Consider the following 60,948-nt stretch of genomic DNA (forward strand, 5'->3'; position numbering starts at 1 on the left):
ATTAAAAGATTACAGTTGGTACAAAATGCGGCTGCTAGACTTTTGACAAGAACAAGAAAGTTTGATCACATTACGCCTGTACTGGCTCACCTGCACTGGCTTCCTGTGCACTTAAGATGTGACTTTAAGGTTTTACTACTTACGTATAAAATACTACACGGTCTAGCTCCATCCTATCTTGCCGATTGTATTGTACCATATGTCCCGGCAAGAAATCTGCCTTCAAAGGACTCCGGCTTATTAGTGATTCCCAAAGCCCAAAAAAAGTCTGCGGGCTGTAGAGCTTTTTCATTTCGGGCTCCAGTACTCTGGAATGCCCTCCCGGTAACAGTTCGAGATGCTACCTCAGTAGAAGCATTTAAGTCTCACCTTAAAACTCATTTGTATACTCTAGCCTTTAAATAGACTCCCTTTTTAGACCAGTTGATCTGCCGTTTATTTTCTTTTTCTTCTATGTCCCACTCTCCTTTGTGGAGGGAGTCCGGTCCGATCCGGTGGCCATGTACTGCTCGCCTGTGTATCGGCTGGGGACATCTCTGCGCTGCTGATCCGCCTCCGCTTGGGATGGTTTCCTGCTGGCTCCGCTGTGAACGGGACTCTCGCTGCTGTGTTGGATCCGCTTTGGACTGGACTCTCGCGACTGTGTTGGATCCATTGTGGATTGAACTTTCACAGTATCATGTTAGATCCGCTTTGGACTGGACTCTCGCGACTGTGTTGGATCCATTATGGATTGATCTTTCACAGTATCATGTTAGACCCGCTCGACATCCATTGCTTTCCTCCTCTCCAAGGTTCTCATAGTCATCATTATCACCGACGTCCCACTGGGTCATTATTGTCACCGACGTCCCACTGGGTGTGAGTTTTCCTTGCCCTTATGTGGGCCTACCGAGGATGTCTAGTGGTTTGTGCAGCCCTTTGAGACACTAGTGATTTAGGGCTATATAAGTAAACATTGATTGATTGATGTTTGGTGTATAAATATTAAATACATGTTTAGTGTATTAATATTAAATGTTTGGTTTATTAAAATTCAATACATGTTTTTGTATTAATATTAAATACATGTTTAGTGTATAAATATTAAATACATGTTTAGTGTATTAATATTAAATACATGTTTAGTGTATAAATATAAGTGAATGACAAACCAAACTTATGTAAAAAAAAAAAAGAAACAAAAAAAAAAGAAAAAAGAGAGAGAGAGAGACGGAGAGGACCGGACTTATTAAGAGGGAACGTGCGCCCTCCTGTGGACTTCTGCCGCAACTGCACACATAAAGAAATTCATTATTTCCAAGTGTGCCTTATTTAGAGGATAATAAATACATGTTTACTGTATGAATATTAAATATATGATTAGTATATGATTACATATACGTTTAGTATATGATTATTAAATACACGTTCAGTGTATTAATATTAAATACATGTTTAGTGTATGAATATTAAATACATGTTTAGTGTATAAATATTAAATACATGGTTAGTGTATTAATATTAAATATATGTTTTGTTTATTAAACTTAAATACATGTTTTTGTATTAATATTAAATACATGTTCAGTGTATGAATAATAAATACACGTTTAGTGTATCAATATTAAATATGTGTTTAGTTTATTAAAATTATATAAATGCTTTTGTATTAATATTAAATACATGTTTAGTTTATGAATATTAAATACATGTTTAGTGGATAAATAATAAATACATATTTAGTGTATCAATATTAAATATGTGTTTAGTTTATTAAAATTATATAAATGCTTTTGTATTAATATTAAATACATGTTTAGTGTATAAATATTAAACATAGGTTTAGTGTATTAATATTAAATACATGTTTAGTGTATGAGTAATAACTACATGTTTAGTGTATGAATGTTAAATACATGTTTAGTGTATAAATATTAAATATATGTTTAGTTTATTAAAATTAAATACATGTTTTTGTATTAATATTATATACATGTTTAGTGTATAAATATTAAATACATGTTTAGTGTATAAATATTAAATACATGTTTAGAATATAAATATAAGTGTATGAGAAACCAAACTTATGTAAAAAAAAAGAAAAGAAAAAAAAAAAGGAAAAAGAGAGAGAGAGAGAAGGAGAGGACCGGACTTATTAAGAGGGAACGTGCGCCCTCCTGTGGACTTCTGCCGCAACTGCTTACATAAAGAAATTCATTATTTCCAGTTCACCAAAAACCCTTTCAGATTCACCAGGAAACTACTGGGTGAAGCAAAATCCGGAATGCTAACCAGCTCTAGGGAAGATGTGGAGGCGTTCCTAAGGGAAACCCATAATGACACCTGCAAAAACCAGGCCCTGGGTGCCAACCATAACATCGGCAGGTCGGAAAAACCAAGAAAGGAGCTCCACATCGGTGAACCATCCTGGAAGGAAATCCAAGATGTGGTGAAAAAGGCCAGAACAGGATCTGCCCCTGGCCCCGGTGGTATACCCTATAAGGTATACAAAAAATGCCCGATGCTCCTTCGGAGGCTGTGGATGCTGTTCCGGAGAATCTGGAAAAAGGGCACCATTCCATCATGCTGGAAGAAGGCAGAAGGCTGTTTTGTGCCAAAGGAAGAGAACTCCTCAACCATAAATCAATTCCGTACAATATCACTTCTAAATGTAGAAGGCAAAATCTTCTTTTCTGTACTGGCAAAAAGGATGACCTTATACGTGACTGAGAACGGATATGTTGACACCTCTATCCAAAAAGGTGGAATACCAGGCTTCTCTGGATGCCTGGAACACACCGGAGTTCTCAGTCAGATGATCCGGGAGGCCAAAGCAAGCAAAGGCAACCTGACTGTTGTCTGGCTCGATCTGGCTAACGCCTACGGATCAATCCCTCACGCCCTCATTCACACTGCACTAGACCATTACCACATCCCTCTACACATCAAGGGAATGATAACCAGCTACTTTGGGGGCATCCAGATACGTTTCAAGACAGCCAATTTCACAACTCAGTGGCAAAACCTGGAAAAGGGAATCGTAACTGGATGCACAATCTCCCCCATCCTCTTTATCATGGGTATGAACCTCCTCATAACAGCTGCTGGGAAAGAAGCCAGAGGACCAGCAATGGAATCAGGCATTCAACAACCCCCAATAAGAGGTTACATGGACGATCTCACCGTGACGACCACAACCCATGTGGAGGCGAGACGGGTGCTAACAGTTCTGGACCACATGGCAACATGGTCCAGAATGAAGTTTAAGCCCAAAAAAATCAAGGAGCATGGTGATCCGGAAAGGTAAATTGACGAACAGGTTCAAGCTGCAAGTGCAAGGAGAAGTGATTCCATCGATTGAGGAGAACCCTATAAAGTGCCTCGGAAAGTGGTTTGACAGCTCACTTACTGACAGGAACAACATCACCAGTACAGAGAAGCAGACAGAGGAGTGGCTGAGGAAGATTGGAAAATCAGGACTCCCTGGTAAATTTAAAATATGGCTATACCAACATGGACTGTTACCAAGACTCATGTGGCTGTTGACAGTGTATGACATCCCTATGACACGCGTAGAAGGAGTGGAAAGAAAGATCAACAAGAACCTCAGAAAATGGCTGGGAATCCCTCCAAGCTTCACATCAGTAGGCCTCTACATAAGATCAGGACAGCTCCAGCTTCCCTTGTCATCCGTGGTGGAGGAATTCAAGGTAGCAAAGTGCAGAGTCTTAATGACATACAGAGACACCCAGGACGAACAAGTCAGACACGCAGGCGTCACTACAAGATCAGGACGCAAGTGGGCAGCTGACACAACTGTTGCACAAGTTGAGAGCATATTGAGGCTACGTGACATCATAGGGATGCCGTGCACAGGGAGACAGGGTCTTGGAACTTCCCATGTCCAACAATGGAGTAAGGCAGAACCCAGGGAAAGAAGAGCTATGGTCCAGGAGGAAGTACGAAACCTGGAAGAGGAAGGTCGAATATCAAGAGCAGTGGAACTAGCGTCCCAGGGAGCTTGGACCAAATGGGACCTCCCTAAGAGAAAGATCACATGGGCAGATCTGTGGAAGCTGGAACCATTCCGCATCTCTTTCTTGCTGAGATCAGTGTATGACACACTCCCGACTCCAACAAACTTGCACAGATGGGGCATGAGAGGGGATCCACTATGCAAGCTTTGCGGGCAGAAGGGTACCATGGCACACATTCTGTCAGGGTGTAAAACAGCACTCACCCAAGGGAGATACAGATGGCGTCATGACAAGGTGCTCATGACACTGGCTAACACCTTGGAGCAGCAGAGATGCAAGAAACAGCAACCCCAAGGGAAAACAAAATCCATCCAGTTTGTGAGGGAGGGAGAAAAGCCACCAACCACAGCAACAGCAAGGAAGAGCCTACTGCAAATGGCACGGTCTTGGGATATGAAAGTAGACCTGGGAGGAAGGCTGCAGTTCCCCCAGGTTGTACAAACAACCCTGAGACCGGATGTGGTGCTGTGGTCTGAAGAGGCAAAGAAGATCATTCTTATTGAACTCACAGTCCCATGGGAAGAAGGTTGCGACCAAGCCTTTGAAAGGAAAAGTGCTAAATACCAGGACCTTTTAAATGACTGCAGGGGAAAAGGATGGCAGGCATGGCTGTTCCCGGTCGAGGTCGGCTGCAGAGGATTCCCTGCCCAGTCGGTATGGAGAATGCTCACAGCTTTGGGAATAACGGGGAAGGAGAGAAAGACAGCAGCTCGCAGGATGGGGGAGGCAGCGGAGAGAGCCTCTTGCTGGTTATGGAGCAGGAGAGATGAGATGAGCTGGAAGCCAGGAGGAGGAGATAGGCAGTGACTTGGCCACCACTGCCGGCCCACCAGCGGTAGGGTGTTACGGTTCAGGGTCGAAACACCCAATGACCGCTGGACACCGTCTGAAGATATCAAGTTCTCCTGGCCAAGGCTCCATTCACCTAAGGTGAATGAAGAAGAAAGCATCTCCGGATGTAATGCAATCAAATATTAAATATATGTTTAGTTTATTAAAATTAAATACATGTTTTTGTATTAATATTATATACATGTTTAGTGTATAAATATTAAATACATGTTTAGTGTATAAATATTAAATACATGTTTAGAATATAAATATAAGTGTATGAGAAACCAAACTTATTTAAAAAAAAAAAAAAGAAAAAAAAAAAAGGAAAAAGAGAGAGAGAGAGACGGAGAGGACCGGACTTATTAAGAGGGAACGTGCGCCCTCCTGTGGACTGCTGCCGCAACTGCACACATAAAGAAATTCATTATTTCCAAGTGTGCCTTATTTAGAGGATAATAAATACATGTTTACTGTATGAATATTAAATATATGATTAGTGTATAATTACATATACGTTTAGTATATGATTATTAAATACATGTTCAGTGCATTAATATTAAATACATGTTTAGTGTATGAATATCAAATACATGTTTAGTGTATGAATATTAAATACATGTTTTGTGTATTAATATTAAATACATGTTTAGTGTATGAATATTAAATACATGTTTAGTGTATTAATATTAAATATATGTTTAGTTTATTAAAATTAAATACATGTTTTTGTATTAATATTAAATATATGTTTAGTTTATTAAAATTAAATACATGTTTAGTGTATGAATATGAAATACATGTTTAGTGTATAAATATTAAATACATGTTTAGTTTATGAATATTAAATACATGTTTAGTGGATAAATGATAAATACATGTTTAGTGTATGGATATTAAATATATGTTTAGTTTATTAAAATTAAATACATGTTTTTGTATTAATATTAAATACATGTTTAGTGTATGAATAATAACTACATGTTTAGTGTATGAATATTGAATACATGTTTAGTGTATAAATATTAAATACATGTTTAGTGTATTAATATTAAATACATGTTTAGTGTATAAATAATAACTACATGTTTAGTGTATGAATAATAACTACATGTTTAGTGTATGAATATTAAATACATGTTTAGTGTATGGATATTAAATACAAGTTTAGTGTGAAAATATTAAATACATGTTTAGTTTATGAATATTAAATAAATGCTTAGTGTGTGTATATTAAATACATGTTTAGTGTATAAATATTAAAAACATGTTTAGTGTATGAATAATAACTACATGTTTAGTGTATAGATATTAAATACAAGTTTAGTGTGAAAATATTAAATACATGTTTAGTGTATGAATATTAAATACATGTTTAGTGTATTAATATTAAATACATGTTTAGTGTATAATTATTAAATACATGTTTAGTGTATTAATATTAAATACATGTTTAGTTTAAAAATATTAAATACATGTTTAGTGTATAAATATTAAATTCATGTTTAGTGTATTAATATTAAATACATGTTTAGTGTATAATTATTAAATACATGTTTAGTGTATTGATATTAAATACATGTTTAGTGTATGAATATTAAATACATGTTTAGTTTATAAATATTAAATACATGTTTAGTGTATGAATATTAAATACATGTTTAGTGTATTAATATTAAATACATGTTTAGTGTATAAATATTAAATACATGTTTAGTGTATTAATATTAAATACATGTTTAGTGTATGAATAATAACTACATGTTTAGTTTATGAATATTAAATACATGTTTAGTGTACAAATATTAAATACATGTTTAGTATATTAATATTAAATACATGTTTAATGTATGAATAATAACTACATGTTTAGTTTATGAATATTAAATACATGTTTAGTGTATAAATATTAAATACAAGTTTAGTGTGAAAATATTAAATACATGTTTAGTTTATGAATATTAAATAAATGCTTAGTGTGTGTATATTAAATACATGTTTAGTGTATAAATATTAAAAACATGTTTAGTGTATGAATAATAACTACATGTTTAGTGTATAGATATTAAATACAAGTTTAGTGTGAAAATATTAAATACATGTTTAGTGTATGAATATTAAATACATGTTTAGTGTATTAATATTAAATACATGTTTAATGTATAATTATTAAATACATGTTTAGTGTAATGATATTAAATACATGTTTAGTGTATGAATATTAAATACATGTTTAGTTTATAAATATTAAATACATGTTTAGTGTATAAATATTAAATTCATGTTTAGTGTATTAATATTAAATACATGTTTAGTGTATAATTATTAAATACATGTTTAGTGTATTGATATTAAATACATGTTTAGTGTATAAATATTAAATACATGTTTAGTTTATAAATATTAAATACATGTTTAGTGTATACATATTAAATACATGTTTAGTGTATTAATATTAAATACATGTTTAGTGTATAAATATTAAATACATGTTTAGTGTATTAATATTAAATACATGTTTAGTTTATGAATATTAAATACATGTTTAGTGTACAAATATTAAATACATGTTTAGTATATTAATATTAAATACATGTTTAATGTATGAATAATAACTACATGTTTAGTTTATGAATATTAAATACATGTTTAGTGTATAAATATTAAATACATGTTTAGTGTATGAATATTAAATACATGTTCAGTGTATTAATCTTAAATACATGTTTAGTGGAATAATAATACATGTATAGTGTATAAATATTAAAAACATGATTAGTGTATTAGTATAAAATACATGTTTAGTGTATAAATGATAACTACATGTTTAGTGTATGAATATCAAATACATGTTTAGTGGGGACGGCGTGGCGCAGTGGAAGAGTGGCTGTGTGCAACCCGAGGGTCCCTGGTTCAAATCCCACCTAGTACCAACCTCGTCACGTCCGTTGTGTCCTGAGCAAGACACTTCACCCTTGCTCCTGATGGGTCCTGGTTGGCGCCTTGCATGGCAGCTCCCTCCATCAGTGTGTGAATGGGTAAATGTGGAAGTAGTGTCAAAGCGCTTTGAGTACCTTGAAGGTAGAAAAGCGCTATACAAGTACAACCCATTTATAATACATGTTTAGTGTATTAATATTAAATACATGTTTAGTGTATAAATATTAAATAATGATACCCACATATCCACATGACATATTTTCCGTGCCGCGTGCCACAAATGGAGGAGCGACGATCACCTTCGAGAAAGGGGACAATCGCATGGTCACAAGGGACGGTAGCAGGTTTGACATACACCAAAGTGGTCATCTGTATTACTTGCCTACTGTTCAAACTGATATTGATCAATGTAAAGTGTGTCATGATGTACAAACCTGGCATGAAATGTTGGGCCATTGTAATTATGAAGTTGTGCAGAAATTATAAGGTGTAGTGAGAGGCATGGAGATAATAGGGAGTGTGGCTAAACCAGCACAATTATGTGAAGTGTGCACAAAAGGCAAATTTACCCAGACGAGAAACAAGGAGCCTGACAGGTGGGCTAAGAAACCCTTGGAGCTAGTCCACACTGACCTAGCCGGTCTCATGCAAACGCCTAGCATCAATGGTCACAAATATGCACAAATATTTACTGATGACTATTCTGGTACCATGATGGTGTACTTTCTAAGGTCTAAGAGTAATGCAGGTATCGCAACAGAACGGTTCTTAGCTGACGTAGCACCATACAGTGAGGTTCGGTGCATCAGATCAGATAATGCTTCTGAGTATACAAGCAAAGAGTTCCAGGCACTGTTAATAAAGAATAGGATTAGACATGAAACGTCTTCACCCTATTCACCACACTAAAATGGCACGGCCTAGAGAGGGTGGAGAACCCTTCATGAGATGGGTAGACGCTTACTGCTAGAAAGTAACTTACCTGTTTAACGACGCCCTGCGCGAAACCATTGATAACATAGCACCGCTAAAGTTAAAAAAGGCTTCAAAAAAGCGCACCCCGTGGTTTACAGAAGAAACTAGAGCTCAGAAATTATTATGCAGAAAGCTGGAACGCAAATGGCGCACGACTAAACTTGAGGTGCACCATCAAGCATGGAGTGATGGTTTAATAACTTATAAACGCATGCTTACCTTAGCTAAAGCTAAATATTACTCAAATCTCATCCACCGTAATAAAAACGATCCTAAATTTTTGTTTAGTACAGTAGCATCGCTAACCCAACAAGGGACTCCTTCCAGTAGCTCCACCCACTCAGCTGATGACTTTATGCAATTCTTTAGTAATAAAATTGAAGTCATTAGAAAGGAGATTAAAGACAATGCGTCCCAGCTACAACGGGGTTCTATTAACACTGACACGATTGTATATACGGCGGATACTGCCCTCCAAAATAGTTTCTCTCGTTTTGAGGAAATAACATTAGAGGAATTGTTACAACGTGTAAATGGAATAAAACAAACAACATGTTTACTTGACCCTCTTCCTGGGAAACTGATCAAGGAGCTCTTTGTATTATTAGGTCCATCAGTGCTAGATATTATAAACTTATCACTCTCCTCGGGCACTGTTCCCCTAGCATTCAAAAAAGCGGTTATTCATCCTCTTCTTAAAAGACCTAACCTCGATCCTGACCTCATGGTAAACTACAGACCGGTGTCTCACCTTCCCTTTATTTCAAAAATCCTCGAAAAAATTGTTGCGGAGCAGTTAAATGAACACTTAGCGTCTAACAATCTATGTGAAACCTTTCAATCCGGTTTCAGGGCAAATCACTCCACGGAGACAGCCCTCGCAAAAATGACTAATGATCTATTGCTAACGATGGACTCTGATGCGTCATCTATGTTGCTGCTCCTCCATCTTAGCGCTGCTTTCGATACCGTCGATCATAATATTTTATTAGAACGTATCAAAACACGAATTGGTATGTCAGACTTAGCCCTGTCTTGGTTTAACTCTTATCTTACTGATAGGATGCAGTGTGTCTCCCATAACAATGTGACCTCGGACTACGTTAAGGTAACGTGTGGAGTTCCCCAGGGTTCGGTCCTTGGCCCTGCACTCTTCAGCATCTACATGCTGCCGCTAGGTGACATCATACGCAAATACGGTGTTAGCTTTCACTGTTATGCTGATGACACCCAACTCTACATGCCCCTAAAGCTGACCAACACGCCGGATTGTAGTCAGCTGGAGGCGTGTCGTAATGAAATTAAACAATGGATGTCCGCTAACTTTTTGCAACTCAACGCCAAAAAAACGGAAATGCTGATTATCGGTCCTGCTAGACACCGAACTCTATTTAATAATACAACTCTAACATTTGACAACCAAACAATTAAACAAGGCGACACGGTAAAGAATCTGGGTATTATCTTCGACCCAACTCTCTCCTTTGAGGCACACATTAAAAGCGTTACTAAAACGGCCTTCTTTCATCTCCGTAACGTTACTAAAACGGCCTTCTTTCATCTCCGTAATATCGCAAAAATTCGCTCCATTCTGTCCACTAAAGACGCTGAGATCATTATCCATGCGTTTGTTACGTCTCGTCTCGATTACTGTAACGTATTATTTTGGGGTCTCCCCATGTCTAGCATTAAAAGATTACAGTTGGTACAAAATGCGGCTGCTAGACTTTTGACAAGAACAAGAAAGTTTGATCACATTACGCCTGTACTGGCTCACCTGCACTGGCTTCCTGTGCACTTAAGATGTGACTTTAAGGTTTTACTACTTACGTATAAAATACTACACGGTCTAGCTCCATCCTATCTTGCCGATTGTATTGTACCATATGTCCCGGCAAGAAATCTGCGTTCAAAGGACTCCGGCTTATTAGTGATTCCCAAAGCCCAAAAAAAGTCTGCGGGCTATAGAGCGTTTTCCGTTCGGGCTCCAGTACTCTGGAATACCCTCCCGGTAACAGTTCGCGATGCCACCTCAGTAGAAACATTTAAGTCTCACCTTAAAACTCATTTGTGTACTCTAGCCTTTAAATAGACTCCCTTTTTAGACCAGTTGATCTGCCGTTTCTTTTCTTTTTCTTCTATGTCCCACTCTCCCTTGTGGAGGGGGTCCGGTCCGATCCGGTGGCCAATTACTGCTCGCCTGTGTATCGGCTGGGGACATCTCTGCGCTGCTGATCCGCCTCCGCCTGGGATGGTTTCCTGCTGGCTCCGCTGTGAACGGGACTCTCGCTGCTGTGTTGGATCCGCTTTGGACTGGACTCTCGCGACTGTGTTGGATCCATTGTGGATTGAACTTTCACAGTATCATGTTAGACCCGCTCGACATCCATTGCTTTCCTCCTCTCTAAGGTTCTCATAGTCATTATTGTCACCGACGTCCCACTGGGTCATTATTGTCACCGATGTCCCACTGGGTGTGAGTTTTCCTTTCCTTGCCCTTATGTGGGCCTACCGAGGATGTCGTGGTGGTTTGTGCAGCCCTTTGAGACACTAGTGATTTAGGGCTATATAAGTAAACATTGATTGATTGATTGAACTACGCTGTACAGACGGCAGCCTTTGTACGGAACAGATGCTACTCTAGGCGTACACAGAAAACGCCATACGAGTTGTTCGTATGGAAAGAACCAAACATTTCCAAAATGCAAACATTTGGATCAGTGTGCTATGCTTACCAGCAACAAGCCAAGGGCAAGCTAGACTCTAGGTGTGAGCAGGGTGTTTTTGTGGGTTATGATAAAAACTGCCCAGACTACCTAGTGTACTACCCAGAACAAGAGAAAGTTCAGAAACACAGATTGGTAAAATTCACAACCAAAACTGCAACAGAAAAAGAAACACAAACATGTGAGTCATACACGGGGTATGGTGATGTAAACCCCAGGGTTAATGAAAGAGAAATTTGTGTTGATGATGACAAGGTTGAAAATGTACCAGATCAAGGTTTACAGGGTGTTTCTGAGACTTTACCTGAACAGAGTGAACGCACAGAGTCCCTGACACTGTAAACGGAAGGAACCCACCACGAACCCGGAGGAGGCCGGTTCACTTACAGGACTTTGAAAACATTGGACAAATTTGTAACATGCGTGGACTCTTGCTACAGAGCAGTATGTGACATTCCTCAAACCTACAAGGAAGCGATAATGTCAAACAAATCAGGGCAGTGGAAAAATGCTATGGATGATGAGGTAAAGTCACTGGAGGAAAACGACACCTTTACCCTCACCCATTTGCCACCGGGCAAACAGACAGTGGGGGGAAAATGGGTCTATGGCCTCAAGAGTGACATTGACGGAACAGATAAATACAAAGCGAGGTTCGTAGCGAAAGGCTACAGTCAGAAAAGGGAACTGACTACAAAGAGACATTTTCACCCACAGCAGACATGACAAGTGTGAGGGTGATCATGCAAAAGGCGGCACAAGAGGAGCTAGTGCTGCACCGGCTTGATGTGAAGACTGCTTATCTTCACGCTCCGATCGATTGTGAAATTCATATCGAACAGCCAGAAGGCTACGACAAAGAATCAGTCACAGGTGAAAAGCTAGTGTGTAAATTGCACAAGTCTCTCTACGGCTTGAAACAGTCCGGTAGAAATTGGAATGCAATGTTGCACACATGTCTAACTGAGAATGGTTTTGTACAAAATTCTGCGGATCATTGTGTGTACTTACGAGAGAAGTATTATGAGAACGTGATTTTACTAGTATGGGTAGACCATCTCATCATAGCATCTAAAAACAATGGTGTACTCAACAGTGTGAAAATGATGCTCACTGAAAGATTCAAAATGAACGATCTAGGAAAATTGAAACATTTTCTGGGAATAGATTTTGACCAAACAAATGGTAAAGTCACAATGTCTCAAGAGAGATATGTTCACAACATCTTAGAGATATTTGAAATGCAAAATTGCAAGTCCAGAGAGACTCCATGTGAACCAAAACTAGAGTACACAGATGTTGCAGACAAAACGACAGATCAAAGAAGGTTCAGGGAGGCAGTTGGAAGCCTAATTTACTTGTCCACATGCACACGTCCAGACAGAAGTTTTGTGGTCAGGAAGTTATCCCAACACTTTGCTGAGCCAACACAGTAAAACATGTCTTTAGATACCTCAAAGGTACAGCAGAAAACAAGTTATGTTTCAAAAGAAATGAAAGTGAAAAACTGGGATTGAGAGTGTACAGTGACGCTGACTGGGCTTCAGATGTGTCTGACCGGAGAAGCACATCAGGTTATTGTGCTAGTCTAAGCGGAGGTAGCTCTCTAATCTCATGGAAAACAAGAAAACAAGCTACTGTTGCTTTATCCACATGTGAGGCAGAGTACATGTGGTTGGCAGTTGGGGGCGGCATGGCGTAGTGGGTAGAGCGGCCGTGCCAGAAACCTGAGGGTTGCAGGTTCGCTTCCCACCTATTGATATCCAAATCGCTGCCGTTGTGTCCTTGGGCAGGACACTTCACCCTTGCCCCCGGTGCCGCTCACACCGGTGAATGAATGATGAATGAATGATAGGTGGTGGTCGGAGGGGCCGTAGGTGCAAACTGGCAGCCACGCTTCCGTCAGTCTACCCCAGGGCAGCTGTGGCTACAGATGTAGCTTACCACCACCATCGTGTGAATGAATGATGGGTTCCCACTTTTCTGTGAGCGCTTTGAGTATCTAATAATAGAAAAGCGCGATATAAATCTAATCCATTATTATTATTATAATGTATTTACCTAGGACAGTGTGATAAAAAAAATACTTATACTCGTTTAAATAGATGATTTTCTTTGAACTGGGTACCAAAAGTTGTTTATTAGACTCAGAAATGTGACACTCAGCAGGAGATCTCTTATCTGATCAAGCTCTGGCTCCTGTGTCTTTGATGTGACATGTGGACTTTAGTTGACCTGGACATGTGTGTTTTCTCTCCCTGGTACCCCCCCGTGCTAAACTGTTGCCCTTTCCCGAGTGACCCCCCTCCCCTTCTGGGCAAACGACACCCTCTCCTTCTTCACAGGACTTTGGGTATTCATTCCACTGGTGTACTGTATGTAAATGAGCATGGAGGGTGAGACTTCTGAGAATGTATAATTGTCATGACATATTCTAAAAGATTTAGAACAAGCTGGAACGAACGGATGTGTCGTTCTGGTTTGGTCTCGCTTTGCAAAGCTTGTTATTATTTGTTTGTTACTTTGATAAATTATTTTAAAGCTATTTGTCACTAAAGGATCGTCTTTAAGAAATTTCCACGACAAGTTGGTGTGCAGAAGCGGGATCCCAAGAAGATCGCTGTTCCCGTTGGCAGAGGCCGCTGAAATGGACTAATCAACCCGGCAGCACAAAAAAGCTGACTTCTCCTTCCCAGAAATTTGAAAGGACGGGAAAGTTTTCGAGGCCCCTGCGAATCGGACGGCCGTCTCTTCGAGATCACGTTTAACCCGCTGCAACATCGTAACGGTAAATTAATTGAATCATCCTGACTGAAATTTTAAGACGAATCTCTGACATTTGAATTTCAAACAAAAGACGATTCCACAAAAGGTTTTTTTGTGTGACAAAGCTTGAGTGATTTATATGTTTCATACATGGGAAATTAGCCGTTCTTTTTCCGTCTCCCTACGATTTTTAATGCCGGGTTAGAGTCCCTGGGTTAGAGTCCCAAAATGTAGCGCTGGGTTAGAGTCCCTGGGTTAGAGTCCCAAAATGTAGCGCTGGGTTAGAGTCAATGGGTTAGAGTCCCAAAATGTAGCGCTGGGTTAGAGTCCCTGGGTTAGAGTCCCAAAATGTAGCGCTGGGTTAGAGTCCCAAAATGTAGCGCTGGGTTAGAGTCCCTGGGTTAGAGTCCCAATTGTAGCGCTGGGTTAGAGTCCCAAAATGTAGCGCTGGGTTAGAGTCAATGGGTTAGAGTCCCAAAATGTAGCGCTGGGTTAGAGTCCCTGGGTTAGAGTCCCAATTGTAGCGCTGGGTTAGAGTCCCTGGGTTAGAGTCCCAATTGTAGCACTGGGTTAGAGTCCCTGGGTTAGAGTCCCAATTGTAGCGCTGGGTTAGAGTCCCTGGGTTAGAGTCCCAATTGTAGCGTTGGGTTAGAGTCCCAAAATGTAGCGCTGGGTTAGAGTCCCTGAGTTAGAGTCCCGATTTTAATGCCGGGTTGGAGTCCCAATGAAAGTAGCCGTGTCTTCCTAAAAACGTATCTATATGCCCGGTTAGAGGCTGGAAGAAATAACACGGATTTAGGGTTGGAGCCGTCTCGTCATAAATTTTAATGGGTTAGAGTCCCGATGATTAACAGTGTCTGTAAGGCCGTGAGTGTATGCCCGGTTAGAGGCTGGAAGAAACAACCCACATTTTAGTATGTTAAGTTTAAACAAAAAGAGCGGAAAATTAAAACGAGCTTGAATATGTAGTCCAGGAAAGTTAGGCCTGAGGTATTCGATTGTGATTTCCCATGTATGTGCACAATGAAAGAAAATATGTAGAGGGAGCCCTAATGTGTGTGAAAGTATGGGTGAATGAATTGGGATTTCCCAAGACTGGTTCATTTAGGATGAATCAATTGAGTAAAATTAAAGAAAAGTTAGCGCTACAAGAGGTCAACATGCGAAAGGGAAAGACTGTGGGTGTGAAAGATTTGAATTGTTTGAACAACATAAAGAAACATTAGATGAGTGAAGCAGAAAATAAAGAAAAGATCGATCTTGCAACTGATATTTTTCCCAGTACTCTGTTTTCGAGCCAATCTCAGGGCCTGAGTCGCAGTCGAAGGGTTTCTGAGGACTGGACGCCACTTTACCCCACTCTGCCCCCGCACTACGACCAGCAGCAGCAGCAGCAGCAACAGCAACAGCAGCACCAGCACCAACAACAGCACCCGCCGATGTCACCCCTCCAGCTCCAGCTTCAGCAGCTCCCAACTCTACCCCTCACAACGCCGTTTCCGCCCACTAACTACCAGCGGGCAGTCTCGGGGCACGGCGCAGCAGCCCCGGCGGGGTCCTCCCACTCACATCAGGATGACAATCAAGGAGCATCGGGCTCATCAATTCAACATGTGACCAACGAAGTGAATAAAATGTCTCTGAGTGAGGACAGTGCTGGCAGGACTCTGAGAAGTGGCAGAACCTTCCAGGCTCCGATGATGGAATATCCAGGACCGCAAGGGACTCCCGCTTTGGTCTTACACCAGATGGACCAGGAAATGCGTGAAGCGATCAGAGACTGGCCGTCACCACACAGAGGTGGAGACGCGCTTGCAGCCGCATTCCAGGCTTTCTGTCGGGCATGGCGTCCCACAGGAGCAGAAATACAAAAACTTCTGCTGGTGCATCTGGGACCGGAGCAGTTGGCAAAGATAGCAGCAGAGGTGCACGCGGGACGTTTTGCCCCCTCCAAACTCCCTCTCTTTGTTTAAAATGCCAATTTTCTGCTAGATTTGCTCTCTATGAACTCCAAGGAAAAGATACCCGGCCGGGGGCAATTTTTGAAATAGGTGTCCAAGCTATGGCACGCCGGGGTCCAAATCCGGCCCCTGTTTTTTTTATTCATTTTTTTGCATTTTTGGGACATGGGGGACTTGTGGGACCCCACCAAGGACTGATTTTTGAACACTTTGAGGACTGCCACTGTGAAATGAACGCGGGATGGAGGCAAGAAGAAAGATGGACGTGGCCGTAACTATTGTTTCACGTGCGGAAAGGAAGGTCACCGGAGGCGAGACTGTCCTGAGAATAAACGGGATGGACAGCGGGACTATTGGGGCAGAGCGGATGGAGGCCAACTCAGAAACAATTCAGATTGGCTGACCGGCTCGGGACCTGAGACAACGAAACAGATAAGTGTTGCACCCACACCTTCTCACGACAACACCATACTAACCGCTAACCGCAATGAAGACACGTTTGCTTTTACTGATACATTGCTGCTTGCTAAGGTGCAGGACAGAATTAGGGAATTAGAAGAGCGTGAACAGCCAATGATTGGGACGTATGCTTTTTGTGAGGACTTAGCCTATAAGAAAATGCCGATGATTGTGTGTGATGTGGGTGGAAGGTCATTGACGTTTCTTGTCGATTCTGGAGCGACAAACAGCGTAATTCAAACGAGTGAATTCTCTACAAAATTGAGTGGTAGAACTGTTTTCCACTAGTGCGAGTGGGCAAACTGTCTAGAAAAGTTTTCAATACCAATTCGTTGTACATGGGCGACGGCTGATTGTACAATGACAACAAAACATTTGTTTTTAATGTCTGATCTTTGTCCAATCAATCTGTTGGGTCGTGATTTAATGTTAAAATGGGGTATCGGAATCACTCCGATGCCAGAAGGCCTCAAAGTGGAGAGGAATGCAAATGGGTCGAATTTTGTCTCATTGGAGGTGAATTGTCCGCTCTATATCTATCAGTGGTGGGTAACGACCACTGCTTTGCAGGATGTAGAGAGCACAATATCACCCTGTTTGAATCCAGTATCTGACAGAATTGAATCTGAAAGCATGTATTGTGTGTCACATGTTCGTGAAGGTCCGGACCAAGAATATGAAGCTTCATTCTATCATGGTTTGAATGATAGTTTGTTTATTAATGACGTCTATTTTGATTGATGCAAATGTGCAGTTGCAGTAAAATTAACTCCATCACAAGAAATATTGGATCATGTTGAAAATTCCAGTCCGCACATTCCGATAGCAAAAGCTAAATCTGATAATTGGCGGGATTTAAATCCTTTTATGCATGACTGTTTATTGGCAAAGGATTGGCAACCGCGTGCACGCGGGAAAAAATGTATTCTATTCACAATCAGTTGATGCATATGGAATTAATTATGCGGCAAAAATTCATTTGCTACGTTCGGTGCAATTAGCATCTTCGACTGACGAAAAATATGACGCACACCTGACTTTGACTGCGGTGACTTCTCCGACTGAGATTTCCTCCTTGTTGGCGCAAGTGCCGAGTTGTTTGTGGGCGAGGAACGACAGGCATGGGCTAATTCTGGTGCTGTTTTCCGGGATGGAGCCGGGTTTGGCCCTGACGCCTGAAGCTTTGTATGAATGTTGTCTGTATATCTGTGTTGGCCCTGTGATGCGGTGGTGACTTGTCCAGGGTTTACCCCGCCTTCTGCCCGATTGTAGCTGAGATAGGCACCAGCGCCCCCCGCGACCCCAAAGGGAATAAGCGGCAGAAAATGGATGGATGGATGGGAAGCCTTGTCTTCCTAAACGCTTGTTTGATTGTTATGTGAAATTGAGTGATGGGTTGGACCATGTGTCAAAGGGAGGGATGTGTCGAGCAGTACAGCAATTCTGGTTTACTAAGGGCTTTTACGCTTTCACAGAACATCTCTGTAAAAGTTGTTTGATTTGTGCTCAAAATAATCCAGGTAAATTTAGACCATTACCACAAGCAGCACACCCACCGCCAAGTAGGGCTTTTGAGCATGTCATGATGGATTTCATTGAACTTACACCCAGTGAAGGGAAAAAATATTGTCTAGTGATGTGTAAATGGTCCTTAGTGTGTGAATGTGAGTATGAATGTTGTCTGTGCATCTGTGTCGGCCCTGCGATGAGGTGGCGACTTGTCCAGGGTGTACCCCGCCTTCCGCCTGATTGTAGCTGAGATAGGCGCCAGCGCCCCCCGCGACCCAAAAAGGGAATAAGCGGTAGAAAATGGATGGGTGGATGGATGGTTGATATGTTTTCAGAATGTGTAGAAGCCTTCCCAGCGAAACATGCTTCTTCCGCTGCAGTGGCAAAAGCACTTTTAACTGAAATTGTGGCAAAGTGGGGCATTCCAAAGAAGTTATGGAGTGACAATGGTTCACATTTTGTAAATGAGGTGATACAGCAATTGTCTGATTATTTGCAAATTGATTTGAGAACTCATTGCAGCTACCGTCACAATCCGGAGGTGCTGTTGAAAGAGGAAACGGAACACTTAAATTAAAACTTGCCAAATGTTGTGAAGAGACTAAGCTCAGCTGGCCTAAATGTTTGCGGATAGTTGTCATGTACATGCCTATGCGGGTGTGCACGCGTCATAACCTGTCACCTTTTGAGATTCTGTTTGCAGTCCCCCCTAATGTGGGGATAGGACCATCAGGACCGCCAATTGAGACGACCCTCTGTGAACACGGACTGGTAAGATATTGCATATCTTTAACAAAGTGTTTTGCTAATATTTGAAGGCAAGTCTCTTTGGCGCTTCCGGGGCGAGCGGATCATCCTCTACACACCATTGTGCCGGCCGACTTCGTGCTTATCAAGAACTTCAGACGGAAGAGCTGGAAACAATGAGGCTGGCTCGGCCCGTTCCAAGTTCTCCTCGTCACCCACACTGCAGTGAAAGTGGAAGAACGGCCGACGTGGGTCCACGCTTCGCAATGCAAGGCGATTTCGGGCCCTGTAGCGGTGGCCGCAGAGGAGTGAGGAGCTGTAAAATCGCTTTTGGCTCCTACGGCAGGATCCGCGGCTGCAGAGACGAGGGTTACACACACCTCCCTCGCATCACATCTTTAGAGAAACACTACTAGTTTGCAGACACAGGTGAAGGCGCTGAGGGCCAAAATCACCAGGACAAATGTGTAGCGGACTCACAAAATGTCTCAAACTGCTATGTCTGTACATATATGCCTATAGCGGCGTCCAATCCACATGTCACACCTAAGCCTGTAATGGAGGGTTATAGATATTTTCCCAGGATGTGTTATACCTTTTTGCAGCAAATCTGAATGATACGGTTAAAGCGCATACGGGGACACCTTTGTCTTCGCTTGAAGATCCGAAGTTAGATTTTTATGATCGGTGGTCCGATAATGATACGAATGTGCTTTTTGGTCCAGTTTATATTAGGCCGGGTATGAAATGTGCGTGTTATGCGGTATCTTGGAGCCTTAGAGAGCCGCCAGTGCAGATGGGACAAATTCCACTGATGTATTGTTTAAATGTGACTAGTTCATGCACTACATATCACGGTAACACTAGTTTGAACATTTCACAGGCTGCGCAAGGAGGGGGCTGTTCTCCCTATTTTACAGATCAAACTGGCACGCGGCCTCAGGAGGATGTTCTGTGGCTTTGTGGCTTTAACGTTTATGTTAGATTGCCATAGAATTGGATGGGCCGTTGTGCTATGATAACAGCTGCTGACCACTCTTACATTGTGTCAGCTGTTCCGAGTCATAGGGGTAAGCGTGAGTATGCACCCCATGATGCGATTTGGGGTACAAATGTGCCTGCAGATCTTGAACTTTGGACACCAGGAGAAAAGGTGGCATTGTCATTGTTTCCACAGCCGGGCGTGGGGAAACTCATGCTTAGAATGGAGATGCTGAATCATCGGTTTTCAGGTTTTGTAAATTGGACAGTAACTATTACGGAGGCGAGCAGAGTGGAAATGAAGGCGTTACGGGCAGTGACTTTGCAAAATCGTATAGTATTAGACCATTTGGTAGCGAGCGTCGGAGGAGTTTGTGCTCTGCTGAATTCATGGTGCTGTACGTACATTCCAGACAATACTGGAGATGATTCCGTCATTTCGCAGGGTATTCAGAATTTGACTTCTCTGCGAGACGCAATAGGAGAAGATTTTGTGGTGGATCCGTCCTGAGTAGCAACTTGGCGTTCGTGGGTAATGCAAATTGGGACGATTATGCTAGTGGTCTTAGCTCTATTGTTTGTCTTGTCAGTTTGTGTGATTCCGCTGATAAGATCACTAATTACGTGTATGATTTCGTCTACGTTCGTTCAGTACACAGCCTTGGGACAAGGTGAGGTAGATTTCAAGGATGAAAATGAAGATCCGTTCTTTGAGATGTTACTTGATTATAATGTTGATTAGGTTGAGTATTTGTGTGGCGTTTTGTAATTTTATTTTTAATCATGTTATTACTTTCTAAGGGTTATTTGGTGTGTGTTTTTTTCGCTAGTTAGTAATGTTGTTGTTTGTAGTTTATTATAGTTAATAAAAGGGAGGATTGTGATAGCAAAATTACTTGTACTCATTTTAATTGATGATGTTCTTTAAACGGGTCGCCAAAAGTTGTTTATTAGGCTTAGGAATGTGACGTTCTGCAGGAGACCTCTGATCTGATCAAGCTCTGTCTTCTGTGTCATCCTTCAGGACAAACCACACCCTCTCCCCTTCACAGGACCTTGGGCATTCTTTTACTGGGATACTGTATGTTAATGAGCATGGAGAGTGGGACTTCTGAGAATATAATATTGTCATGACATATTCTAAAAGAGTTAGAACAAGCTGGAACGAACGGATGTGTCGTTCGGGTTTGGTCTCGCTTTGCAAAGCTTGTTATTATTTGTTTGTTACTCTAATAAATCATTTTAAAGCTATTGGTCACAAAAGGATCGTCTTTAGGAAATTTCCACGACAGCAGAGGCAGCAGAAGTCCACAGGAGGGCGCACGTTGCCTCTTAATAAGTCTGGTCTCTCTCGCTCTTTCTCTTTTTCTCTCTCTTTCTCTCTCTCTTGCTCTCTCTCCCTCTCTCTCACTCACTCTCTCTCTCTCTCTCTCTCTCTGTCTAGCTCTTTGTCTCTCTCTTGCTCTCTCTTTCTTTCTCTCTCTCTCTCTCTCTCTCTCTATATATATATATATATATATTATATATATATATATAAATATACATTTAATTTATACGTTAAACATGTATTTAATATTTATACACTAAACAAGTTTTTTTTTAATAATTATATATTAAACAGTTGTTTAATTAATAATTATACACTGAATAAGTTTTTAATACTCGTATATTAAACAGTTGTTTAATTAATACTTATACACTAAACATGTAAAGGAGGAATTGGAAGTCTGGGACACTAAATAAGGCACACTTGGAAGTAATGAAGTTCTTTGTGTGTGCAGTTGCAGCAGAAGTCCACAGGAGGGCGCACGTTCCCTCTTAATAAGTCTGGTCCTCTCTCTCTCTCTGTCTCGTTATGTCTCTCTCTATCTCTCTCACTCTCTCTGTCTTTCTCGCTCTCTTTCTCTCTCTCTCTCTCTCTATATATACATATATATATATATATATATATATATATATATATATTTATATTTAATTTATACGCTGAACATGTATTTAATATTTATACACTAAATACGTTTTTAATATTCATATATCAAACAGTTGTTTAATTAATACTTATACACTAAACATGTAAAGGAGGAATTGGAAGTCTGGGACACTAAATAAGGCACACTTGGAAGTAATGAAGTTCTTTGTGTGTGCAGTTGCAGCAGAAGTCCACAGGAGGGCGCACGTTCCCTCTTCAAAAGTCTGGTGCCCCCCTCCCCCCACATAAGTTATGTGTCTAGTTTTATCAGCCAGCCCTATTGGCCATTTTCCTACTTTTTTAACATCAGTCATGTGTCTATCATTATATATATTGTATTGTTTTACAGCCCAGCCCTATCGGCCTTTTTTCAAATGACTTTTTTAATTGGTTTCGATTTGATGTATTTTGCAATATATAGTGACATCGTTTAATCGCCCAGCCCTATCGGCTTTTTTCCATTTTTTCTATCTATGTGTCATGCTATTAAATTGATGTATCGGTGTCAGCCAGCGATCCTTGGTCCGCTTCCGATGGTGCGGAGGCTTGGAGGCGTGTGTGGACTAATGGAGGGGGTGTTTCCACCAGGCGTGTATGGAGGCCTATTTCATTCAGGGGAGGAGCCAGAAATGATGACGTGAGAAGCCCCGTGACCGCTTCGGGAAGCAGTACAGATTTGCCGGGAAATTCGACAAGTGATAAACCGCCCAAGCTCCATCGAAAATGTTGTCTTTTGAGTCTTGTGGTCAGTTGGGAATATGGAGAGAGAATAAAAACAGTTTTTTAAATGCCACTAGAATCAAAGAAGGATGACAAACTGAATCAAAACAACAAACTTGATGTCCATTTCATAAACATTAGATTACTGATTGTTGTTGGTAACGTCAACAAAACTTTGATAGCACAAAGGTTGGCGCGTTGGCCTTTTATTCTACAAGACGTGAGTTCCATTCTTGGCAACGTCAGTTCCCAATTGTGTTTATCAATGGAAAACAATACACTTATTAAAGTAAAGCTTTCTGTATTAATTATTTTCAAGCAGCTACCAGAAATCCATAGCTGGATAAGGGAGAGGTTTTTGAAATAATAAAAAAAAGAATCACCTATAACCAAAAATAGAAATGAACTAAATCTCCTCTGTTCTGTACATCATTGTCCAAGTGACATTATATTGTCATCTTCCTCTTTATGCCATTTCCTCAAGGTGACAGAAAAACATGATACAACCTGCCTATCATGTGATTCTACCATGTTGGCAAAATACAAACACACAATATATTGACATATATAACACATAAAACATGGAATTAGAAGTGAACAGTACCCATCCCTACCAGCAAGTGTTGTTGTACTGGAAACTAATTTACAAACACAACTTCATCACACACAATACTCCACTATGGAATTGTTCTTATATTCAAATGAGAAACAAATCCATCTTTGTACAGCTATGGTTTGAAAAAGGCATTTGGTCACTGATGCACTTATTGAATGATAAAGATATTTTAATATTTGAAGATTTCATTAAGCACAACCTGCAAATAAAAAATATTACAAAATTTAAAAAGGCTTTCATTCAAAATATTCTAGTTACTGCATCTTTTTTTAATTCTTTACTATTTCTTCTTCTTATTATTTTCTCTGGAACAAAAAAATACTCATAACTTTAGTTTCCATTCTTTCTAAGGCAAAAGAGTTAATCACAGAAAAATAAAGATGGAATTGAGCACTTAAAATAATATTTTGTATGTTGTTTTGCAATTGAAGACAACACTTGTTGGTTCTGTGATAGGGAAACACAATAAACAGTTTATTTTAAGAATGTATGCAAAGTAAATCTCTGTGGGATGATGTACAATATTGGCTTTTGTCTGATACTCCAAACTTTGACTGATATTGATGTTGTTTTGGGGATGTTGAAAAAGAAAAAAAAAAAAATACATGAAAAATGTTTAAAACACAATACTGGATTTATTTGATGTATCCACAAATGTAAATTTGTAAAAACAAAACCATCCTTTCACATTTATACTGCATAAAGGTCTGGGGACATACATATAAAACAATCACAACACAATCAAATACAGAGTAATAAATGAAGTGGTCCAGAAGATGTTTCAGATGTGAACCAGTACATATGTATATCATATAAAGGTGATAATCTATGGGATTATTAACAATTACAAATAAAATATGTAATACTTCAATATTTCATATGAATCTGAAATTGCATGATGATATCTATCTATATATCTATATATCTATATATATATATATATATATATATATATATATATATATATATATATATATATATATATATATATACATATATGTATATATATATATATGTGTGTGTGTGTGTGTGTGTGTGCGCGTGTGTGTGTGTACATACACACAAAATGTTTTTTCCATGTAAAATAAGTCTCGTACTGTTTACTCAAATTGTTCTTTCTTTTTTTTTAAATAAATTTACACATTGTTGCATATTAAGGCATGTGCTGGACTGAAAATAGCACTAATATAAAATATCTAATCTATAAATGTAGAAGCACATTAAGAATATTGTTACTCAAACAACAATGTCACCAGAGGTGAGTAGTAACGCGTTACATTTACTTGAGTAACTTTTGGGATAAATTGTACTTCTACGAGTAGTTTTTATGCAACATACTTTTACTTTTACTTGAGTATATTTATAGAGAAGAAACGCTACTTTTACTCCGTTCCATTTATCTACATTAAGCTCGCTACTCGCTACTTTTTTTTATGGATCTATTAATGTTTATTTTGGTTAATGACAGAGCTTCAAAGTAGGAACTACGCATGCCTGCGTTTCACCAATCACATGCAGTCACTGGTGACGTTGGACCAATCAAACAGAGCCAGGTGGTCACATGACCGTGATACGTAAAACCCGACTTAAACGTGTTGACAAACTTATTGGGGTGTTACCATTTAGTGGTCAACTGTACGGAATATGAACTGTACTGTGCAATCTAATAATACAAGTTTCAATCAATCAATCAAAAGTTTAAAGGAAAAAATACACTTTTTATTTCAACCGTACTTCCCGTCAAAAGCCTAAAGACTGATCGCACAGTTCCTGTTTTCACAATAAAAGCGCCGCTCCATCGCGCCTGCATTAACAAAATAAGAGTCTCCGAAAGCCAGCGCAAACAAGCTAGCAAGCAACGGAGATTGCCGCCAATGTATTTCTTGTAAAGTGTATAAAAACGAATATAGAAGCTGGACAAATAAGATGCCAAAAACCAACGACTTTCATGTGGTATTAGACAGGAAGGAGCAACTTTTTTTCTCCTCCATTTGAAAACGTGGACGTCTGATTCCAATCAATGCAAGTCATCAGAATCAGGTAATACACCAACTTATATTCTTGTCTTCATGAAAGATAGGAATCTATATGTTAAACATGCATGTATATTCATTAAAACACCTTTAACATGTCAACAAAAACAGCAAAATAAATAAATATAAATTATATACTGTATATATAAATGTATGTGTAAATATATGTGTGTGTATAAATGATGTGTGTGTATGTATGATATGTGTGTGTATGTATATGTATATATGAGGTAGATCACCTCGACTTGATCATTTATTAAGTAATTGATTAATGTTGAAAAACTTATTGGGGTGTTACCATTTAGTGGTCAATTGTACGGAATATGTACTGTACTGTGCAATCTACTAATACAAGTTTCAATCAATCAATCAATCAATCAATCAATCAAATCAATGAATGCCTACTGAGCCTATGGTGCTGTTAAGTTATTGTGGCTCAATGTGCCATTTTTTAATTTTATTTTAATGTACTATTATTTAATATATATTATTGTTTTAGTTGCTTAAGAGATATTCCTGTCTCTGAATTTGCTCATTGCTATTTTTATGTTTTTGTGCATTATTTGTTGCCGTAATCATTAAACAAACAGGTTACTCATCAGTTACTCAGTACTTGAGTAGTTTTTTCACAACATACTTTTTACTTTTACTCAAGTAAATATTTGGGTGACTACTCCTTACTTTTACTTGAGTAATAAATCTCTAAAGTAATAGTACTCTTACTTGAGTACAATTTCTGGCTCCTCTACCCACCTCTACCCGTGAACACACACATCTGACTATCAGGTACTGTTAAACTCACTAAGACACTAGCAACACAATAGAAAGATAAGGGATTTCCCAGAATTATCCAAGTAAATGTGTTTAAAAACATCTGAATCCGTCCCAATGCAATCGCGTTTTTTTTTTTTACTTGTTATTTTTTTTCTTGTCCTTAGCTATCAATATCCTCAAACACGAATCTTTCATCCTCGCTCAAATTAATGGGGAAATTGTCGTTTTCTCTGTCCGAATAGTTGTTTTTGTTGGAGGCTCCCATTAAAATCAATGTGAAGATGTGAGGAGCCATCAACATGTGACGTCATCGTCTGCGATTTCCGGTAAAGGCAAGGCTTTTTTATCAGCACCAAAAGTTGCGAACTTTATCGTGGATGTTCTCTACTAAATCCTTTCAGCAAAAATATGGCAATATCGCGAAATGATCAAGTATGACACATCGTTTAAATAAGAAAATCTCATTTCAGTAGGCCTTTAAACATATATATATATGTAGGATTTTATATATATATATATATATATATATATATATATATATATATATATATATATAATACATATATATATATATATATATATATAATCCTACATATTGGCAGCCATAGTGATTCATTTATTCAGCGGAGCAATACAACCTGGATCCGACAAAAAAGTAAACACAAATGCTGTCTTCCCCGCTGATAAAACATGATAGCAACATGCATCTGCTAGCTCAGGATTGCCCCCACTTCTCAATGTGGCGAGTTGGAGTACTACAAGAGACACTTTAATACAGTACTTAAATCTGTATTTTGATAATGATAACGATGATGATGATGTATCCGTTCAAGTGAACAAATGGATCCACAAGGGACAACAACACTTTCCACAGACTACACACACATAGTAAACATCAATATTAGAAGCCCAGAACAATATATTTGAAGAAGACTTTAGAGTTAAAAGTGAAGATGTGAGGTGAAATAAGTACAAATGCAACAATAAAAACAAGCAACTCCACTCACGATGGCTCTAAAGTTCAGTGATGTGTTGCTAACTTCAGCCTTTTTCTTCTTTGTTGATGTTTTGCTGTAGTTAACATCCATGATGTAACAATGCTGCTCATCTACCAGAGTCCACGTTTTGATTCATTCATACTTTTAATTGGATAATAACATTAATAAAATGCAATGGAAACAATGTGTGGAAAAAAACAAATGAAAATAATAAAATGTCGCTACATATATAATGTTTAATACATGCACACAACTTAAAAAGTAACTACAGGACAACATATAACCTACTCAGTGACTTAGTGGTTAGAGTGTCCGTCCTGAGATGGGTAGGTCGTGAGTTCAAATCCCGGCCAAGTCATACCAAGACTCAGCATTAAGGGTTGGAATTGGGGGTTAAATCACCAAAAAATGATTCCCAGGCGCGGCACCGCTGCTGCCCACTGCTCCCCTCAGCTCCCAGGGGGTGATCAAGGGTGATTGGTCAAATGAAGAGAATAATTTCGCCACACCTAGTGTGTGTGTGACAATCATTGCTACTTTAACTTTAGAAGCCTACTGAAATTAGATTTTCTAATTTAAACGGGAATAGCAGGTCCATTCTATGTGTCATAATTGATCATTTCGCGATATTGCCATATTTTTGCTGAAAGGATTTAGTAGAGAACATCCACGATAAAGTAGGCAACTTTTGGTCGCTAATAAAAAAGCCCTGCCTTTACTGGAAGTATGTGCGCGTGACGTCACGAGTTGTAGGACTCCACGCATATTCACACCAGCAGTAACAACAATTCGGACCGAGAAAGCGACAATTTCCCCATTAATTTGAGCGAGGATGAAAGATTTGTGAATTAGGATATTGATAGTAAAGGACTAGAAGAAAAACAAAAAAAAAACGCGACGGCTCCGGGAGACGGCAGTGTGAGCGTTTCAGATGTAATTAGACACATTTACTAGGATAATTGTGGAAGATCACTTATCTGCTTATTGTTTTAATAGTGTTTTAGTAAGATTGTAAAAACATACCTCGAGGTCGGATGGCTGCGGTGAACACGCCAGTGTCTCAGAGAGAAGCCGAGGAGCCAAGCTCACAGCTGCTGCAGGGCGACAAATAATCCAACGATTTTTCCGGTAAGATATATATCACAATTTCCCCATCCAAAAACATGCTCGTTGACGTAGAGAAAACATGTTCGCTTGACCGCTCTGTGTTAAAAACAAACAAAGAAACACCGGCTGTGTCTCGGTGCTAAAGACAGCTGCAATCCACCGCTTTCCACCAACAGCATTCTTCTTTATAATCTCCATTATTAAATGAACAAATTGCAAAAGATTCAGCAACACAGGTGTCCAAAATACTTTGTAATTGCGCAATGAAAAGAGACGACTTTTAGCCGTGTTTGGTGCTACGCTAATATGTCCCCTCCAACAGGTGACGTCACGCGTATGCGTCATCATTCCGCGACATTTTTAACAAGTAACTGGAGAGAAATTTAAAGGGTAACATTATCACAATTTCAGAAGGGTTAAAACCAATAAAAAACAGTTCCCAGTGGTTTATTTTATTTTTTGAAGTTTTTTTCAAAATGCTATCCATCATGGATTATCCCGAAAAAAGGCTTTAAGTGCCTGATTTTCGCTATCTGTAAATCCACCCGTCCATTTTCCTGTGACGTCACATAGTGACGCCAATACAAACAAACATGGCGGATAGAACAGCAAGATATAGCGACATTAGCACGGATTCAGACGTGGATTTCAGCAGATTCAACAGATTACGAATGTTTTGAAACGGATGGTTGGAGTGTGGAGGCAGATAGCGAAAACGAAATTGAAGAAGAAACTGAAGCTATTGAGCGAATAGCTATTGAAGCTATTCGGCGATCGCCTTCTAACCAACGATTGCATCTTTTGACCACAGGAGCAACTTAAATCCATCGATTGGTAAGTGTTTGTTTAGCATAACATGTGGGTGGAGGGAAAGGCTGGAGGCAAATATAGCTACAAATGTACATACAGCTAGCCTAAATAGCATGTTAACATCGATTAGCTACCAGTCATGCCATGACCAAATATGTCTAATTAGCACATAAGTCAATAACATCAACAAAACTCACCTTTGGGATTTCGTAGACTTTATCGTTGGAAATGCATCTGCTTTGAGTGTCGGAGGATATCCACACATCTCTGTGCCATGTCTGTCGTAGCATCGCCGGTAAAATGTGCAGAACAAACAAGGGACTTTCGCATCTTTTGACAATGGTGCAACTTGAATCCGTCGATTGGTATGTGTTTGTTTGGCATTAAATGTGGGTGGAGGGAAAGGCTGGATGCAAATATAGTTACAAATGAGGCATAACGATGCAATATGTACATACAGCTAGCCTAAATAGCATGTTAGCATCGATTAGCATGCCATGCTAATCGATGCACAACTTTAATCCGTCCCTGTTCATGTTGTTACACCCTCCAACAACACACCGACGAGGCATGATGTCTCCGAGGTACGGAAAACAGTAGAAAAAACGGAAAATAACAGAGCTGATTTGACTTGTGTGTGTAATGTGTTTGAGAAAATGGTGGATTGCTTCCCGTTGTAACGTCACAGGTGAAAGGTCATTGCTCCGACAGCGAACAATTGAAAGGCGTTTAAATCGCCAAATTCATCCTTTTAGAGTTCGGAAATCCATTAAAAAAAACATATGGTCTTTTTTCTGCAACATCAAGGTATATATTGACGCTTACATCTGTCTGGTGATAATGTTCCCCTTTAAAATTGCAATTTAGTAAAGTAAAAAGGCCGTATTGGCATGTGTTGCAATGTTAATATTTCATCATGGATATGTAAACTCTCAGACTGCGTGGTCGGTAGTAGTGGCTTTCAGTAGGCCTTTAAATTTAACAGTAGAAGATGAGAGGCACTACATACAACATCAAATATACATTCATATTAAACATGCTGTGTTTTTAAAGTACATTTAGCACAATCACTAAGTGTTTTTAAATCCCTGCAGCTTCCATGGCTGTTACACACTTGTGTTTACTGTCCTGATACTTATGCCGGAACATCTTATCACACACAGTGCAACTAAATGGTTTTTCTCCAGTGTGTTCTCATGTGTGTGGTCATGACAAGATTTGTGGAGAAATGCTTCTTACAAACAGGGCAAGTCAAAGGTTTCTCTCCAGTATGTGTTCTCATGTGTGCGGGCATCTTAGGCTTTGTGGAGAAACTCTTCTTACAAACAGAACAAGTAAAAGGTTTCTCTCCAGTGTGTGTTCTCATGTGTATGGAGATGTCAGGCTTTCTGGAGAAACACTTCTTACAAACAGAGCAAGTTAAAGGTTTCTCTCCAGTATGTGTTCTAATGTGTGTGATCATATGTTGCGTTGTGGAGACACGCTTCTTACAAACAGAGCAAGTCAAAGGTTTCTCTCCAGTATGTGTTCTCATGTGTGAGGACATGTTAGACTTTCTGGAGAAATTCTTCTTACAAACAGAGCAAGTAAAAGGTTTCTCTCCAGTGTGTGTTCTCATGTGTCTGGTCATGGCAGGCTTAATGGAAAAACTCTTCTTACAAACAGAGCAAGTAAAAGGTTTCTCTCCAGTATGTATTCTCATGTGTATTTTAATATAACTCTTGTGTCTAAATGATTTCCCACATTCAGAGCAGTCAAAGTATTTGTTATTAGTGTGATGTCTCGTATCACCTTTGGAGTCATTTTTACTCTCCAAAGGTTTTTGGATGTGGTCACTGTGATCAGAAGAGTGTGACATCATGTGATCCATGTCTGACAGTGGAGCAAAGATGCTGTCTGGTTCTGACTTTATATCTTCACAATGCTCTCCATCAGCTTCTGTGATGTGTTGACTTACAAGCTCCGCCCCTCTGTTCTCCTCACTTTGACTGTGATGAAGCTGTAAGGACTGAGCTTCATCTTCATCATTAGCCTCCTCCACCCTTTGAAGCTGCTTCGACAGTTCCTCCTCTTCCTCTTTAATGTGGGAGGGGTCCTGTAGCTCCTTCTGTCCCACACTGGAGCTCCACTCCTGCTGCTTAGAGGGAATATCTTCATGACTCTCTGCTGACACCTGCTGGACGTCTGCAGAACATAAAACACAAATGAGGTGTTACTGTATAGAAGTTTGCAGTATTCAAACTATTCACATGTGAGCTAGGCCAAACAGACAGTGATGGGCAAGCGACCTGGAAAATGTATTAAGCTAAGCTACAAGTTACTCCCAATTAAATGTAGCTAAGCTATCCTCAGAGAATTGTAGCAAGCTACACTACACGCTACACTGCAAAAGCAGCGTAAAAATACCCACCATCTCAAACAGGTAAATTCCCAAACAAAATGAAAATAGCTAAAATTGCACCAATTTATCAGACTGGAGACAGACACCAATTTACAAATTATAGACCTGTTTCTTTACTTCCACAATTTTGTAAAATCATTGAAAAACTGTCGGATTAGAGAGTTTTACAAACAAACATAACATATTAGATGAGAACCAATATGTATACAGAGCTAATATTTCAACTTCGATGGCTGTAATAGAAATGACAGAAGAAATGACCAATGCAATAGATAGTAAAAAAAAAATATGCAGCAGCAGTGTTTATTGATCCAACTAAAGCATTTGACACTATTAATCACAATATTTTAATCAAAAAACTATACTGGTATGGCATCAGAGGGTTGGTCTTAAACTGGATTCGAAGATATTTAACCAACAGGAAACAATACGTGAAGCTAGACGAACACACTTCTACAACACTAAATATATCCTGTGGTGTACCTAAGGCAGGGGTGCCCACACTTTTTCTGCAGGCGAGCTACTTTTCAATTGACCAACTCGAAGGGATCTACCTCATTTATATATATCATTTATATTTATTTATTTATGAAAGAGACATTTTTGTAAACAAGTTAAATGTGTTTAATGATAATACAAGCATGTGTAACACATATAGATGTCTTTCTTTCACCAAGACAAGAATATAAGTTGGTGTATTACCTGATTCTGATGACTTGCATTGATTGGAATCAGACAGTAATGATGATAACGCCCACATTTTCAAATGGAGGAGAAAAAAAGTTGTCCTTTCTGTACAATACCACATGAAAGTGGTTGGTTTTTGGCATCTAATTCATCCAGCTTCCATACACTTTACAAGAAAAACATTGGCGGCAAATTCCGTAGCTTGCTTGATTGACATTCACGGCACCCGAGGGTCTTGTGAGATGACGCTGGCTGCTGCCAGTTCATTATTTTGAAAAAATGACAGAGAGGAAGGCGAGAAACACTTTTTATTTCAACAGACTTTCGCGCCGTCCATTCCGTCAAAACTCTAAAGGCCGACTGCACATTTCCTATCTTCACAATAAAAGCCCTGCTTCATGCTGCCTGCGCTAACTAAATAAGAGTCTCGGAAAGCTGGCGTGCACAAGTGATGTGCACGCCAGCTTTCTGAGGGATCGCTTGTGCACGCCAGTTTTCCGAGACTCTTATTTAGTTAGCGCAGGCAGCATGAAGCAGGGCTTTTATTGTGAAGATAGGAAATGTGCAGTCGGCCTTTAGAGTTTTGACGGAAGGTACGGCGCGAGAGTCTGTTGAAATAAAAAGTGTTTCTCGCCTTCCTCTTGGTCATATTTTAATAATAATGATCTTGCAGCAGCCAGCGTCATCTCACAAGACCCTCCGGTACCGTGAATGTCATTTAAGTGACGTCTTGGTGAAGATTGATGATCACTCATTTTTAGGTCTATTTTTTTTAAAAGCCTGGCTGGAGATCGACTGACACACCCCCCGCGGTCGACTGGTAGCTCGCGATTGACGTAATGGGCACCCCTGACCTAAGGGATCAAAACTAGGACCAACATGGTTCAAGCTTTATATAAATGACATTTTTAAAGTTATAAAATATTTAAAATTTGTATTATTTGCGGATGATACAACAGTGTTTTGTTCAGGAGAGAACACACAGAAGATAATACAAATAATAACAGAAGAAATGAACAAATTAAAAAGATGGTTTGACAAAAACAGACTATCTTTGAATTTCGGTAAAACTAAAATAATGCTATTTGGTAAAAGTAGAAAAGAAGTGTCAAACACAAATACAAATAGACGGAATAGATATTGAAAGAGTAAATGAAACCAAATTTCTAGGTATAATGATTGATGATAAAATGAACTGAAAATCTCATGTAAAAAATTTACAACATAAAGTAGCAAGAAACACGGCAATAATGAATGAAGCAAAACATGTTCTGGACCAAAAATCACTTCATATTCTCTACTGCTCACTAGTGATACCATATCTGAGTTATTGTGCAGAAAAATGGGGAAATAACTGCAAAAGTACACTTCATTCACTAACAGTGTTACAAAAAAGATCAGTTAGAATAATACATCATGTTGGATATAGACAACATTCAAACAATTTATTTATTGAATCAAAAATACTGAAATTCCACAACATAGTGAATTTGCAAACAACTAAAATTATACACAAACCAAACTATAACCTGCTAGCCAAGAATATACAACAATTTTTCTCAAAAAAAAGAGGAGAAATATAATCTTAGAGAAAAATGTAATTTAAAACATTTGTATGCACGTACAACACTTAAGACCTTAAGCACATCAGTATGTGGAATTAAATGATGGGATGCATTAAGCAAAGCAATCAAACAATGTACTAATATCATCCACTTCAAGAAACTCTTCAAACTTCAAGTCTTTACAAAGTAGAAAGAAGAAGAACCATGATAATAAACATTCTGAATTTATGTCATCAATCCATTCATTTTCTAGATGTTCTTACTCATCTCACCATATGAAATGTAACTTACTTCACTGAGAGTTATTTATTTATTTTTATTGTGATTACTTATGGAGTATATTGTCAATAAATTAAGAACTGGAAGTGAACACAAGTTTTAGCAACTGTTATGTAAAAGAATCAATCATCAATCAATCAGTATTTATTTATATAGCCCCAAATCACAAATGTCTCAAAGGACTGCACAAACCATTACGACTACAACATCCTCGGAAGAACCCACAAAAGGGCAAGGAAAACTCACACCCAGTGGGCAGAGAGAATTCACATCCAGTGGGACGCCAGTGACAATGCTGACTATGAGAAACCTTGGAGAGGACCTCAGATGTGGGCAACCCCCCCCCCCCCCTCTAGGGGACCGAAAGCAATGGATGTCGAGCGGGTCTAACATGATGCTGTGAAAGTTCAATCCATAGTGGCTCCAACACAGCCGCGAGAGTTCAGTTCAAGCGGATCCAAGACAGCAGCGAGAGTCCAGTCCACAGGAAACCATCCAAAGCGGAGGCGGATCAGCAGCGTAGAGATGTCCCCAACCGATACAGGCGAGCGGTCCATCCTGGGTCCCTACGAGCGGTCCATGCTGGGTCTCGACTCTGGACAGCCAGTACTTCATCCATGGTCATCGGACCGGACCCCCTCCACAAGGGAGGGGGGGGACATAGGAGAAAGAAAAGAAGCGGCAGATCAACTGGTCTAAAAAGGAGGTCTATTTAAAGGCTACAGTATACAAATGAGTTTTAAGGTGAGACTTAAATGCTTCTACTGAGGTGGCATCTCGAACTGTTACCGGGAGGGCATTCCAGAGTACTGGAGCCCGAACGGAAAACGCTCTATAGCCCGCAGACTTTTTTTGGGCTTTGGGAATCACTAACAAGCCGGAGTCCTTTGAACGCAGATTTCTTGCCGGGACATATGGTACAATACAATCGGCAAGATAGGATGGAGCTAGACCGTGTAGTATTTTATACGTAAGTAGTAAAACCTTAAAGTCACATCTTAAGTGCACAGGAAGCCAGTGCAGGTGAGCCAGTACAGGCGTAATGTGATCAAACTTTCTTGTTCTTGTCAAAAGTCTAGCAGCCGCATTTTGTACCAACTGTAATCTTTTAATGCTAGACATGGGGAGACCCGAAAATAATACGTTACAGTAATCGAGACGAGACGTAACAAACGCATGGATAATGATCTCGGCGTCTATAGTGGACAAAATGGAGCGAATTTTAGCAATATTACGGAGATGAAAGAAGGCCGTTTTAGTAACGTTTTTAATGTGTGACTCAAAGGAGAGAGTTGGGTCGAAGATAATACCCAGATTTTTTACCGAGTCACCTTGTTTTATTATTTGGTTGTCAAATGTTAAAGTTGTATTATTAAATAGAGGTCGGTGTCTAGCAGGACCGATAATCAGCATTTCCGTTTTTTTGGCGTTGAGTTGCAAAAAGTTAGCGGACATCCATTGTTTAATTTCATTAAGACACGCCTCCAGCTGACTACAATCCGGCGTGTTGGTCAGCTTTAGGGGCATGTAGATGCTGAAGAGTACAGGGCCAAGGACCGAACCCTGGGGAACTCCACACGTTACCTTAACATAGTCCGAGGTCACATTGTTATGGGAGACGCACTGCATCCTATCAGTAAGATAAGAATTAAACCAAGACAGGGCTGAGTCTGACATACCAATTTGTGTTTTGATACGCTCTAATAAAATATTATGATCGACGGTATCGAAAGCAGCGCTAAGATCGAGGAGCAGCAACATAGATGACGCATCAGAATCCATCGTTAGCAATAGATCATTAGTCAATTTTGCGAGGGCTGTCTCAGTCGAGTGATTTGCCGTGAAACCGGATTGAAAGGTTTCACATAGATTTTTAAAAGCTAAGTGTTCATTTAGCTGCTCTGCAACAATTTTTTCGAGGATTTTCGAAATAAAGGGAAGGTGAGACACCGGTCGGTAGTTTACCATGAGGTCAGGATTGAGGTTAGGTCTTTTAAGGAGAGGATGAATAACCGCTTTTTTGAATGCTAGGGGAACAGTGCCCGAGGAAAGTGATAAGTTTATAATATTTAGCACTGATGGACCTAATAATACAAAAAGCTCCTTGATAAGTTTCCCAGGAAGTGGGTCAAGTAAACATGTTGTTTGTTTTATTCCATTTACACGTTGTAACAATTCTTCTAGTGTTATTTCATCAAAACGAGAGAAACTATCTTGGATATTTGCAGTATCCGCCGTATATACAGTCGTATCTGTGTTACTATAACCCAGTTGTAGCTGAGACGCATTGTCTTTAATCTCCTTTCTAATAAGTTCAATTTTCTTATTAAAGAACTTCATAAAGTCATCTGCCGAATGGGTGGAGCTACTGGAAGGAGTCCCTTGTTGGGTTAGCGATGCTACTGTACTAAACAAAAATTTTGGATCGTTTTTATTAATGCGGATGAGATTTGAGTAATAATTAGTTTTAGCTAAGGTAAGCATGCGTTTATAAGTTATTAAACCATCACTCCATGCTTGATGGTGCACCTCAAGTTTAGTCGTGCGCCATTTGCGTTCCAGCTTTCTACATAATAATTTCTGAGCTCTAGTTTCTTCAGTAAACCATGGCGTACGCCTTTTTGGAGCCTTTTTTAACTTCAGCGGTGCTATGTTATCAATGGTTTCGCGCAGGGCGTTGTTAAAGCTGTTAGTGAGGTTATCAATAGAGCCCACATACTTTGGGAACGGTGCCATTACCGAGGGCAGTAGGTCAGCAAGAGTCGTCGTTGTGGCAGCATTAATGTTGCGGCTGCTATAGCAGTTTTTATTATTATTAGCTTGCCGAACATGAGTCTGAACTTCGAATTTTATAAGGTAATGATCGGACATTACTTTAGTATACGGGAGTATCATAACTTTGGAAATGGTGATACCTCTGACAAGCACTAGGTCTATCGTATTACCGCTGCGATGCGTCGGTTCATTTATTATTTGTGTAAGACCACAGCTATCAATTATAGTCTGGAGCGCCACGCACGGTGGGTCCAATGGGGTATTCATATGGATATTAAAGTCCCCCATTATAATTATATTATCGGCGTGTGTCACTAAATCAGCAACAAACTTTGAGAATTCACTAATAAAGTCCGAATAGGGCCCTGGGGGGCGGTAGATAACGGCCAGGCACAGAGGCAGAGGTGTGGCAGACTTCATAGAAAGCAAATCAAACTATTTATATTTATTATTTAAGTTAGGACTAAAGTTAAAGTTTTCGTTGTATATTAGTGCGACCCCCCGACCCCTTTTAAGGGGACGGGCAATATGCGCATTCGTATAGTTAGGTACACTCTGAGAGTTCAGAGTGTACCAAACAAAACAGGAAACGTCCTGACCTCAATTTTGTGTACAAGGCCTCATTTCTGAGAGTACAGAGTGGACCAAACAAAACAGGAAACGTCCTGACCTCAATTTGACTCAGTGTGCCAAACACTGCACATACAGGAAACAGATACTTGAGCAACAACGAGCATAACAGGAAACCAAGAGTAGTTCAGCATAATTATTCCTAGACACGAGACACATAGCAACAGACGTCAGTCAGTAGACTGACCAATCAGATAACTACTGGCACAGTGTATATAAGCTGCTGTACAACAAACTCTCAGACAGATCGCTTTGGGTTTTACTGGTACTACTGTTCAAGTGTACTATACGATCTCCACTCTCTGCAGACTGCGTTCAATAAAATACTTCTACTTGACTCAACTCCTGCCTCCTCAAATTGTGTTCCTACTCCCGGCCCGGGTGAGACGGCACAAAAAGTGTCTCTCAACATGACGAAGCCCCAACAAGTTTTACTCTAACAAGAGGAAGGCGTGCTTAGGCAAGATTTGTTTTGTTTCACATTTTTCCTCACCCACTTTGTTCTGATTGAATGTCCCGAGTATACCAACGGATACAACTACCAGTTATATATTCACATTAATAAAAAAGAAAAAAAATGCATGTTCCAGTTAGTAGATATTTATTTTAAATGCAAAAAAACACTCCCGAAGAAATTGCACTGAATTTTGTTTCACTTCAATTAACAAAATACAACGAGCTAGCCAGGAGTTGAACCTAGAATTTTCTGATCCGTAGTCAGACATGTTATCCAGTGCACCACTAGCTCCGTGCCCTGTAATTTCGTACAGGTTGTATATTGTAAACATCTTAGGCCAAAGGAACACACAGTTTACATGAGGCTTACTACCAAAACAGGGCTTTACTGACTGCTTATGTTGGACTTTAAAATCTAGTGACCTTCTATTTGTTGCAGCCTGGGCCTTCACCAGCTCTACCTGTTGCAGCTAACCTCCACTAAAAATTGAAACAAAATGCTTCTGGCAAAACTCTGGGGAGCATCCAAGTTAAATCCAGCTCAGAGTTGGCAATTTTGGGAGAGGAGCTTCTTTTTTGGTCAAAACCTTCTTTGTTGATGACGATGTAAAAGTGGTTTATCTGTCAAAAATGAGCTTTGGGTTCAAGCAATTGGGGAGTTTGAACTTTGACAGTTCCCAGCTTGTCACTGAACATGCTGACTAATTCACTTTCATCTGAGGTTGCCAATATGGATGTTATCTCAGATGTTGGACATATCAGCATATAAAAGGTCCTGGGTAGCTCAGTCGGCAGAGCATCAGACTTTTAATCTGAGAGTCCAGGGTTCAAGTCCCTGTTCAGGCAGCTGATGCCAACCTCCTTACATTTCTCAAAAGACATCCCTTTGCCACACTGCAGCAGTCCTTGTAATCTATATCTGATTTAAATAGTTTTCAACAGTGATTGTTTTTTTCTCTATTTCATTTGAAACACTGAAACTAAAAACCTCCCTTATATCAACTTTACTTCAGGTGGCAGAGCGTTAATGCGATCATCCGAAGGATTAAAAATATTGCATTAAACTCATAAATGGTTCTGGTTATGGTTCTCGCCCGGAAAAGGGTGGAGTGCCATCTCCGGGTTGGGGAAGAGACCCTGCCCCAAGTGGAGGAGTTCAAGTACCTAGGAGTCTTGTTCACGAGTGGGGGAAGAGTGGATCGTGAGATCGACAGGCGGATCGGTGCGGCGTCTTCAGTAATGCGGACGTTGTATCGATCCGTTGTGGTGAAGAAGGAGCTGAGCCGGAAGGCAAAGCTCGCAATTTACCGGTCGATCTACGTTCCCATCCTCACCTATGGTCATGAGCTTTGGGTCATGACCGAAAGGATAAGATCACGGGTACAAGCGGCCGAAATGAGTTTCCTCCGCCGGGTGGCGGGGCTCTCCCTTAGAGATAGGGTGAGAAGCTCTGCCATCCGGGAGGAGCTCAACGTAAAGCCGCTGCTCCTCCACATCGAGAGGAGCCAGATGAGGTGGTTCGGGCATCTGGTCAGGATGCCACCCGAACGCCTCCCTAGGGAGGTGTTTAGGGCACGTCCAGCTGGTAGGAGGCCACGGGGAAGACCCAGGACACGTTGGAAAGACTATGTCTCCCGGCTGGCCTGGGAACGCCTCGGGATCCCCCGGGAAGAGCTAGACGAAGTGGCTGGAGATAGGGAAGTCTGGGCTTCCCTGCTTAGGCTGCTGCCCCCGCGACCCGACCTCGGATAAGCGGAAGATGATGGATGGATGGATGGATGGCATTAAACTCAAATAGTTAGACAGTGTATCTGTATGAAAAAGTTGTGGTTAATATTTTGCTGTAGGTGTGTTAGATGCACCTTCACCTCACACTGAGCTCAGCTTTATTACTCTCAGTTTCAAGTTATACAGTCCAAGACAAACCCCTAAGGAAAGAAATTTGTGTTTGAAACAGCCCGATGTAAGGCTCAGTTAAAGACCGTTAAACCACGTAACGGTTGTCCAAATTAAAAATGGAGGAAATGTTTGTAACAACTGATACTCGGAGTCCACCAGCAAGGCTGGCAGGCCAGGGAGACCATTTCAGTATTGTAAAAGCCACAGAAGGATTATTAGTAATAAGTACCATTTTAGAAGCACGTATATTTATGCTGAAACCCAGGATCGATCCACGGAGCATTGGATCTTCAGTCTGATGCTCTCCCAACTGAGCTATTTCAGCTATACAACACCTTCTTGGGTTTACACATTCAAATGTAACCAAGGTCTGCCCTATTGGTGACTTTTGAGGGGTGGAAGGAGGTCTTTCCAAGGGGTCTCAAAGTCTAGTATTGGTCAGCAGAACAGGTACTTGAATCCCGGAAGCTCAAAAAGAATGTCTTACGCTCCATGACTGAGCATTTCAGGCTCTCTAAAAAATGTACCAAAATGCTTCTGAAGAATGTTTTACTACCGAGAATGTTATGATTATTGCAAACATTTGGCAGATTTTTCAGAAATGTTCAAAAGTTCTTAGCAGGCTAATAAATAAGTCTTCAAGTGAAGATGAAAAATGCTGAAAAGAAAAGCAGTTTAAGCGTCATGACCCGGAATTGAACCAGGGTTGCTGTGACCACAACACAGAGTACTAACCACTATACCATCACGGATGTTCCTACTCATCTTGATTGATAATGTGTTTGCTCTCCTGATGTCTAATGTTAAACCATCTGCTCAAGCCACATTCTGTTTGAACGACATCATGGAAGAGAATCTCAATCAGTGTGCTAATACTTGATGTTCTGGGGAAATATTTAGGTTTTACTCCATTGTGGTGTAAAGAACAACTGCTAAGATGTAAAATAGTCACATTTATATTGTTGTGCTCACCTTTTTCCTCACCCACTTTATTCTGATTGAATGCCCCGAGTATAAGAACAGATACAACTACCAGTTATACATTCACAATAATAAAGAGAAAAAAAACACATTTTTCAGTTTGTAGATTTAGAAAAGCCAAAGCAAAGTAAACTCCCCCCAAAAATCACACAGAATATTGTTTCAGTTGAGTTAACAAACAACAGCACGCTGGCCAGGAGTTGAACCGAGAATCTTCTAGTCCGTAGTGAGACACATAATCCATTGCATCACTATCCCTATGGAAAGAAACATCTTACTGTAGGACAGGTTGTGTTTCGTAAACATCTTACGCCAAAACAACACACAGTTTACATCCTCAGGATGTAAGACATTATTTGGATTCTTATTTGAACGACGTCACACAGAAATGTAATGTATGAATGAGTGAGAATGAGTGAGGGACAGTTTTTGGGTTGGTGCACTAATTGTAAGTGTATCTTGTGTTGTTTATCTTGATTTAATTAAAAAAAAAAAAAAGCGTAACGGGTGATCCTTCGAGCCGGATTTGAACCAGCGACCTAAGGATTTCAGCATGAGCAACTACAGTCCTCCACTCTACCAACTGAGCTATCGAAGGTTAGGATCAAACAATACTAATTCTGATGTTTGAGTCACATTATTATCAAGCAATTAATCAATCAAAGTTGACTTCTATAGCCCTAAATCACAAGTGTCTCAAAGGGCTGCACAAGCCACAACGACATCCTGGGCTCAGATCCCACATCAGGGCAAGAAAAAACTCAACCCAATGGGATGACAATGAGAAACCTTGTAGAGCAGTGGTCCCCAACCACCGGGCCGCGGCCACAGAATAAATGTTTATTTATTTATGTTTTAATCACAGTCAGATTTTTACTGCATGCCACTGGTAAGCGCACGGGTGAGAAGAGGTTTTAAAATTATTAGCTCCTGCTTACTTTTACCGCATGCCTTGATTAAGCGCAGGAGTGAGAAGAGGTTTTAAATTAATTAGCGCCCCGGCGCCTATTCAAGGAACTACGGTATATTATCACACAACTCTTATGCTTAAAGGCTGTTGCTATGGTTATTATCAAGTGTGCTGAAATTATTTTTTCTTTGTCTGTGCAAAGCTGGCAATCCACAAGATTGCAAGCAAGTCTCTTATCAGTGTTTGTTTCCAGAACCGGCCTGCTGACTGCCAAGACCGAACATCGAGTACCGTGACGTAGACAGAACAGAGACAAGGTGATATCACGACTGTCAGCACATTTGCATTTATGTATAATTATATATTGTGTCTAGCTGGAGCTGTGAAGATGACCCCCTTCCCTCAGCGACAGCCTCAGTGATGTAACCAGGGACCTCCCAAATAAATAGAGGCAGCACGTGGGCTGGACTTTTAGAACGTAGTTTGGATCTGTAACTAGAGTACAGCCCAAAACACATCTCTCCTCAATTGAGCAAAATGTAACTCTGTCTGTGCATGATTTCTTCCTTCTCGTCTGTTTAATAGACGCATCAGTGTTTGAACCTGACACCACTATAATCTTTTTCCTCTTTTCTACTCTTTTAGCACTCGACTTACCTTCATGACCTTCTCTCCCCTCTAGTCCTATCCATGTCCATACCTTCCTCATACATCAGCTCACTGTCCCCTTCCATCTCCTTTTAAGCAGCTACCAGAAATCCATAGCTGGATAATGGAGAGGTTTTGTGAAAAAATAATAATACAAAATAATTGCCTGAAACCAAAAATAAAAATGAACTAAATCTCCTCTGTTCTGTACATCATTGTCCAAGTGACATTATATTGTCATCTTCCTCTTTATGCCATTTCCTCAAGGTGACAGAAAAACATGATACAACCTGCCTATCATGTGATTCTACCATGTTGGCAAAATACAAACACACAATATATTGACATATATAACACATAAAACATGGAATTAGAAGTGAACAGTACCCATCCCTACCAGCAAGTGTTGTTGTACTGGAAACTAATTTACAAACACAACTTCATCACACACAATACTCCACTGTGGAATTGTTCTTATATTAAAATGAGAAACAAATCCATCTTTGTACAGCAATGGTTTGAAAAAGGTATTTGGTCGCTGATGCACTTATTGACTGATAAAAATATTTTAATATTTCAAGATTTAATTAAGTATGACCTGCAAATAAGAAATATTACAAAATTTAAATAGGCTTTTATTTAAAATATTCTAGTTAATGCATCTTTTTTAATTGTTTTCTATTTCTTCTTATTATTATTTTCTCTGAAACAAAAAAATACTTAAAAGTATCCATTCTTTCTGAGATAAAAGAGTTAATCTAAATTAAAAAAAAGGATGGAATTGACCACTTAAAATTATATTATGGATGTTATTTTGCAATTGAAGACAGCACTTGTTGGTTCTGTGATTGGGAAACACAATAAACAGTTTATTTTATGAATGTATGCAAAGTAAATCTCTGTGGGATGATGTACAATATTGGCTTTTGTCTGACACTCCAAACTTTGACTGATATTGATGTTGTTTTGGGGATGTTGAAAAAAGAAAAAAATACATAAAAAATGTTTAGAACACAATACTGGATTTATTTGATGTATCCAGAAATGTAAGTTTGTAAAAACAAAATCCTTTCACAAAAACAAAAAAAAAATCTGCTATTTTCTCTCACTTGTATATTGCATAAAGGTCTGGGGACATACATATAAAACAATCACAACACAATCATTATAATACAGAGTAATAACGATAATGAATAAAATAGATTATAGAGACCCAACAAATGAATCATAAAGTTGTTAGAAAGTCAAAATGAAAGTCTTGACAGTTTATTTCAAATCCTGCAGTTTCATTTGCTGCTGCTGTTCTCACCAGCACACTTGTGTTTCTTACACTGGTACTTAGAAGACAATCTTTCACCACACACACTGCAACTCAACACTTTCTCTCCTGGGTGTCTTCTCATGTGTGCTAAAAGGTTTGATCGGTCACAAAAGCTTCTGTTGCAGATTGAACAAGAATGTGATTTTTCACCAGTGTGTGTTCTTATGTGTACTTTCAAACTGTTACTTTGTACAAAACCTTTACTACAGATTGGACAGGAAAAAGGTTTTTCGCCAGTGTGTGTTCTCATGTGTACTTTCAAATATTGATTTTGTGTAAAACCTTTACCACAGGTTGAACAGGGAAAAGGTTTTTCTCCAGTGTGCGTTCTCATGTGCACTTTCAAATATTGACTTTGTATAAAACTTTTACCACAGATTGAACAAGAAAACGTTTTTTCGCCAGTGTGTGTTCCCATGTGTACTTTCACATTATGACTTCGAACAAAACGTTTACCACAGACTGAACAGATAAAAGCTTTTTCACCAGTGTGTGTTCTCTTGTGTACTTTCACATTGTGACTTCGAACAAAACGTTTACCACAGACTGAACAGATAAAAGGTTTTTCTCCAGTGTGTGTTCTCATGTGTCTTTTCAGATGACTATGGTTTTTAAATGTTTTGTGACAGTGAGAAGATGTGAAGTGAGTGTTGTCAGTGTGACATGTCTTATCATCTTTAGGGTCTTCATCATCAGTGTCAGGAGAGTGTGACGTTGTGTCCTCACTATCTGATAGTGGAGCTAAGAGCTTGTCTGCTTGTGATCCTCCACAGTGGTCTCCATCAGCTTCTGTTGTCATGTGTTGTGTTGAGCTGCTGCTTGGAGGCTCCCCCCCTCCCCTCTCCTCACTTTCACCTTTCACCTCATTATCGTCACTCTTCACAGGGACACCAGTCACTGGGAACTCCTCCAGTCCTTCAAGATGATCTCCCTCTTGAGTGATGCTGTGTTCCTCCTCTTCCTCTTTAATGTGGGGCATCAGTGAGTCTTCCTCTTCCTTTTTACAGGGAAGGGTCTGTGTCAAAGAGGAAAAGGAGACGCCAGAGGGTCCGTGGCGCCTGGTCTTCCTCTTTGAAGGATCCTCCTTCACCATCCTGAAGCTACTCTCCTTTTTTTCAGGCAGACGTTGTTCTCCACAGACGTCTGCAGGACACACAATGACAAACATGCTTGAGAAATGTCCAGATTTGCTCAGTCACATGAGGCATTCAGTAAGTTTACATGTACTTAAAATAAAAAGTGATTATATTAATTGGCCTGAAAACAAACACATTGCTCTTTACAACATTATTCACAGGAATAGAAGACCACTTTTTACGAGGGGTGGGCAATATGGCCTAAAATCTAATTTGTGATAAATTCCCTTTAACCTGAATGCAGCTGGGATAGGCTCCAGCGCCCCCTGTGATGTTAATGTCAGTTACTGATGTATAAGCTTGGAGAAAAGATGAGGTTGTTTACAGTGTAAATCTGTATTCTGTATTGTTGTCTCAGCTATGATGGAAAGTTTGATCTCCGGGAATTTTAAACAAGGAATCACCATGTGTTTGTGTGGCTAAAGGCTAAAGTTTCCCAACTCCATCTTTCTACTTTGACTTCTGAAATATTAATTGAACAAATTGCAAAAGATTCAGCAACACAGATCTCCAAAATACTGTGTAATTATGCCGTGAAAGCAGACGACTTTTAGCTGTGTGTGTGTGCAGCGCTCATACTTCCTAAAAACCCGTGACGTCTTGTGTACACGTCCTCATTACACAACGTTTTTAAGACGAAACTCCCGGGAAATTTTAAATTGCAATTTAGTAAACTAAAAAGGCCGTATTGGCATGTGTTGCAATGTTAATATTTCATCATTGATATATAAACTATCAGACTGCGTGGTCGCTAGTAGTGGCTTTCAGTAGGCCTTTAGGAACCAGTACTAAAAAAAAAAAAATGGTACTTGGTATACAGCTCTTATCTTCACCACTAAACCCTTGAAATATGCTGACATATGTGCTGCCAAAGGTAAATAAACAGTAGCCATATTGAATGATTGCCTTCATTTGACCACGTGAGGTAAGGAGGACGGCCTCTAGGTCACATGGTTACACCCCAGCAATTACACTGTTGATGATTGATGAGCAATCATATTTAAATGGTGGTGTTAAAAAGCAAATATATCTCCATCTTTAGTGATAAATGTGTCCCCCGGATGAACATGTGTCACAAACATTGTATTAGATGATATGTGGATGTTGTGCTTACTTGGACTGTGATGAAGCTGTGAGGACTCAGGTGGTTTGTCTTCATGCTCTTCAGTCTTCACAGAGACAACAGTCAGTGGAAACTTGCTGACATCAGCCTCCTCCTGCCCTACAGGACACTCTCCCTCCTGACTGATCCACACTTCCTCCTCTTCCTCTTTAATGTGGGGGGGCTGTGGATCCTCCTGTTGCTGAAGGGGACGTTCTTCTTGACGAGCGTTCATCTGTTGGACGTCCGCAAGACAACACAAACAAACTTCAGCTCAGATGTGTCAAATGTTGTTTAGTCTATCAAATATCAAATTTTCCAAGTGGACTGACACCACTTTGTGGTGATGTTCTTCTACACATGGAATAATCATCAGTTATTGATTATTATGAATTGTGTCATTGATCCTATTTTCTGCATTTACATTAATTATTGTTTAAAAATTAACAACTTATAGAAAACCTCCTGCTGGGATTTTAATACCGTCATGACTGCATGAAGTCAGTCTGCACGTATAAAAGTGTCATTGTGCTGCAGCATCAAGTGACGCCAACTGGCTCCTCCCACTACCAACCTACCAGCCAACCTTGACGTGCACCTCCAAAATAGTCCCACCTCACGTCAACGGTGACCAGGACTACAGAGCTGTGGTCGGTTGGCTTTACTTTTACACACAATATCCTCTCCTTGTTCTCCATTACCTCCCTGCTTGGCACTCAGCATCAAGGGTTGTGATTGGGGGTTAAATCACCATAAATGATTCCCGGGCGCAGCACCGCTGCTGCCCACTGCTCCCCTCACCTCCCAAGGGATGATCAAGGGGATGGGTCAAATGCAGAGGAAAAATTTCACCACACCTAGTGTGTGTGTGACAATCATTGCTACTTTAACTTTCTTCTGCGAAAGCAACATTTTTAACCCAACAGAAAACAAACAGAAGTGCAGCGAAGCACGTGGAACACAAGTGCCAGCGAGTATATATATACATATATACATATATGTATATATGTATATATATATATATATATATATATATATATATATATATATATATATATATATATATATATATATATATACAAATTCATAAATGTAAACAATTATTTAAAATATTTGGGTACCTCATGTTCTGACTACATACAAAATATTGATGCAAATTTTTTTAAATTTTATTTTAATATTCTATTCTTTTCTCCTACCCCCACCACCCCCCCCACCCCATCTTTTTTGTAAGGGGCGCTGGAAGCCGGCAGACCCGTCAGCGATCCTGTTCTGTCTCCCTATAATGTTTGTCTGATCTTGAATGGGATTGTGCTGAAAATTTTAATTTTCCTGAAGGAACTCTCCTGACGGAATAAATAAAGTACTATCTAATCTAATCTAAATTCATTTTGTGTGCAGTATATTAAAGCTATTTTTAATATTTAACATTTATTTAATTAAATATTTATTTTAGTCCGACTGAATAAGCATTAATCACTTACAATTGTGCAAATAGTGTTTTCGTAATAACAAACATCAGTTGATTTAATTTCCATATGTCCACCCAATGCAGCTGATAGGCTCCAACACCCCCTGTCCCCCCTCGCAACCCCAAATAGGGACAAGCGGTAGAAAAATGGATGGATGGATGTTATCAAGGTAATAGAAGTGCGTGCAAACATCATTTGTATTTATTGCTAATACAGTTGACACCAACATAAAGCAGACCACTGCAATAATACATTATATTACACTGTCATTACAATAACAATAATATTTTTTGTTCATCCTGTAAAACATCTTTGAGTACACTGAAAAGCGTTATACCAAATAAAATGTATTATTATTATTATTATACCATGTGACTTATTCCAGACTTAAATTTCGAGACGTTCGTTTCTTTCTAGTAACAAATATTCAATGATGTTAAGCGTGACTGTAATATACAACAAAAATACTGTTAAAAGTATTAAATAAGTCAATATAATTCTTACATAGAACATATAAAATACACTCCTCAAAAAAAAAACGCTCGCATTTGCTACAAAGGCCTGCTAGCGGGCTAAAGCTAGCACGTTAGCTTCGAACAACATATGAGGTAAATAAGATAAATAATATGAAAATATATCATGTATATTACCTCATAAGCCGCGTGTACAAGAGAGGAGTGGAATATATTCTTCCTATTGTTACACCAGCAACTCTTTTTTGTCTTCTGTGGCCGGGCGAAGGAAGTGTGCACCACTCACTATTGTCCCAGTGAAACACGTGTTTGAAGGAAGTGTGCACCACTCACTATTGTCCCAGTGAAACACGTGTTTGAAGGAAGTGTACACCACTCACTATTGTCCCAGTGAAACACGTGTTTGAAGGAAGTGTGCACCACTCACTATTGTCCCAGTGAAACACGTGTTTGAAGGAAGTGTGCACCACTCAATATTGTCCCAGTGAAACACGTGTTTGAAGGAAGTGTGCACCACTCACTATTGTCCCAGTGAAACACGTGTTTGAAGGAAGTGTGCACCACCTACTATTGTCCCAGTGAAACACGTGCTGGGCCAACATTTGTTCCGCGGTTGAGAACACCTCGATGACGTCACACAGGAGGAAGCACAAAACAAGATGGCGTCTGGCGGAGAATACGTTGTATTGGTTATTATGGTTTCTAGGTCTTAATTACAACGTACATGTGCACGTGTGTGTCGTTTAACAGAGTAAACGTCCTTATTAATTGTTTGTATGCGGATACATTAGTCTGAGTGCACTTTGACGTGCTAGCCTAGCCTGCTGGTTAGCTTAGCTTGTTAGCTGCTAACAAAGAGAGGCGGAAGTGATCGACACATCAAAGCAGAGATCCAATGTAAGTGTAAAGTGTTTTTATTGTGTGAACATGTCTACATTACAAATGATGTGAGTGTTGCTGAATCAGCGACTAACTGCTGCCGTTGAAGAAATATTTGTGATGTTAGAAAAAAAAAAAAAAAACGACAACAGAATAAGAGGAGGAACTTTGTCCAACAAAAAAGGAGAAGGAGCGACAACATCAACTACTGGACAGTGTTTTCAAGAAACATCAAGTTGTGTTACACATCCAATCATCTATCTTCTTCTGCTTATCTGAGGTCGGGTCGCGGGGTCAGCAGCCTAAGTAGGGAAGCCCAGCCTTTCCTTTCCCCAGCCACGTCATACAGCTCTTTCTAGGGGATCCCGAGGCGTTCCCAGGCCAGCCAGTTTCTAACATAATAGTGAGAGTCCAGTCCATAGTGGGGCCAGCCGGAGACCATCCCGAGCGCAGACAGGTCAGCAACGCAGAGATGTCCCCAACCGTTGCACAGGCGAGCGGTCCACCCCAGGTCCCGACTCTGGACATATATATATATATATATATATATATATATATATATATATATATATATATATATATATATATAAAATTAAAAACAAAATAAGATAAGGCTCTGAATTGGTTTCTTAACAAAACATTTCTACTTATAAAATGCAACATTTTAACGTATAAAGTGCAACATAAAACTGCTTCAAGTTGTAGCTCAGATTAAATAAAATGACAAAACTTTCCTTCTACATACAAAAAGTGCAACATTAAACAGTTTCAAGTCAACTCAGCCTCAGATTAACTTTTCTTCCCCCTCCCCACCCTATAACCCTGATGACTTTCACTCAATTTTCATGTTTTCTGCCAGAAAAAATAGTTTAACCACCTTGTCTGCAGAAAGAGCAGACCTGCTTGCAGTTACAATGTCCCCAGCTGTGAAAAATACCCTTTCGCTGGACACGGAGGTAGCAGGTATGGCGAGGTAGTGCCTGGCTAACTTGGCAGTAAGAGGATATATGGGCTCATTGTATTTCCACCATAGAAGTGGGTCAAAATCGAGTTTTTAATGCACTATGGTCTTAAATCTGCTGCTGTAAAAACACCAACAGCATTTGTTATTGCTTTAGCCCTGCCTGAGTTGCCGAGTAGAAGCTGCTTGAATGCAGTGGGAGCTGCGTTTGTTCGTCTTTCTCTTTGTTGAAGCCATGTTATCCATTGTTGTATCGCACTGCGTAGCCGAAGTGTTCCCAAACGGGAGATCTTAACGAGGCAGGAGTGTCTTTCAGCTCTGGTTTTTACTCTTTGTAGTAGCCCGGTCGTTGTTAGCATGCTGTGTGTTGTGCCTCAGTGTGCATTGTTGACACAACGTGCGGTGCGCTACTTAATATGTCCGTGTGGAAACTTGTTCGATACACCACCGAACCGAACCCAAACCCCCGTACCGAAACGGTTCAATACAAATACACGTACCGTTACACCCTTAATACACACACATCCGAAGATTATAAAAAAATAAACATATTTGGTGGGCTAAACAAAATGACTCGGCGAAACAATGTTTGGTATGAGGGATATGACCTCAAATCTATATCCTAATAACAATATATGTCACGATACATCATTTGGTATATGATTGATAATAGAAGAATTTCAAAACTGTTTACAAAGGCTCTTAATTTGGCAGCTGACATATGCAGTAACATATTGTGTCTTTTCTAATTGTATTATTTTGTCGAAACAATTATTATTAATGTACTTGTTTATTTACTGTTAATATCTGGTTACTTTATTTGAGAACATAGTACTGGGAATGATGTAATAATAGGGACGGCGTGGCGCAGTGGGAGAGTGGCCGTGCGCAACTCGAGGGTCCCTGGTTCAATCCCCACCTAGTACTAACCTCGTCACGTCCATTGTGTCCTGAGCAAGACACTTCACCCTTGCTCCTGATGGGTGCTGGTTAGCACCTTGCATGGCAGCTCCCTCCATCAGTGTGTGAATGGGTAAATGTGGAAGTAGTGTCAAAGAGTACCTTGAAAGTAGAAAAGCGCGATACAAGTACAACCCATTTATAGAGGTTGTCGTCTGAAAACACACATGAGCAGACACACTGGAGAAAAACCTTTTATCCGTTCAATATGTGGTAATGGTTTTACACAAAATTGGAGTTTGAAAGTGCACATGAGAATACACAGTGGTAAAAAACATTTTGTCTGTTCAACCTGTGTCAAAGGTTTTGTAGAAAGTCACAATTTGAAAATACACATGAGAACACACACTGGTAAAAAACCTTTTTCCTGTTCAACCTGTGGTAAAGGTTTTACAGAAAGTCAAAATTTGAAAAGACACATGAGAACACACACTGGTGAAAAACCTTTTACCTGCTCAACCTGTGGTAAAGGTTTTACAGAAAGTCAAAATTTGAAAAGACACATGAGAACACACACTGGTGAAAAACCTTTTTCTTGCTCAGAATGTGGTAAAGATTTTGTACAAAGTCCCCTTTTAAAAGCACACATGAGAACACACACTGGTGAAAAACCTTTTGTCTGTTCAATCTGTGGTAAAGGTTTTACAGAAAGTCGATGGTTAAAAGTGCACATGAGAACACACACTGGTGAAAAACCGTTTTCCTGTTCAGTCTGTGGTAAAGGTTTTACACAAAGTCATCATTTAAAACTGCACGACAGAACACACACTGGTGAAAAACCTTTTTCCTGTTCAATCTGTGATAAAGGTTTTACAGAAAACTGGTGTTTGAAAGTACACAAGAGAACACACACTGGTGAAAATTCACATTCCTGTTCAATCTGTAACAGAAGCTTTTGTCAACAATCAACCCTTGAAGCACACATGAGAAGACACCCAGGAGAGAAAGTGTTGAGTTGCAGTGTGTGTGGTGAAAGATTGTCTTCTAAGTAGCAGTGTAAGAAACACAAGTGTGCTGGTGAGAACAGCAGCAGCAAATGAAACTGCAGGATTTGAAATAAACTGTCCAGACTTTCATTTTGACTTTCTAACAACATCAGCACATATAACATGTGTGACATTGTTGTTTTTCCAACATCCATCCATCCATTTCTACCGCTTATTCCCTTTCGGGGTCGCGGGGGGCGCTGGCGCCTGTCTCAGCTACAATCGGGCGGAAGGCGGGGTACACCCTGGACAAGTCGCCACCTCATCGCAGGGCCAACACAGATAGACAGACAACATTCACACTCACATTCACACACTAGGGACCATTTAGTGTTGCCAATCAACCTATCCCCAGGTGCATGTCTTTGGAGGTGGGAGGGGCCTATCCCCAGGTGCATGTCTTTGGAGGTGGGAGGGGCCTATCCCCAGGTGCATGTCTTTGGAAGTGGGAGGGGCCTATCCCCAGGTGCATGTCTTTGGAGGTGGGAGGGGCCTATCCCCAGGTGCATGTCTTTGGAAGTGGGAGGAAGCCGGAGTACCCGGAGGGAACCCACGCATTCACGGGGAGAACATGCAAACTCCACACAGAAAGATCCCGAGCCTGGATTTGAACCCAGGACTGCAGGACCTTCGTATTGTGAGGCAGACGCACTAACCCCTCTGCCACCGTGAAGCCCAACAATCTTTTTAAAATGCTTCCACATTTATAGATTAGATATTTTATATTAATCCTTTTTTCAGTCAAGCACATGCATTAATATGCAACATTGTGTACTTTTATTAAAAAATGGACAGAACAATTTGAGTAAAAAGCTGAGTAAACAGTACAACACACATTTTACATGCAATAAACATTTTGTGCGTATGTATACACACACACACACACACACACACACACATATATATATATATATATATATATATATATATATATATATATATATATATATATCCTGTATATTCATCATACAATTTTAGACTTAATTATATGAAATATTGTATTTGTAATTGTTAATAATCCCATAGATTATCACCTTTATATGATATACATATGTACTGGTTCACATCTGAAACATCTTCTGGACCACTTCAGGAAGCATATTATTATTTACTTTATACATCATTTAAACAGTTGTCTTTTATGCAATTTTAAAATGTGTCTTTTTAAACCATTTGTTGGGTCTCTACAATCATTTTTATTCATTATCGTCATTACTCTGTATTATGATGATTGTGTTGTGATTGTTTTATATGTATGTCCCCAGACCTTTATGTAACGATCTGTCACTTACTTTCTGATAGTTTTTCGTGTTTTGTACTTTATTTCCTGTTCAGTGCTCTTATTTTGTCATACTTCCTGTTTACTCCGCTGAGCACTGTTTTTGTCACACTCGCCGTTGATTGGCAGCGGTCCTCAGCTGCTGTCAATCAACATAGGTCTATTTATGTTTCACTCGAGCACTCCTCAGTGCTCGAAGTTAAAACCTATGTTGGGAACATCTCCATGCAAGACTGCTTTCTGTTTATATCTTTTACTTTGATGAAATTAAAATCATCTTACCTGCTTTCTGCTCTCCTGGATTTTTGCATACTTGAGGTCACACAACTGCAGCCATGCGACATCCCAACAGTAACTTCGAGCCAGAAAATTGTGACCTCGCGAGAATCCCTGTCGGCAATCCTCAGCCGACGTTCTGGACCGCACAATTCCTGGAGGACTTGAAGGCCAGGTTTGTGCGGTCCCAGCCTACAGACGCGGACCCTCTCCCCGCGGCAACGCCACCGGCTTCGGCTCTCCGACCGGCGCGTCCCCCGCCGCCATCTTTCCTCTCGGCTCAACGGCTGGCTACGGCTCTCCGACCAGCACGTCCGCCACTTCCTGCATGCCTCGCGGCTCCCGCGGCAACGCTACCGGCTACGGCTCTCCGACCGGCGCGTCCTCCGCCGCCATCCTTCCTCTCGGCAACGCTGCCGGCTACGGCTCACCGACCGGCGCGCCCGCCTCCTCCTTCACGTCTCGCGGCTCCTGCGGCTCCGTCGCCGACTGCGGCTCTCCGACCGGCACGTCCGCCGCCGCCATCCTTCCCGTCGTCTGCTGAGCTGCTTCTCCCTGCTCCTACGCAGCTTCCAGCGGCTGCTCCCCGGCTGCTCCTTTTGCCAGCTCCCGCTCTCTTTTTTGGTTCGCCGAGAGCTCCAGTGGAGCCCACAGTGAGGTCGCTTTTGTCCTCCTGCTGGGACTTGGCACGGGACGTGTCTTCGTCCCTCCTCCTGGTCCCCTCCCGCCCGTCCCTGGTTTTCGCACCGGGGGACTCCGACGAGCAGGCACGTTTTCCCGCATGTGTGAACGGTGTCTGGCAGCCACCTAGTGGAGGGGGGCCCACTATACACTGCGGTGCAGCCAGGCACACACCGCTGTCACCCCCGCCAGCGTCTCCTTCCACGGAGACATCTACGTCCCTAGCGGGCTTTCGCACAGCTCCAACGCCGGCTCCACGCCTAGCCCCAACGCCGGCTCCACGCCGAGCCCCAACGCCGGCTCCACGCCGAGCCCCAACGCCGGCTCCACGCCGAGCCCCAACGCCGGCTCCACGCCGAGCCCCAACGCCGGCTCCACGCCGAGCCCCAACGCCGGCTCCACGCCGAGCTCCAACGCCGGCACCACGCCGAGCTCCAACGCCGGCACTACGCACGGTTCCAACGCCGCCAAGAGCAGCACCACGCCGGGCTTCGTCACCGCCGGCATCCGCTATTCCTCGGCCAGCATTTGCTGCTCCTCGCCCGGCGTCATCTGCCGCTTTCACGCCGCCGATGACATCTGCAACAATCACGCCGTTGATGACGTCTGCCGCTTTCACGCCGCCGATGACGTCTGCCGCTTTCACGCCGCCGATGACGTCTGCCGCTTTCACGCCGCCGATGACGTCTGCCGCTTTCACGCCGCCGATGACGTCTGCCGCTTTCACGCCGCCGATGACGTCTGCCGCTTTCACGCCGCCGATGACGTCTGCCGCTTTCACGCCGCCGATGACGTCTGCCGCTTTCACGCCGCCGATGACGTCTGCCGCTTTCACGCCGCCGATGACGTCTGCCGCTTTCACGCCGCCGATGACGTCTGCCGCTTCGACACCGCCGATGACGTCTGCCGCTTCGACGCCGCCGATGACGTCTGCCGCTTCCACGCCGCCGATGACGTCTTCCGCTTCCACGCCGTTGATGACGTCTGCCGCTTCCACGCCGGCACCAACATCGGCTCCTCAGCCGCCTCCTGCAGAGGTATCTGTTTTGGCTGCAGCCCCCGCCGCTTTGTCTGCTGTCTCCGGGCCTGCTTCAGCGCGCCCGCCTCCACGTCAGCCGCGGATGTGGCCGTGCCCTGGGCGTCCTCCTCGCGGGATGCACTCGTCTCTTTTTCGGCCAATGATGTGGCTGTTCCGTGGCCGCCCGCCCCGCCAGTTCCAGCGGCGCTCTACGCGCCGTCGCCACCTGACTTTCCCTCGCTGGCTGCGGGGACACGAGGTTTGGCGACCTTCCACCAAATCCTCCTTCCATCCTCCCTTACTTTGTGGACATTTTTTTCCATTTTTCTTTTCCAGGGAACATCTGGTATCTGTTCCTTGAGGGGGAGGTCCTGTAACGATCTGTCACTTACTTTCTGATAGTTTTTCGTGTTTTGTACTTTATTTCCTGTTCAGTGCTCTTATTTTGTCATACTTCCTGTTTACTCCGCTGAGCACTGTTTTTGTCACACTCGCCGTTGATTGGCAGCGGTCCTCAGCTGCTGTCAATCAACATAGGTCTATTTATGTTTCACTCGAGCACTCCTCAGTGCTCGAAGTTAAAACCTATGTTGGGAACATCTCCATGCAAGACTGCTTTCTGTTTATATCTTTTACTTTGATGAAATTAAAATCATCTTACCTGCTTTCTGCTCTCCTGGATTTTTGCATACTTGAGGTCACACAACTGCAGCCATGCGACATCCCAACACTTTATGCAGTATAAAAGTGAGAGAAAATGGCAGATTTTTTTTTTTTGTGAAAGGATGGTTTTGTTTTTACAAACTTACATTTGTGTATTATATATATTGTGTTTTAAACATTTGTTTTAATGTTTTTTATTTTCTTTTTTAACATCCCCAAAACAACATCAATATCAGTCAAAGTTTGGAGTGTCAGACAAAAGCCAATATTGTACATCATCCCACAGAGATTTACTTTGCATATATTCTTAAAAAAAACAGTTTATTGTGTTTTCCTATCACAGATCGAACAAGTGTTGTCTTCAATTGCAAAACAACATCCAAAATATTACTTTAAGTGGTCAATTCCGTCGTTTTTTTCTCAAATTATTTATTTTGCCTTAGAAAGAATGGAAAATTTTAAGTTATGAGTTTTTTTCTTGTTCCAGGTTGTACTTAATGAAATCTTCAAATAATAAACTATTTTTATCAGTCAATAAGTGCATCAGTGACCAAATGCCTTTTTCAAACCATTGCTGTTCAAAGATGGATTTGTTTCTCATTTTAATATAAGAACAATTCCATAGTGGAGTATTGTGTGTGATGAAGTTGTGTTTGTAAATTAGTTTCCAGTACAACAACACTTGCTGGTAGGGATGGGTACTGTTCACATTTCAACTGATTCGGAACAAATTCCACTACCTCCAAATCAATACCAGTCCTCAACAGTACGACTTTTTGGTACTTTTGTGTCTGTTAATAATTTTGATTGTTTGCGATAAATTTATATTGCAACGTTTAAAAATAAGATTATTATTGATAACTGCGGTCCTTTCGTTACCCTTTGTTTTTTGTTTTTTTGTTTTCATATCATCATTTACATGTAGCTTTATTTACATTTGCAAGTCCAGTACGCTAGATGGCTGTAGTGTAAATTCATAATGTGTTTTGTTGCGCCCAAAAAAGTGTTAATACTGTAAATATTGGATTTATTATGCACCAGCTGTCTGATTCTAACATTTATCTTAGTTATAGTTTTAATTAACTCATTTGGTGGGTGTTAACGTCATGAGAAATTGCTAATGCTAATCAGTAGCATGTCAATAGCAAAGCCAATGTATATTAGCATCAAGCTACCATAACTTTTATAGCGTTTTTTTGAGTCCATTTCTTTGTTGGCATTGACAATTGCAACATTTATCTCAAGGTAGTTTGACTCAGACTGCTCTCAGTGCTGCTGGAGTGATCTCCAAATGCCAAACATAGGTCAAATGAGTTCCAAGTTGGATATTCAACAGACATTCAACATCCAGCCAGGCTGACTGTTTGAAAACTCATGCCACGTCTGTCAGTCCCTGCTGACAAGTGCTTTACTTTAAGGGACCGTCAATAAAGTACTTGTCATTAGCTCACTAAGAACATTTCAATTGTCAATAGCTTTAGTCATGTGACCTAGAACCTCAAACCTACTTTCATATTGTTTGTTCATCACTGCTGTAGTCGGCTCATGCCTTGAATTGTCCGGTTTTAAGGGATAAACAGTAGCAAATGGATGGATGGATGTTTAGTGACAGAGTGGAAACTGTCAAACCTCAAGCCCACCAAGTGCTTGAACCCAAAGCAGTTTTGGGAGAAAAGTTTACAGGTCAGATGAGACTTTGCCTCACCTCCAATCAAGAGTGAAAAGGCTGATCTTTGTACACAAGCAGCTTTTCCAACAAGACAACAATATTAAACACACATAAAAACTGTTTTCAAAGGGTTTCAGGCAGGTTTCTGGAATGTCCGTTCCAGAGACTGGACCTTAACCCTGCTAAACATTTGAGAACATTGCTTTGAACTGGCTCTGTGTCAAGAAAGCAACACATTTCAATCAAATCTACCAGTATTTCCAAGAACGGGGTCAAATATGCAAGTAAAATGTTGCCAGAAGCATCTTGCTTCATTTTTATTTATTGTTACGTGTTGTGAAGAAACCCTGAAGTGCTCTGTTGTAAGAACATCAGACTTTCATTCTGACTTCCAGGATTCAAGTCCATAACTTTTATGGACAGAATTTCGAGGCGCAGTCAAGGCGTTAAGGGGATCGCGTTTGGTGACTGCAGGATTAGGTTCCTGCTTTTTGCAGATGATGTGGTCCTGATGGCTTCATCTGGCCAGGATCTTCAGTTCTCACTGGATCGCTTCGCAGCCGAATGTGAAGCGACTGGGATGAGAATCAGCACCTCCAAGTCCGAGTCCATGGTTCTTGCCCGGAAAAGGGTGGAGTGCCATCTGCGCGTTGGGGAGGAGACCCTGCCCCAAGTGGAGGAGTTCAAGTACCTAGGAGTCTTGTTCACGAGTGAGGGAAGAGTGGATGGTGAGATCGACAGGCGGATCGTAATGCGGACGCTGTATCGATCCGTTGTGGTGAAGAAGGAGCTGAGCCGAGAGGCAAAGCTCTCAATTTACCGGTCGATCTACGTTCCCATCCTCACCTATGGTCATGAGCTTTGGGTCATGACCGAAAGGACAAGATCACGAGTACAAGCGGCCCAAAAGAGTTTCCTCCGCCTGGGTGGTGGGTCTCTCCCTTAGAGATAGGGTGAGAAGCTCTGTCATCCGAGGGGACCTCAAAGTAAAGCCGCTGCTCCTCCACATGGAGAGGAGCCAGATGAGGTGGTTCGGGCATCTGGTCAGGATTTAGGGCACACCTAACCGATAGGAGGCCACGGGGAAGACCCAGGACACGTTGGGAAGACTATGTTTCCCGGCTGGCCTGGGAACACCTTGGGTTCCCCCGGGAAGAGCTGGACAAAGTGACTGGGGAGAGGGAAGTCTGGGCTTCCCTGCTTAGGTTGCTGCCCCCGCGACCTGACCTCGGTTAAGTGGAAGAAGATGGGTGGATTGATGGATTAAGTAATGAAGTTAAAAATTGTACTGATATGATCCAGTTTAAGATGTTGTTCAGATTAATAGTGCTTATAAAGTACAAAGAAGAGGAAAAACTTCAACCTTATTGAAAATAAGATATTCATCTCAGTATGCTAATAATGACTGAATTAATGAATTACATATTACAAAACTGTTGTATCACTCATTCACGGATGTCATTTCACTATTTGACTACAAAAAAGGTCAGTAAATGAATGTATATATTTGTAAACGCTCTGAAGTGGGAAAGGGGTAGGATTAAATAAGCTTTGCTTCATCCTACTCCTTTTCGGACATGATGTAATGTGAAATGGTATTAAAGTGTCTGATGTATTATGTTGTAAGTATGTTCATGTTCGGAATAAACACAAGAAAGAAATAAAAGAAAGAAAGTTTTGATCGATTGACTGAGTTTATAATGCAATTTTACGAAGTGATAAAGTAACAGCACAAAGCACACATCAGTCATATTAAATGATGCATCAAGGACAATACTGTAATGACATCAAATAGATATTTTTTATTTCACCAGGGTACCTGGTTGGTTTCACATCTTGTTCAACCACTTACCAGAGGGAAAAAGATACCTCTTTTTTCAAAAATCATCAAAAAAGTACAGGAAGGGTATGGTGCCATGACCCGGAGTCACACCAGGGTTGCTGCAGCCACAACACAGAGTACTAACCACTATACCATCACGGCTGTAACAAACCATCCTGAATGATAATGTGTTTGCTTCCCTGTTCATGTTCATAGACAGAATAGTCACATCTAGTTTGAATACTAGTGACCAAGCCCCAACATGTTTTACTCTAACAAGAGGAAGGCGTGCTCAGGCAAGATTTGTTTTGTTTCACCTTTTTCCTCACCCACTTTATTCTAAATAAATGTCCCGAGTATACCAACAGATACAACGTCCAGTTATCTATTCACAATGATAACAAGACAAAATGTTCCAGTTAGTAGATATTTATTTTAAATGCAAAAAAACACTCAAAGAAACAGCACTGAATTTTGTTTCAGTTCAATTAACGAAAACCAATGAGCTAGCCAAGAGTTGAACCTAGAATCTTCTGGTCTGTGGTCAGACGTGTTATCCATTGAGCCACTAGCCTTATGTGAAGAAAGGTTTTACTCTAACACAGGTTGTATATTGAAAACATCTTACTCCAAAGGAACACACAGTTTACATGAGGCTTACTACCAAAACAGGGCTTTACTGACTGCTTATGTTGGACTTTAAAATCTAGTGACCTTCTATTTGTTGCAGCCTGGGCCTTCACCAGCTCTACCTGTTGCAGCTAACCTCCACTAAAAATTAAAACAAAATGCTTCTGGCAATATTTTGGGGAGCATCCAGCTCAGAGTTGGCAACTTCGGGAGAGGAGCGTCTTTTTTGGTCAAAACCTTCTTTGTTGATGAGGATGTAAAACTGGCCTATCTGTCAAAAATGAGCTTTGGGTTCAAGCACTTGGGGAGCTTGAACTTTGACAGTTCCCAGCTTGTCACTGAACATGCTGACTAATTCACTTTCACCTGAGATTGCCAATATGGATGTTATCTCAGATGTTGGACATATCAGCATTGAAAAGGTCCTGGGTAGCTCAGTCGGCAGAGCATCAGACTTTTAATCTGAGGGTCCAGGGTTCAAGTCCTTGTTTAAGTGGCTGATGCTGACCGCCATACATTTCTCAAAAAATGTCCCTTTGCCCCCCTGCAGCAGTCCTCCGAATCTATATTTAATTTAAATAGTTTTCAACAATGATTGTTTTTCCTCTGTTTAATTTGAAAAACTGATATTCAAAAACATCCCTCACATCCACTTTAGTTCAGGTGGGAGAGCGTTAGTGTGATCATCTGAAGGTTTAACCACAATACCTAAAACACAAATTGTTAGACAGTGTATCTGTATGAAAAAGTTGTGGTTAATATTTTGCTGTAGGTGTGTTGGATGCACCTTCACCTCACACTGAGCACAGCTTTATTACTCTCACTTTCAAGTTATACAGTCCAAGACAAACCCTTAAGGCAACACATTTGTGTTTGAAACAGCCCGATGTAAGGCTCAGTTAAAGACCAAACATTGGCTTAAGGAACAATACACCGTTAAACCACGTAACAGTTGTCCAAATTAAAAAGAGAGGAAATGTTTGTAACAACTGATACTAGGATTCCACCAGCAAGGCTGGCAGTCCAGGGAGACCATTTCAGTATTGTAAGAGCCACAGAAGGCTTATTAGTAAGAAGATTTGATTCAGAAACTCAGCAAGTTGTGCTGAAACCCGGGATCGAACCAGGGACCTTCAGATCTTCAGTCTGACGCTCTCCCAACTGAGCTATTTCAGCTACGCAACACCTTCATGGGTTTACATGTTCAAATGTAACCAAGGTCTGCCCTATTGGTGACTTTTGAGGGGTGGAAGGAGGTCTTTCCAAGGGGTCTCAAAGCCTAGTATTGGTCAGCAGAACAGGTACTTGAGTCCCGGAAGCTCAAAAAGAATGTCTTGCGCTCCATGACTGAGCATTTCAGGGTCTCTAAAAAATGTACCTAAATGCTTCTGAAGAATGTTTTACTACCGAGAATGTTATGATTATTGCAAACATTTGGCAGATTTTTC

At 40.6% G+C, this 60,948-nt stretch overlaps 1 long non-coding RNA gene and 3 other non-coding genes across 4 annotated transcripts; 2 read left to right on the forward strand and 2 right to left on the reverse strand.

The window, feature by feature from the left end:
* The first annotated feature begins 19,422 nt into the window (after positions 1-19,422).
* On the forward strand, positions 19,423-21,165 carry LOC133546538 (uncharacterized). The gene is made up of 2 exons (XR_009805232.1): positions 19,423-20,446; positions 20,939-21,165. It is a non-coding gene; the product is annotated as an uncharacterized LOC133546538 (long non-coding RNA).
* Positions 21,166-38,507: 17,342 nt separating this feature from the next.
* Positions 38,508-38,580, forward strand: trnak-uuu (transfer RNA lysine (anticodon UUU)). Its single transcript has one exon. It is a non-coding gene; the product is annotated as a tRNA-Lys (tRNA).
* Positions 38,581-41,125: 2,545 nt separating this feature from the next.
* Positions 41,126-41,212, reverse strand: trnay-gua (transfer RNA tyrosine (anticodon GUA)). Its single transcript is given in 2 exon segments — positions 41,126-41,161; positions 41,176-41,212. It is a non-coding gene; the product is annotated as a tRNA-Tyr (tRNA).
* A 19,391-nt stretch (positions 41,213-60,603) lies between these two features.
* trnaf-gaa (transfer RNA phenylalanine (anticodon GAA)) lies at positions 60,604-60,676 on the reverse strand. The gene has a single exon. It is a non-coding gene; the product is annotated as a tRNA-Phe (tRNA).
* Between the last annotated feature and the right edge of the window lie 272 nt (positions 60,677-60,948).

Source organism: Nerophis ophidion, unplaced genomic scaffold (assembly GCF_033978795.1).
Source record: "Nerophis ophidion isolate RoL-2023_Sa unplaced genomic scaffold, RoL_Noph_v1.0 HiC_scaffold_31, whole genome shotgun sequence".
NCBI lineage: Eukaryota > Metazoa > Chordata > Actinopteri > Syngnathiformes > Syngnathidae > Nerophis > Nerophis ophidion.